General features: G+C 41.5%; 7 protein-coding genes across 9 annotated transcripts; 3 read left to right on the forward strand and 4 right to left on the reverse strand.

Annotated features, from left to right (window-relative positions):
• The first annotated feature begins 4,890 nt into the window (after positions 1-4,890).
• Positions 4,891-5,795, forward strand: LOC121972080. Its single transcript, XM_042523691.1, has one exon. It carries the CDS (start codon positions 4,928-4,930, stop codon positions 5,519-5,521), a length of 594 nt encoding a protein of 197 aa, XP_042379625.1. The 5' UTR covers positions 4,891-4,927; the 3' UTR covers positions 5,522-5,795.
• A 9,402-nt stretch (positions 5,796-15,197) lies between these two features.
• LOC121972083 (GTP cyclohydrolase 1-like) lies at positions 15,198-17,754 on the forward strand. The gene is made up of 2 exons (XM_042523693.1): positions 15,198-15,510; positions 16,074-17,754. The coding sequence occupies exons 1-2, from the start codon at positions 15,294-15,296 to the stop codon at positions 17,315-17,317; spliced, it is 1,461 nt and encodes a 486-aa protein (XP_042379627.1). The 5' UTR covers positions 15,198-15,293; the 3' UTR covers positions 17,318-17,754.
• On the reverse strand, positions 17,635-19,950 carry LOC121972081 (pentatricopeptide repeat-containing protein At4g14050, mitochondrial-like). Its single transcript, XM_042523692.1, has one exon. The coding sequence runs from the start codon at positions 19,832-19,834 to the stop codon at positions 17,984-17,986; it is 1,851 nt and encodes a 616-aa protein (XP_042379626.1). The 5' UTR covers positions 19,835-19,950; the 3' UTR covers positions 17,635-17,983.
• A 1,901-nt stretch (positions 19,951-21,851) lies between these two features.
• On the forward strand, positions 21,852-32,058 carry LOC121972084 (AP-4 complex subunit epsilon-like). 2 transcript variants are annotated; one of them, XR_006109310.1, is made up of 12 exons: positions 21,852-22,752; positions 23,847-24,032; positions 24,119-24,334; positions 24,403-24,513; positions 25,942-26,139; positions 26,240-26,371; positions 27,478-27,534; positions 27,629-27,745; positions 29,010-29,087; positions 29,226-29,369; positions 30,352-31,786; positions 31,935-32,058. XR_006109310.1 is itself a non-coding variant. In XM_042523694.1 (11 exons), the coding sequence occupies exons 1-11, from the start codon at positions 22,144-22,146 to the stop codon at positions 31,405-31,407; spliced, it is 2,904 nt and encodes a 967-aa protein (XP_042379628.1). In that variant the 5' UTR covers positions 21,852-22,143; the 3' UTR covers positions 31,408-31,908. The 2 variants fall into 2 exon arrangements, 1 of the variants encoding a protein (XP_042379628.1); XM_042523694.1 differs by lacking the exon at positions 31,935-32,058 and having other exon boundaries at positions 30,352-31,908.
• A 1,442-nt stretch (positions 32,059-33,500) lies between these two features.
• Positions 33,501-35,807, reverse strand: LOC121972085 (cytochrome b561 and DOMON domain-containing protein At4g12980-like). The gene is made up of 3 exons (XM_042523696.1): positions 35,040-35,807; positions 34,237-34,491; positions 33,501-34,061 (listed from the first exon to the last, which is right to left on the reverse strand). The coding sequence occupies exons 1-3, from the start codon at positions 35,652-35,654 to the stop codon at positions 33,771-33,773; spliced, it is 1,161 nt and encodes a 386-aa protein (XP_042379630.1). The 5' UTR covers positions 35,655-35,807; the 3' UTR covers positions 33,501-33,770.
• Positions 35,808-45,559: 9,752 nt separating this feature from the next.
• Positions 45,560-51,720, reverse strand: LOC121972086 (biotin carboxyl carrier protein of acetyl-CoA carboxylase 1, chloroplastic-like). Its single transcript, XM_042523697.1, has 7 exons — positions 51,520-51,720; positions 51,171-51,224; positions 50,927-51,090; positions 50,507-50,831; positions 50,353-50,424; positions 46,147-46,212; positions 45,560-45,890 (listed from the first exon to the last, which is right to left on the reverse strand). The coding sequence occupies exons 1-7, from the start codon at positions 51,670-51,672 to the stop codon at positions 45,867-45,869; spliced, it is 858 nt and encodes a 285-aa protein (XP_042379631.1). The 5' UTR covers positions 51,673-51,720; the 3' UTR covers positions 45,560-45,866.
• Positions 51,721-61,722: 10,002 nt separating this feature from the next.
• On the reverse strand, positions 61,723-67,222 carry LOC121972087 (putative ABC transporter C family member 15). Of its 2 annotated transcripts, XM_042523699.1 has the most exons (10): positions 66,210-67,217; positions 64,680-66,118; positions 64,519-64,605; positions 63,828-64,442; positions 63,596-63,760; positions 63,219-63,513; positions 62,637-63,157; positions 62,503-62,566; positions 62,188-62,427; positions 61,723-62,097 (listed from the first exon to the last, which is right to left on the reverse strand). In XM_042523699.1, the coding sequence occupies exons 1-10, from the start codon at positions 66,520-66,522 to the stop codon at positions 61,973-61,975; spliced, it is 3,864 nt and encodes a 1,287-aa protein (XP_042379633.1). In that variant the 5' UTR covers positions 66,523-67,217; the 3' UTR covers positions 61,723-61,972. The 2 variants fall into 2 exon arrangements, with proteins under 2 accessions (XP_042379633.1, XP_042379632.1); XM_042523698.1 differs by having other exon boundaries at positions 61,723-62,427; positions 66,210-67,222.
• Positions 67,223-70,387: the final 3,165 nt, after the last annotated feature.

Here is a 70,387-nt window from a genome sequence, read left to right on the forward strand (position 1 = left end):
TATTAGCTGTCGACGGTTCACACTCATCGATAGTCAAATGTTATATAGAAAGTGGAATACACTAATTAATTTTTAAATTTATTATACTCATCGTGCATTAGTCAATTGTAAAATTTTCTATATTTATTTTATTTTATTAAATTAAGAAGGTGTCCTTCTAATTATTTTTTAAAAGTTTAAAATTAAATTATGCTAATATTATTTTTTTCACTGAAAATAATATTATTATTTTTTTATAAAATAATTTTAAGATTTATTAAAAATTTTAATAAATACAAATATAAAATTGAAATCTCAATATAATATATTATTGAGAATTTTTCTCATTAATTAATAATTTAAAATTTGAGATTAACTGTGATGTATTATTTAAAAAAAAAATCATTAATCAATCAAAATTTAGAATTTGAGACTCAATTAATATGATATTAAATTATTTTATTATAAGGGGAGTCTGTGTTACACTAGTCACTCTAGCATTGTATTAATATTAGTATGAGTGTGATGCATAGTATTTATTTTTATTAGTTTAATATTTAATATAAAGAATTAAATTAATTTTTAATGAAGAAATTTTATCCCATAAAAAATAAAAATAAGGATAATATTAAAAAATAAAATTATTTTTTATAAATCAATTTTTTTTGCATTGTCTCGTACCCATAGCGTACATGGTGTATGCACATCTCTTAAAAAAGGTAGATCCGTTATCTTAGCGGTTTCCTAGTGTCGGCCCCACGGATATAGAGGGAGGTTCATGCAGGTACACAGGTCATAGACACATCTCTTAAAATATTATGAAACTATGTCATTTCAAAAATCTACAACTCTTTATATAATATATGAAATTCACATTAGTTGCACTCGGGATAATTATATTGGTTTAATTTTTTTTTAAAGATGTTTAAAGTGTATTTTCGTCGAAACTCCATAAAAATCATAAGACGCTCGGAATCATTTCAAAACAGAACCATTAGACTTTTAGAAGCCTCCTCAATATAATCAGATCATCAAACACAAACTTCACAACTTAAATTGAGATCTATAAGTTTTTAAAATATTCATAATTTTAAAACAATTTAGGACGAGCTTATTAAAAAGACTTACACCTATTATACTTGGGTATCAGCTCCACCAAAGTGTTTGTAAGATTCTTGTTCAAACAATATCAAAATTTTAAAATTATGAACATGATAGGACTATTAGTGAATTTTGGTAAAAAAAAATAATTTCAAATTAAGACAATTACTTTTTCTTAGAGTAATCTAGATATCAATTCTTTGAATCGACTACTTCTAATCCTGAAGATAATCAGTATAGTCCATTGATCCTGTCCGAAAGCTGAATCAACGGACGCCGGACACGTGGCGCTCTCCAAGCGGCTGACATAGATCTCCTGACTGTCCGCACGGGCCTCCGGTGAACCTGCACAGAAGTCGGGCCGGGAAGGGGTTTCCGGCGACGACCCTCTGACGCTCAAGTCAGGCAAGCGAACAATGAAAAAGTGGCTCCAAAAATCATAGAACGCGTACCTCCAGCGAAGTATAAGGCTCCTTATATAGAGCCGTGAAGGTGCTCACGCACACCTACCGAGGCAAATATGTGTCCTTAGCCCATACCTCGGTATGTGCTTGTCAGAAGAGCTTACCTGACACCATACTGCTACAGTCCGAGCACATCTATGATGGGACAACGGGATCCTCTGTTGTAAGATCTTGCGTATGGCCTGGTCATTGAACATACCCGCTGTCAGAAGATGTCGCTTATCCTTTCCCCCTTACTCCCTGTCGTGAGTCCGGCCGGCCAGCACTTGCCTTACGTCCGGCCGGTCATATATAGTGATCTACTTGGGAGATACTTGGTAATGTGCTTTGTGGAGACTGTTAACAGTATGCCACCTTATGTCTTCGGCCGAGCGTGTCATCCGCTCGGCTCTACGATCCTGTTCAATGAGCGCCGGAACCCCGACTCCCGTCGGGGCGCTTTTTGCCATCAGTTGGACCCAGTCGGCTGGCCAGACGGTTGGCCCACCACTCTCCTATCGGCATATCGATCCAACCTTTTATAAGGCGTCTGGTCGGTCCATCCTTCGCCGATCGGTCACCGGGCCCATTGACTTCTACGTGGCGTTGACTCCCCAGGACGGGGGTCCCCTGTTCTTACCACCAGATCATCCATAAAATTTTTTTATGAAAAAATCCTGAAGATAATCAGTGTAGTCCATAAAAAAATTTTATGAAAAAATCCTCTATAACAAGTTGTAGCTGAAACTCCAACTTTCTATCCTTTTGTTAAGTGTGACCATGTTCCCAGACCTAAATGTTATAACTTATAATTAGAAATATTAATTTTTATGTCTCCACAATTTTAAAATAATTTAACACAAACTTATTAAAAAGGTTTAGACTTATAATACTTAGATTTTGAAATTTTAAATCTTGTAATATTTTAACCAAAACTTATTGATCATCTTAATTATGAATCTCGTAAATCGTTCTAAATTATGACTTAGATTCCTTGAATTCTCAGCGGTGTAAACATGCTCTCAGATCCATTACCAAAACCGAGAAATGTATTTTTTTTAAAATTTTCACAACATCATGATAATTTTAAACTTAGTGTCTGATTGATAGGAATGAAGTCAATATTTTAAAATGAAATCTAAAAATTTAGTATGGATGAAACATATCCTCCCCGTAAATTTTGATGGAATGAGAATGATAATTATATTTTGGACGAAAATATCTTTAGTATATTTATTTAATTTTTATTTCATTTCACTTTCTCTCTCTTTATTATCTCTCATCATACTTTATCTCTCCTCATCCTATATCATACTTTTTTTCTCTCCTCATTCTCTCTTATCACACATTCTCTATCATTTTCTCTCTGTATTATCTCCCATCACACAATCTCTCTTCTTATTTTCTCTCTTTTCATTCTCTCATCATTTTTTTCTCATCGTACTTTCTCTTCCCTCAATCTCTTTTACCATACTCTAACTCCACATTTTCTCTCATCGCACTTTCTCTCTCTTTATTATCTTCCATCACACACACTCTCTCCTGATTTTCTCTCATCACACTTTCGCTCTCTTTATTTGTTCTCATCACATATTCTCTCTCATCATATTTTCTCTCTCCTCAATTTCTTATTTTCCCTCGTCACACTTTCTCTCTTTATTTTTTTCTCATAACTCTTTCTCTCTTAGCATACTTTCTCTCTCATCATACTTTTTCTATTGTCAATCTCTCCTATCATGCTTTCTCTCCTCATTTTCTCTCATCACACTTTCTCTCTCATAACATTCTCTCTCTAATCATGGCTGCGTTTGGTAGCCTGTAATCTACCTTGTAATGTAATCTAGATTACATTACAAAGTCGATTATTTTGTTTGGTTTGATTTAAAACTTGTAATGTAATGTAATCTGGATTACAAAAGCTAGTAAAGATTTGTAATCTGGATTACAAAGCAAATGCTATGTAATCCGATTACATTACGAGGTCATTGTTTCACCAAAGTTTAAATGTTGAATATACCCCTAGTCTGTTGTCGACCACCGCCTGCCATCGGTCGCCGACCGTCGCCGGTCGCCGGGCGTTGCCGGTCGCCGACCACCGTCGATCGCCGGCCGCCGCCGGTCGCCGGCCGCCGGCAATCGGTCGCCACTGCAGCTACCAATTGCCGGCCGTCGATCGCCGGCCGTCGATCGCCGGCCGCCTCCGCCACCGTTGCCCGCTGGTCGTCGCTCGCCATCGCCCGCCTGCCATCGATCGCCGGCCGCCAATCGCCGTCCGCCTCCGCCACCGTTGCCCACTGGTCGTCCGCCGATTAGCGAAGACGGTGGCCTGCTGCGGCGACTGACGGTGGCGGCGGCAGCTGGTTGCCGATGGCTGCCGCAAACTCCGGCAGAGGTGTGACAACCGCCGATAGAGGTCACAGGATATTTTTATCATTTTATAATAATATGAATTACATTCCTTATAAAAAATAATGGACACTAAACAAAAAAATGTAATCACCTTTGTAATCAAAGATTACATACATTACATTACCAAACGTAGTAATGTAATCAAGATTACATTACATTACATTACAAATTTGATTACATTACAAGGTAGATTACATTACACCCAACCAAAAGTAGCCCATATGTTTCTCTCACGTTCAACTTTCTCTCCCATCTATTTTTTTTATTTTTCTCTAAGGGTAGGATAAAAAAAATTTAGGTTAATTCCGATTGAAAATATTCAACTAACAAAATATTATTTTTAAGAATGATACCCAAGTTCATACTCATTCTCATTCCATGACATTATAATACTCATTCTCATTTTGATTCATAAAAAAGAACCAAACGTCACCTAAGTTTATCATTCTTAGCCCTCAATAGTTCAATACCATCAAAAGATTCTTATGAATCTTAAAATCATTTCAAATCAAGATAATCAGAATGAAAGAACCTCCTAAATATAATGCACTCAACCCCTACAGTCTCTTAATTAACTGAGAGATTACCATGACTAATTCAGTTGATAAATATATAAGATAATAATTATAGTGGTGAGGGGAGGTTGAAATTCGATAGAGAACTGATCACTTGTCAATTTAGATTTCTATTAAACTTTTTAATGGCATAGTGAGAGGGTCGCTAATCGTAGCGGTACCATATTTTTTAAATTAATTGAGAGATATTTAATTTTAAAATTTTCACATCGTATCAAATTCTAATCAAGCCAGCCGTACACCAACCAGTCTCCGAAGGATGGTTGGTTGAATCACGTGTAAATCTAATCAGCACGACTCTATCAACGAGCGTGGGGCCGTACCCCGGCATCCGTGGGCCGTGCATAATTGCTGGTTGAGTAACGATATGGTGCACGAGTTTGTCCGCGAGCATAAGGCCACATCTTTAGGCCGCCGAGCATGATTGCGATCTCCGCAAGAAACCAAGCGTCGAATTCATTCCGCTCGCCACCGACGATGTCCTTTCGATCGATCGCCTCCCTCCCCCTCCTCCTACCCCTCCTCTTCCTGCTCCATTTCTCCTCCGCCGCCGCCGGCGATGACAATCTGACGGCCTACCAGGTCCTCGCATCGTACGACTTCCCGCCGGGCCTTCTTCCCCAGGGCGCACTCGGCTACAACCTCGACGCCACCACTGGTGCTTTCTCTGCCTACCTCAACGGATCCTGCAGCTTCTCCCTCGAGGGCTCCTACCAGCTCCACTACAAATCCACCGTCACCGGCGTCATCTCGACCGGACGCCTCTCCGACCTCCACGGCGTCAGCGTCAAGGTCCTCCTTTTCTGGGTCAACATCATCGAGGTCCGCCGCCTCACTGACTCCCTCCGCTTCTCCGTCGGCATCGCTTCTGCCGACTTCGCCATCAGCAACTTTTACATCTCCCCCCGCTGCGGCTGCGGGTTGAACTGCACCGATGGCGACGATTCGCAGGAATCTATTCGATCCCCTCTCCGTCTTCCTGGCCGTCACCAGGATGCGGTAAGCTATACTTGAGAACCGTCAGGCTAAGCGTCAATTAGGGATTTGTATCTTTCCCTAAAATTTGCGATCCTTATATTCACCTAAAGATTACACTTTAATTGTGTATCAATGTCGAATCAGAGCCCTGTGATCTCTGATTATCTAGTAAAATAGGGAATGATTTCACTTTAGCTATGTGCCAATGTTGAATCAGAGTCCAATTATCTAGTAAACTGGGGAATTATTATGTAAGCTCAGTGCTTTACTTGGCTTGAAATGCTAGTAAAACAGGCAGTGATTTCTTCTACTTGTGATCTTTATCATCACCTACCTTCCCTTACCTTAATAGACAGAAGTATCACTATTTCTCAAATTAAAATTATTAGACTCCTTTTTATTTGTATCATAATAGGATCCATCAGTATTCAGTTTCATTCATTACTCCTTGGGTTTCCTCTAAATTCACATTCACTAGTTGAACAAGGAAGGTTTTTAGTATAACTTTGTACAATCTTAGATCTCAATGCCCAACAATCTCTGATTATCTAGTGAAATAGGGAATTGTTATTATAAGCTCAGTGTTTTACTTGGCTTGACATGTTAGTAAAACAGGGAGTTGCTCCTCCTATTTTATGATCTTTATAATCAACTTTCAATAGACAGAAGCATCACTTATCCTTGAATATAAAATATTTCCTCTCTACATTTGTAATAATACTATAGGATCCATCAATATTCAGTTTCTTTCATTTTCCCTTAGATTTCCTCCAATTCACACTCAACATCATTTTACTTTTCACTAGTTAACCAATTAGCCATGGAATGTAGGTGGGTTCTCTCATTGAATTATGGTGTATGATTTGGTTCATTCATTTCTTCTTGGGTTTGCTACAATTTGCATGCATTTCATTCTATTTTTCGCTAGATGATCAATCAGCCATGGAAGGAATTTATGGCATTGAGTTAGAACGCTCTAGTGAACTAAGCAATCCATTCAGCTTCATTCATTGTTCTTTAGCTTCATTCCACATCATTCTAGTTTTCACTTGTCGACTGATTGACCGGGGAATGTAAGAGGGATTCGTGTTAAGGTGGGATATGACTAGATGTTGCCAATCCTACAGCGTTCTATCAACTGCTCCTTAGGTTTACATTCAACATTATTATACTTTTCTACACTGTTGGAGGTGCCTACCATGCAAATCTTCTGAGTTTTTGTTACTTAAGGAAGCACAATTAATATATAAATGTTTGTGTATTGCTAACGGTAACCGGTTTTCGCCGAGTAAATGTCATTCAATTTTATCGATTGATATATATTGACAGCGGCATTTACATTCATCATGTTTGAATCTTTAGTTGTCATATGGATTACACTTGCAGATCTCAAGTGCCAAGTTCATACTTGCTAACAGGATGGTCATGTTTTTGATGATATGGCCACACACTAGTACACCACATAAACCCAACTAAAGTAGGAGCAGCAAAGCTTTCTTTTGGTCAGGTAGAGTAACAAAGTTGGATCTTCCATCTTTTTCATTGATAGGATTCAACTCGAATGTCGATGGGAGCTGCTTCAAATCAGCTCGATGACCGTCGTGGCATTCTTCGTTGATGAAATCACCCTTAATAGGAGCCCGATGCTAGCTGCGATGGGTAAACGTCGCTATCCTTATGGGAATTTTGTTAGATATGATTGTTTGGGCTTGTTATCCTGACCTAAACGATGCAGTGAGGATTTATATAATAGCATTTTTCTCAACACGTAAGGACGTTTCAGTATTACCCATTTTACGTACCTAGCTTTTGTAATTTCAAAAACATATAGGCTTTGTTTACTTAGAGGCATCTCGGTCGGCGCTGGAAGTTTACCGAAGCGCGGAGTCCAACCGGTTCGAGGTGCAGAAAAAGGCTTACTTAGCTCGGACACGTTTAATGACCAGCTCATTGATCGGGCACTCTGTCTTTTCAACCTTGACATCGACGGGACGCTCGACCAACTGAAGGGCGACGGTTATATCCCGACCAACCTGACAAGTAAGGTTATCAGTCAAGACAAGATGACTGAGTCGCTGTCCGACGACGTACTCAACTATCTCGAGTGAGCCAACTCTCCAATATCTTGTCTTCTTTTTGTACTGCCCCTTCTGGCCTTGTAGTTTTAACAAGTGTTAATGAATGGTCGCCCATTCGACGAACTTTTTATTTGATGACACTCCTTCGTGCTATGTCATTCGACGCTTCCTCATTTTATTTTCCGTTGTTTGTCCTTGCGTTGTCGATCAGGATCGAGTAGGACTACGAACCGCTTACCATTTTGCATAGCGAGAAACTTCGAAGTGTGGCTCCATGGCCCACCGGTCGGCATCATATTACTCGCTTGGATAAGCTATTTTTCGTTGGTCTCGGGTTTATAACTATCGCTCGACTGTTCAAGAGACAAACTTGGACTTAAAAGTCGTTGCTCGACGTTGACACGCGTAGAAGGGGATTTAAGGTCACCACTCGACCGTTGACGAAGACCAGGATTTGACATCGTCGCTCGACGGTTGACGAAGACCAGGGTTTAAGGTCGTCGCTCGACTGATGATGTAGACCACGGTTTAAGGTCGTCGCTCGACTGTCGGTGAAGACTAGGATTTAAGGTCACTGCTTGATCGCTAATGAAGACCCCGGTTAATGTCGTCGCTCGACGGTCGGTGAAGATTAGGGTTTAACGTCGTCGCTCGACGGTTGATTTGCGTAGATGAGGGTTTAAGGTCGCAACTCGACCATCGATGAAGACTGGGGTTTAAAGTCGCCGCTCGACCATTGATAACGACAGGGGTTTATAGTCGTCGTTCAACTTTTAACTTGGTCGCTCGGTACAAGAATCTGGAACACTTGGGATTTTTATTCATATTCTTCCTGCATCCAAAAGACATACATGCACTTATACAGGTACATCTATATTTACTCACGCACCTCCTCGCTGCAGTCAATGGCGTGGATCTCGAGTCGTCGGGTGTGCAACTTCCTTGCTCGGTTAATCATCGTCGGTCAGCTTACCGGCGATCATGGTATTTCTCCCCGAGCAGCGTTGCTCATGTTCTCCTCACAATCCAAAGGTCTGCCCCGTTCTGCAGAGACTTTGATAGGACCCTGGTTGTCTCTCCTTTGAGATTGATGATGGCATGGCTCGGTCGTCGTTCTTTCTTCCTCCCTTCGCTCGGTTGATTGGCGCCTGTGTCACCAATTAGGAGAAGGTGATCGACGACAATGTTCTCTCTGAGCTGACCAACTTTCTACTGGAGTCAGATCGTAGCAATTCCCGGTGTTGTGTGTTAGTAACTGGTGGAAAGAGCAAAATATTGATGTCCATGCCCTGCCTTTTGCAGCCTTTGGGTGATCGATTGCCACATGCTGCATGGCATGCATTCTGGGCTCGTGGTTTGGCTGTGCTTCGCCCAATCGAGGCCCCTTTGGTGGCTGAAGGTTGCTCGGCAGTCGCCGCTCAGGCACTGCTGCAGCTTCAATCGTCACCTCCTTTTCTTCTGGTCGTTTGGACTTCCTCCAGGTTTATGTATTCTGTCGCCTTCCTTTGCAAGTGGTCGAAGTGCCTCTGCGGCTTCTGAATGAGCGATCGGAAGAACTCCCCTTCGGTGAACCCCTAGGTGAAGGCGTTCACTAATATGTCTAAGGAGACTGCTGTGATGCCCATGACCACTTGATTGAAGCGCTGAATGTAGGCCCTCAATGTTTCCCTAGGCCCTTGGTTTAGTGAGAACAAGTTCACGCTCGTCTTTTGGTGGCGACGACTGCTTGCGAAATGATGTAGAAACGCCACTCGGAAGTCCTTAAAGCTGTGGATTGATTCGTCCGACAACCTCTTGAACTAGCGTTGTGCCGACCTGAAGAGAGTGGTGAGAAAGACCCGACATTTCACTTCATCGGTGTACAAATGAAGTGTGGCTGCGTTGTCGAATTTGGCCAGGTGGTCGTCCGGGTCAGTAGTTCCATTATACTCTTCGATCGCCAGTAGAGTATAATGTCGGGGCAAAGGGTCGTCTAAAATCCCCTCCGAAAATTGTTGATTGATTCGCTTAGGCGAATCATCCTCCCTGGGCGCCTTCCCCTTCCTTGTGTCTCGAACGAGCGCATTATCGGAAGATGACCTCGAGTCCTTGTTCACTCGGCCACGTTCCTTCGATGGAGTTCTGAACAACGATCGGTGGAAGGGGATAGGCGCATTGGGCGCTTCCCCAAACGTGTCGGTCGGCTTCTTGTTCAGTCTCCGAGTGGAGACTTGCTCAGCTTGGTGACCCACTGTTGAGTCTGCAGGCTCTTGCGCTTGGCGCTCAGTCAGCGCATGTTGTTGTTGTTACTCCACTATCTTCGCCACTTGGGCTTGTATCAACATGTCAAGCTCCTCTTGTGTTAGTATCACCATTGTGAATCGTCCAACGTCTTCCATCTTCTTATTCAGATGCAGATTACGTTTCCACAGACGACGCCAAAATGATCTTATCCGAAAGCGGGAAGCTGAAAAGCTGGGGAGGTGGTGGCTTCGCTTACCAGCTGTGGACCTTGCTCCACTTCTGCAACACAAATAACGTCAGTGTCGAGCCAGGGAAGGGGCCCCCGGCGTTGGCCCTCCGACGCTTAAATCAGTCGTCAAAAAAATGTGAAGAAGCAGAGCAACAGTAGCACTATGCGTAAACAGTAGATAACATATACCTCCGCCGGTGATGGACCCCTCTTTATATAGAGCCTCGGTGGGCAGCGTGCGTGCTTCTCGAGGTATGAGCACGCTCTCCCATGTGTCCTATGAAAGGGTCTTGTCTGGAAAGTACCTCTGACACCATACCTTAATAGGACATGCGTATCCCTGACGCGATAGTAGAAGCTTCTGTCATACGATCCGTCTATCGACCATGCTGTTAGTTAGAGTTCTAGAGCCAATCATTTGATGATTGTTGTATGGACTCATTGTATCATATTCTTATATATATATAAAGGCATTTGTTGAATGTAGACCTTCATTGCTTCCCTAGACCCTTGCTTTAGTGAGAACAAGTTCACGCTCTTTTGGTGGCGACTACTGCTCGCGAAATGGTGTAGAAAAGCTGCTCAGAAGTCCTTGAAGCTGTGGATTGATTCGCATGACAACCTCTTGAACCAACATTGTGTCGACCTGGAGAGAGTGGTGAGAAAGACCCGACATTTCACTCCATTGGTGTACTGATGAAGTGTGGCTGCATTGTTAAATTTGGCCAAGTGGTCGTTCGGGTCAGTAGTTCCATTATACTCTCCGATCGCTAGTGGAGTATAATGCCGGGGCAGAGGGTCGTTCAAAATCCACTCTGAAAATTGTTGATTGATTCGCTCGGATGAATCGTCCTCCCTGGGTGTCTTCCCCTTCCTTGTGTCTCGAATGGGCACATCATCGGAAGATGACCTCAAGTCCTTGTTTGCTCGGCCACGTTCCCCGATGGAGTTCTGAACAACGATCGGTGGAAGGGGATAGGTGCATTGGGCGCTTCCCCATACGTGTCGGTCGGCTTCTTGTTCAGTCCCCGAGTGGAGACTTGCTCCACTTGGTCTCCTTGCTCAGCTTGGCGATCCGCTACTGAGGCTGCAGGCTCTTACGCTTGGCGCTCGGCCAGCGCCTGTTGTTGCTGTTGCTCCACTATCTTCACCGCTTGGGCTTGTAACAATATGTCAAGCTCCTCTTGTGTTAGAATCACCGTTGTGAATCGTCCAGCGTCTTCCATCTTTTCATTCGGATGTAAGTTGTGTTCCCACAGACGACGCCAAAATGATCCTGTCCGAATGCGGGAAGCTGGAAAGTTGGGGAGGTGGTGGCTTCTCTTATCGGCTGTGGATCTCGCTCCGCTCTGTAACACAAATAACGTCAGTGTTAAGTCAGGGAAGGGGTCCCTAACGTTAGCTCTCCGATGCTCAAGTCAGTCACCGAAAAATATGGAGAAGCAGAGCAACAACAGCACTATGCGCAAACAGTAGATAATGTGTACCTCTGCCGATGATGGACCCCCTTTATATAGAGCCCTGGTGGGCAGCGTGCGCACTTCTCGAGGTATGGGCACACTCTCCCATGTGTCTCATGAAAGACCTTGTCAGGAAAGTACATCTGACACCATACCTTAACAGGGCATGCATATCCTTGACGTGATAGTAGAAGATGTCGTACAATCCTTTTGTTGACCATGCCTTGTGTCAGCGGCACTATCTCCCAAAAGGATGTCGAGAGATACTACAGTGGTCTCGTTGCTTAGCCAAGCGAGGTAGCCTCTCGGCCGAGACTCCGCTCTGCCCATGGCCAGGTTTCGCTGTTGGGCCAAGCGCGGTAGCCACTCGGTCGGGACCACTGCGCTCTATCGACATCCGTGGTTCTTTTATTCGGTGACTGTGTTGTAACATATCCTCCCCCCGTTCAGACCAGCTATGTGATCTCCCTCGGCGTCCTGTTGCTTCGTATTAAGCGTCAGTTAGTTGTCTTGTGTATCATCTTGAGCCGGAATGGAGGTCTGCTTGGACCCATCTCCCGCCGGTCGTGGCCTGACCTCCCGACCGCCCATTGAAATTGTCCTCCGTTCGACTCTTTGATATCCAGACATTGATCATCTTGACTTTGACTTCCGCCTTGACAGTTGACCGAGTGCCAGGTCGCCTCCCTCCATCGCCGCATCAGTTGATAACCTTAATTATTTATCTAAGATTATATTATTTAATCATGTTTAATTTAAGTAACAAGTGATTCACATGTAATAGGGTATGCATGTTCGTCACGTTAACAAACGAGGGACATAATTTGGATTATGACTACTGTAAAAGTATAAGGTTTTTATGCCATTCTGGAGTTAAAAAAAAATTCTCAATGTTTTTAAAATTAATAAAGTTAAATATGTGAAATGGGTAATACTTAAATATCTTATCCGGTTCAGTATAATAATACTATTGATATAACAACTATTTTTTGCCCCATGGATGGGAGGATTGGAGAAGAAAGATGTGGATTTGTAGAATCAAAGAGACCAATTAGATGATCACCTATAGACAACACTACTACACCACAATGCCTCGAGCAAAAGCTTGGTGATGACAAGGATGCTCGTCAAAATTACTATAGTATTGTAATTGTCTGGCATCTTTTTGAACATTGGATACCTTTTTAATGATATAAAAATATTTGGTGCAGGAAATAATTAGATCTGTGGCGTGCAATTTAATAGTGTGATCGCCCCCGATCTGGATCTGGATCGAATTATTGATCAATTAAATAAATCGCCCGAGCCTTGAGATTGAGAATTTGAGATGGGCATTCCACTGCTGCCATTGTCCCCTTCTTCTGCTCATATCTTTCTCAACATTTGATGCTGAAGTTATCGTATTTTTTAAGCAATCAATATCTAGAATATCTAGAATGCTGCAGGGTTGTCCCAACATTTAAATTACCGTGTCAGGAGTTATCGATTTTTTTAAAATTTATTTGATGGGCCAAATCTGATATCTCAAGGTTATTCTTTGATCTGTATATCTATAATTTTTTTAAAAAAAAACATATCCAAACATATCTCGTAAAATAATAAAGTTGTCCTCTGTTTGTCACATATATTAAATATTGATCCGATCTCGAAATAGTGAAGATGACTGATTGAAAATATGGTTCCGCAATTAATCGCGTGAAAATTATGCTTTGTTATGCTATATAAAACTAAGAAGTTCTCGAGCGGTGTGATAGTTAAGACATGGGATGTTACTATATAAGATCTTGGGGTCGAAACTCATCGTGACCGAATATAACCTTCCCCTTGTCTTGGCCATTTGCACTAATAGTTAGTAGTCACCCGTGATTTACATCCTCCGTGTTGGCCTAGAGACCGGTTGGCGGGGGCGCTGGAGGCGAGCGAATCGTCTTTTGCCACATAAAACTAAGAACTTCAGTATTGAATTAGGAAAAGGATCCTCAATGTTAATCTTTCGATGCTCAAATCAGTTATTGAAATAGTAGTAAGACAATAAACAAAGTTTAGGATTTAAGTTTTAGGATTTAAAATTTATCTCCGCGGGTACATGGATCCTTCTTTATATAGTACTCCAGTAACAGATGTACATATTTCCCAAGGTACGTGCACTTTTTCTTAACTATCCTACGAAAAGATATGCCAAAAAAATATCACTGACATCATTCTTTAACAGGGTGTGCAAATCCCTGATATAACAGTGGAAGATTTCGTCATTCAATTTACCTGTTGGCCATATCCTACAATCAGCGGCACAAACTCTAAAAAAGATGTAATAAGCTAAGTAAGAAATCCCACTGTTTGGCCAAGTGGGAGGAGGGCCTTTCGGCCGGGATTCCCCATCTGGTTGATCTCAGCTGTTCCTTTCTATGATCGCTCGGCTCAGTAGGTCATTCCTCGCCCGATCGGACAGGCGGTCTGGTCGGATTATCCTTCATTTGATTAATTGTGAACATCTGATGCCCTCTCCATAGTCGTCTCGATTGGACGAGCGATCTGCTCAGATGAACCTCTAGGCTGATCAGACCCTTCAGACCCGCTCGACAAACACTAATGATTAGACGATTTCTTACCTTTGTCATCTTAACTTTGATCTCTACATCGATTATTATTCTCGCCTTTTAACTCATACTTGATGGATTTTTTTCCCACCGTGTCAAATATAATATTAAATAGATTTATTTCAATAATATTCACATTGTAATCATTATAAATTTGTAGTTATTAAATATAGTGTTAAATAGATGATTGAAGTTTTTTTTATATTTTTTATTAAAATTTAGTTTGCGCTGAAATAGTACTTTAAAAATGAAAAACGTAGGATGGTTGTCATTTTAAATATTTTTTACAACAAAAATAAGATATTGTCACACTCTAACCTTATCACTATCATTAACTATTTAACCCCCTCTTATTTATTTATTACCAGAAATGATTTCAATTCCTTGATTATGGTTTTTAATTGACTGATTACTTCATCGATGTTTTTTATTTAAATAAAAAATATTTTTTAAGAAAAATAGATGTTCTTTTTTATAACACAAAATTATTATTCGTGTAATAGAATTTGCAAATATTTTCCAAGTTTTGGAAGCATCCGATCTCCACCGAACTCAGTTCAGATCCTCTGTCTCCATTTCTCTCTGTCCCCATATCTCAGTACCGATCAGACGATTTAGATTATATCTCAAGTCATCATGACATCTTTATGATATGTGTAATATCTTTGTGATGTACAAGATATTCTTGAAATATAATCTGAACCGTCTGATCGACACTGAAACATGAGGATAAACAAAAATGAAGACAGAGGATATGAACTCCATCGAACTACACCTGTAAAGCGTCAACTTGTCTGTTGAAAATTATTATTTTTTAGTAAAAGAATAAAAGTATCTTTTATTTTTTATTATTAAAAAATATTTTATTGAAAAATAATTTTCCTCCTAAAATTTTCATTATTTACAGCAGTTTTTATCCTAAATTATTTGTGTTTAAAACTACCTGATGAGATAATTTTTTTTTTAAAAAAAAAATCTTTATTTTATTATGATTATCAAAAGGGCATTTTATTTAAAAAATATATAATCTTTTGATGCCCTGTCAGAAATATTATTACCGAGGATATTATATTTTACTTCATGGTTATATTTGTTATAAAAGAGCTATAAATAGAAAGAATCGCATTGCGTTTCATCGAACCACGAATATCTCCTCAGTCCTCTCGAGGGGCGACCTCTCTTTCCAATTTCCTGCGTTCTCACTCTCGTTCCGGCGTCGGCATGGGCGCGCTCGGCTCCGGCTGCTTGGACGACCTCGAAGGCGGAGCCAAATGGGAGGAGGAGGCGACGGATCTGCTGGCGTCGGAGGCCGAGCGCGCGCTCTCGATCGAGGAGGCCGTCAAGGCGCTGCTGCAGGGCCTCGGAGAGGATCACGAGCGAGAAGGCCTCCGGAGGACGCCGCATCGCGTGGCCGAGGCCTTCCGCGGAGGAACCAGAGGTTTGCGATCGTTTTATTGTAAATCTGCTGCTACTCCGTTGGTCCCCCCTTTTTTTTTTCGTCCTTCCGCATTTCTCAAGATCTGTCGGTCATCTTCCGTTTCTTTAGTTTAGAAAACATAACCACTCGCTTTAGATATCTTCCATCGCTTTCCCAATATCCTTTATTTGGTGAGTAGATTGCTGTGTAGTTGTTGGCAACCAAAATGCTTTCTTTACAAGGATAAGTAGTTAGTAGTATGCTATGTTGACATCATAGAGACAAAGCTTAGTAGTTGTTCTATTCCGCTTTAGATAAGGAATGTTCTGCTTCTCTCTGCTTGGTAAAGAAATCTTCAGAACTTGTGTTGTTTGGATTAACTATCCGAATCAAAAACTTCAATTCATACCCGCGAATAAAATCCATTTTATCAGCATTCTTATCCTACAATTTGCCCTGTTACTTGTGTTACAAATTACTGAATTACCAATGCACAAAAAGATCTGTAAGGAACTGGTGGCTTGTATTGGTGTATGGCATAGTTCAATCAATTTCTTCATTTGAGCCAATCTTTTCTGTAATAGGGTACAAACAAAAGGCGAAAGACATTGTGCAGGGTGCCTTGTTTCCAGAAGCTGGATTGAATCCGGGAGTCGGCCATGCAGGAGGGGTTGGTGGGCTAGTGGTTGTTCGCGACATCAACCTGTTTTCCTACTGTGAGTCTTGCTTGCTTCCATTTAGCATCAAGTGCCATGTTGGCTATGTGCCATCCGGAGGGCGTGTCGTCGGCCTGAGTAAGCTGTCGCGAGTTGCAGATGTATTTGCAAGGAGGTTTCAGGATCCTAAAAGACTAGCAAGTGAAGTTTGTGCAGCATTGCAATACAGCATTAACCCGGCCGGTGTTGCTGTCTCTCTTCAATGTTGGCACATGAAATTTAGCCATTTGTGTGACAGCAATTTTACTCATTCGACCATATCAGATATGCAAAGTTGGGGAACAGTTTTAGCTTCTTCCAGGTCTGGAGTTTTTAAGGAAGGGAAGAACTCTTTGTGGGATGATTTCACTTCTCTTCTGAAAGTAAGTGGTGCAATCATCGAAGGAGGAGATACAAACCATTCTCATGTTTCTTCCTGGTGCCCCTCAAGGTCTCTTGAAGTACCCATGTCCAATGGAGACTGTGCGAGAAACTTCAAAAATGAAAAGACTTCTTCCACTACAGCAGTTTCACAGGCTTCTATGGTGGCTGCGGTTGCTTCAATTCTACACTCCCTTGGTGAAGATACTTCGAGGAAAGAACTCTTGGGCACTCCGTACCGTTATGTCCAATGGCTTCTGAATTTTAAGAGCTATAACTGGGGCTTAGATTTGAACAGCCTTGATATCTGTAAAGTGAGCTCTTGTGTTCTGAAAGATGGAAATGTTGACAGCAAGAATGAGATGAAGACAGAGCTAAGCATTCCTTTCTTCTCGCTGTGTGAGCACCATCTCTTACCATTTCATGGTGTTGTACACATAGGATACTTGACCAAACAAGAAGGTATTTATATCGAAAGGTCAGCTTTGCAGCAAATGGTTCATTTCTTTGCTTGCAAACTCCAAGTTCAAGAGAGATTAACCAGACAAATAGCAGAAGCAGTTTATTCTAACCTCAATGATGGTGTAATGGTTGTTGTCGAAGCCCACCATAACTGCATGATATCAAGGGGGATTGAGAAAGTAGGGAGCAACACGGCTACTATAGCAGCTTTGGGCCAGTTTTCTAGTGATCCAAACACCAAGGCTTTCTTTTTGCAGGCAATTGCCAGTAATGCTACTTCTGGGGTTTGATCTGGATGGGTCGAGCTATATTTACAATGCAACTAACCTGTTCATGCCGAAGGTAAAGCATTGCACTAATATTTCCTTGTTGCTGATTCCGAAAGCCAGCAAGTCTCATTGTTTGCAAGAAGTTTACACAACAAATAAGAAAGCCATGCCCGAAAATTTTAGGATTTGCATCATCCTGCGAAAAACTTGAAGGAACATAAATAAATTTGATTCTCCTCTAGTAACGTTGCATCTATGCAACATCTTTGTTTGTAGAAGGGAGTACCATCACGGACATCCAACGATTTTGTTGGTTAGTACTAGTTTATGTTGTTGTTGACGATTATGGCCTTAGTCTTTCACTGTCATGGTATCTTCACGGTTTATCAAACCGATCCTTTGTAACGTTCTTGTACCCTTTTTCTGTATCGAGAGAGATAATTGCTAATTGCTGTTGATGGGTTCCTGTGTCATTTCCAACAAAATTATGATTCTGTTACTACTTATTTTATGCTTTTGAGTGTCTTCTCCGATTTCATCATACAATTGCTTTAAAAATGTTTTGAGAAGGCTGCAACATGAAAAGATTGCATGTGTCCAATGCATAAACATGTTACATTAAATTCACCGATATTCAGAATCTTCGTGCAGGTTCAGCAATTCGTCTTTGCACAAGGTCATACGAGGTTACCAAAAATCTCCACAAGAACACTTTCCGCATTCGAAATGGTGAAACCTATTTGCATCTCGCACAACTATCGACCTCCCAGTTATGGCACTGATCAACTTTAGAACGGTATGACAGTCTGTGCAAACGCGAAGGTTCTTCACGATCCGGATTGTGGTTCCTGGGATCGACTTGAGAAGCCCAAAGGCAACAGCCAATCTCTCACTATGCAAGAACAGTTGTTGCTCTTTCTCGCACTCTTCCAAGTCGTGCATAACCGACCTTGCGTCCGGCACATATCCTCTCCTTCTCATCTCGATGGCCAGTTCATCGAGCAATTGAACGATCTCGACTCTCATATCATGCGGAATTTCTCCGGCCGTAAACAGACAGCTCTCTTTGCCCAAGTCAATCCAACTGTAACCTGGCTGTTTCTTGATCTCCATATCATCCATCAACTTCCTCACTCTGACCACAGACTCCCATACTCCGGCAACAGCAAATGCATTGGACAGCAAGATGTAGGTCGAAGGGTCCTTCGGATCCATACTCAGCAACCGATCGGCCACCCTTATGCTCCTCGGTGTATCGCCATGCTTCATACAAGCACTCAGCAGGGCTGCCCAGATAGCTTCGTCAGGCACATACGGCATCGACTCAATGACATGTTCTGCTTCAGCTAGATGCCCCGACCGACTGAGAAGATCCAACAAGCACGTATAGTGTTGCAACGAAGGCCTAATGCCGTGCTCCTCAACCATCAAATCGAACAATTCCCGCCCCTTTTGAACAAGCCCGGCGTGGCTGCAAGCATAGATCAATCCAACAAAAGTCACACCATTGGGCTGCACTCCTGCAAGAATCATATGATCATACAATTGCAATGCGTCCTCAGCTCGGCCGTGCTGTGCCTCCCCCACAACCATGGTCGTCCAAGAAACGACATCTCGCACGGCGAGGCTTAGGAAGACAGATCTCGCGGAGTCGATATCGCTGCACTTTGCATACATGTCCACAAGAGCATTCCCGACTATGAAGCTTGATTCATACCCAAGTGCCCACATGAGCCCATGGAGCTGCCTGCCCAATTGTAGCGTCGCTAAATCGGCGGCAGCGCCAATGACGGCTGAGAGAACAAAGGCATTGTCGATCTCCACTTCTTGCCTCCGCATTTCTACAAACTTCTTGGCCGCATGGAAGCTTTCCCCGCTCTGAAGGAAGCCAGAGATCAAAGCTGTCCAGGCGAAGATGTTTCTGTGCGGCATTTGGTCGAACAGCTCCAGAGCTCGGGCCTTTCGGCCATTGGAAGCGTATCCGGAAACCATAGCAGTCCAGCAGACGAGATTCTTCTCGGGAATTGTGTCGAACACCTTCCGAGCGTCAACGACGGCGCCGCACTTGGAGTACATGTCTACGAGAGAAGACTTGACGACGTTGTCGTCGTGGAACAGAGACGAGAGGAAGTGGGCGTGGACTTGCTTGCCGAGACGAAGGGAGCCGGCACGGGAGCAGGCCTTCGCGAGGGTGGCGAAGATGAATCCGTCGGGAGGAACGGCGTCCGCGGAAACCATGCGGCGGAAGTGGAGAAGCGCATCGGAAGGGCGATCAGAGTTGGAGAGGGCGGAGAGGAAGGAGGAATAGAAGACGGCGTCCCTGTGGGGGGATTCGTCGAACAGCCGGTGGGCGTCCGACAGGAGGCCGGATTTGGCGTAGGCATCGAGGAGAGCGGTTGGGTACGGGGGCCAGCGGCTCACGCCGGACTTGATGAGGTGAGCGTGGAGATGGCGGCAGGCGGCGGGATCACGGCGGCGGACGGAGGATCGGAGGAGCGAGATGGCGGCGGGCCGAGATGACGTGAGGAGAGGTGGCATTCATTACTCGAATGAACCGGTCGGGCTGCCGCTGGTCGCAGTGCGAGGAGGAAGAAAATTCATTTGGCCCCTGAAGTTTATCACAAATTTTTCTTCTCCCTTCATACACTTTTTAGAAGGGCAAATATAAAAAAGTACCATTCGTATTAAATTATTTTAAAACTATTATAATAACTATGTATTGTCTTTTTATCAACCTAAAAAAATTGATTAAAAAAAATTACTACTATGTGAAAGTCACGGTTCAACTCACTGAAATTATCTTTTGCAATGCAAATAAAGCATCTCTAATGTAAATTTTTTAAGAAGTTATTGTAAAATGAAAATAAATAAATAAAAGTACTCGAATCATTATGGAAGTAAGGTTTGAGGTTTTTATTCTAAGATGAGTGGTGAAATTTATGTGTAATCTAAAAAGGGTTATAAGAGATTTTTTTTATAGGAAAGAATAGTAATTTTTTATATTTTTAATATGACATTGATATAACATATTAGAAAAAAAGAGTTTATTTAGAATTTTAATAATCAAAGATGTCTTACGATTGTATGGAATAAATTCAATATGATTGGATCCAATTCCAGATCAATTAGAGCTTCATGTACTATACCCTATTATATTATAATAGAGTATTTGATATCTCATTGGTGGTAAAAGATAAATACGTTTGTCCCCAGCGCCCTCATCAATTCATCCCTGGATCAACATAGAAGGGATAAATCATGGACGACTATTAACCTTTGGAATAGTGATTGATAATCTATAAATGATAACTGATATTATAGAATATGATAGTGTATTATTTTGTTTTTTCTTAATAAAAAATGTCCTTAAATAATAAAAAATAATGATATTTTTTGTCATTTTAAAAATATTAATCCATTCTATTATTTTTTAAAATAAATCTCTTTTACAATGCTACTTAATGAGGGGCGGGTGGGAGGAGTGTTAATAATGCTATAAAATTAAATGAATCTTCCTCGGATGTTATAACTTAATTAAATATTTGCATAAAAATTAAGAAAGTAAAATTAATTAAAAGAGACATGAAAGGTTTTATTTGATTACAATCGGAGAGATTGTTAATCCAAAGAAGTTGAAAAACGAACTAAATTCTCCTTCAGGTGGAGAAACCTATTTACATCAATTAAAGGATTCAACAAACAAACTACTAGACAGAAAAAGTCATTTACGAGTGTTCTGTTTTAGCTTCTGAAACTAAGATTATATTTATAGTCCTGGTCGGGACTCCTGAAAAGGTATACAACTTTATCCCTGTCGCAATGGATCGCGTTTGACACGATCTGGATAACAATCCGGGTCCAGGCGCCCGGATCAAGAAAGTCAACCTTCTATTGACTTTCGATCCTGGTCTTTCGCTCCGGTTCTGCTCGCCTTGGTCCGAATCTTTTGCTCCGGGGTCACTCGTTTGGGTGATCTCGGCCATCCGGAATAGGACTCGCCCAAACCCAACTTCCGAACTTCGAGCAATCTTCCGCTCCGGCTTCTCGTCTCTCAGAAACGCTCCAAGCCTCCTTTTTATCCGCCCGCGTACTTTCCCGTAATACCTCGTCCCTCGGACGCATCGAGCTCCGTTGGCTCTCTCCTGCATCGTCCTTCTCGCTAGTTGCGTCTTTCGCTCGACTTTCTGTGTTCTTAAATTTATACACACTTAAAAACTTTATGGGTTCTTAAATTCATATACACTTAATATAAGGTTAAAGACTAATATGACATAACCTGACTTAATTAATCATATTAAAAATTACCTTAGACTACTAATATTTTATACAAGAATATTACTGTCAATATATCTATGATTAATTTCTAATAAGTATGGAATGTCATTATTTCAATTCCTCCTTACATCCATTGTTGTTGCCGGATTAGGTTTTTAAAACTCTAGAGGTGTGTTGTCAATTCTAAAGCTAATAGGTTTTTTTTGAAAAATGACCATTTTCCCAAGTTTTTTTTGGTTGAAAAATCAGAGCTATAAACAAACAAAAGGAAAGGAAACAGATAAATAGAAAAAGGGAAAACCAAAATCTCGTTTCTTTTATTGTCTCCGTTCGTCTCTCCAGATCTCAGATTCAAGCTCGATCTCCGTCTCGATTGCGCACTCCTCCCGATTCGATCCGGGTTCATCAGCATTCACGCCTTCGATGCGCTGAATCTTCGCGAACGGCTTGGAATTAGGATCAGTTTGCGTCGTCAGAGCATTTCGATCCGTCACGGAGGAGTACGTCCTAGGGTTTTGGCTTGGTGAATCCGGTGGAATTGGGAGAGATTAAAGCGGCAGAGATAAGCGCAGATGGAGCAGCTGAAGACGATCGGGAGGGAGCTGGCGATGGGCTCCCAGGGCGGCGCGTGGGCGGGCCAGTCCAAGGAGTTTCTGGACCTGGTGAAGTCGATCGGAGAGGCGCGCTCCAAGGCGGAAGAGGACCGCATCATCCTGCGGGAGATCGAGTCCCTTCGACGCAGGATCGCCGAGCCCGATGTGCCGCGACGCAGGATGAAGGATTATATTATTCGCCTCGTCTACGCCGAGATGCTTGGCCATGACGCCTCTTTTGGCTACATCCACGCTGTCAAGATGACCCACGACGATTCCCTCCCTCTCAAGCGTACCGGCTACCTCGCCGTCACCCTATTCCTCAACGACGATCATGATCTGATCATACTAATCATCAATACTATCCAGAAGGACCTCCGCTCGGATAACTATCTGGTTGTCTGCGCTGCCCTCACTGCCGCCTGCAAGCTCATCAACGAGGAGACTATCCCTGCTGTTCTTCCTCAGGTGGTTGACCTCCTTGCTCATCCAAAGGAAACCGTGCGCAAGAAGGCCGTGATGACACTCCATCGCTTCTACCAACGTTCACCCGCCTCCGTGTCCCACCTCATTTCCAACTTCAGAAAGGTATCTGCTTTCCCCATATCCTGCCTGCTTGCATGTATTGTATGACATTGTAATTTGCTACTGAAGCCACCTACATTCAATTCCTGCTCGCAAAAGAATGGTATTGTAGTTTTTCTCTGGTTGCATAGAAATATGCTCCCTTTGCCTTGATGATTACATTTATGTAACACTATTATCTTTATTCATTAAATGCTACCTTGGCAATTAGTCATGATCGCATCAGCATCGGAAGTTCGTAACATATCTGGACCTTTTACCTTTTATTAGGTACTTGAACAAGTGATGCTTCAGATAATGTAGGTGACACTATCACACTAAATAAAGCAAACATAGCATAACGAAAGAATAGACCTTGCGTTCAGAATATTCAAGCCAGATGAACCATAACACCCCAATGGCATGGATTAGATGTAAACAACTGAAATATTTTCACAATGATTGCTGATGTTTGGTTTTATGGAAAAGTATTAAGGGATCATTTATAAATTCTTAACCTTCTATTTTCTAAGTGTCAGCCTTTTTGCTTTAGTTCAGTCAGTATATCCCTTTCGAAACATCTTGAGTTTGCTTATCCAACTTATTGGGAATATGTATTATTGTGTCTCTTCACTTGCTTCAGGAAAACAAAACAAAATCCAGAATAAGCAAAGCATTCTAGTTGGTCCTAGGTTGTTTCAGGAATATGTATTATTGTGTCTCTTCGCTTCATTTGCTTAAGCATCTAGATAAATTTGGAAGCACAAAGAAAATAAATTTATCTTTCCTGGATTATGCCAGTTGGATAAATCCTTGTTAAGACAAGTTGAATATGAATCAAAATGCAACATCAGTTGAGGAGAAGAGGAACTAATCAGTGTTAAATCTAGAGTTGAATGTTGTTGTGTTTTGTCAGTTGACAACTTAAGCATTGTGACTTTCTTTTTGGTTTGTTTTGTGATATGATACTATAGTATTTAAAGATATTCTTTTAATAGGTATACTATTTTGTTAATCAATCTAAAATACAGTTTTTTAATCCATTATTTAAGTGTTCTTATCATATCTGACAAGCCTTTCTGAGGAGTTAACCCATTTGCCTTTGATCTTTGTCTCAGAGGTTGTGTGATAGTGATCCTGGAGTGATGGGCGCAACACTTTGCCCTCTTTTTGATCTCATCACTGAAGATGTAAATTCATACAAGGATCTTGTCGCCAGCTTTGCCAGCATTCTTAAGCAGGTAGCTGAGAGAAAACTTCCAAAGACATATGATTATCATCAAATGCCTGCTCCATTTATTCAGGTACCCTGCTACATAGAATACCTTATCTCTAACTCAAGTTATTTTTTTCCTGCTTAATTTTGGTAGCATTATATTTTATCTTGCAGATAAAACTACTAAAGATTCTTGCATTACTCGGTAGTGGTGATAAGCAAGCAAGTGGCCAAATTTATAACGTACTTAGTGACTTATTCAGGAAATGTGAAACATCAAGCAACATTGGAAATGCTGTGCTATATGAATGTATATGTTGTGTCTCATCAATCTATCCAAATGTTAAATTGATGGATGCTGCTATAGAAGCCACTTCCAAGTTTTTGAAGGCATGCCCAATTTTCATTTTTGGTTGATGATATTTTGCTATATCTTATGTGGTTATTTTGTTCGGCAGAGTGACAGTCATAACCTCAAATACATGGGCATTGACGCACTTGGAAGACTTATTAAAATAAATCCAGATATTGCTGAAGAACACCAACTTGCTGTTATTGATTGCTTAGAGGTGATGGATACTCTCTCAAAAACATTCTTAATGGAAATACTGATATTTTTCTCTCATGAGATATTTTCTCAAGAGAAATTGTATGTGTTGATCTCTATATTAGTTTCTAACTCTGAATCACCTGACTTGGTATTTGCTTACAATTGTAGCAAGAGTATATGCTACTTATTAGTTAGTGAAAAGGTTGACAAGTCATAAGAATGAACTATGTACATCATCTTGGGCATTTTCTTGCAATCTACCATTCTATTAGTAGTAATCAAACGGTCCCCATCAGGTTGCTTGATGTTGCATGCTATGCACATGCTGCGTTATGTTGGAAGTAATTTCTTGTCCATGCCTCTTGGAAGTATTTTCTTGCTAGTGCTTATATATATATATATTATTGTTGTTAGCAATGATAATTCCCCATTCAAAATTTGCTTTTCTTATACGTTCCAATAAGTGATTGAATGTGATGTATGTTTCCAAGCTATGAAATGTTATGCTCTTATAGTCTTGGATGAGATCCACAGCTAACTGTTTGGCCATGCCCCATACTGACAAGCATCAAAATTGGAAAACATGAAAAACAGCCTAGATACGCACAGGAGAACAGTATTATTAAAAGCCAAACATGAACTACTAATATAGAATAATGATCTATATATTGGATTTTGATTAAAAAACATCCAATTACTATGATCTACTTGACTTCGATAATATACATGCAACTGTAAATTAAGCTTGACAAAAATAAGCACAATTGACTGGGGAAACCTAGAGGGTAGGGTGGTTACAGAAAATAGAATGCACGGTATTAGCAAGCAGAAATAAACAGAAGAAAGGTAATATAATGCATAGGATACAGGTTAAAGAGATGGACCACTATTGACAAATAGGTAGTTGATAGTTGAGACATCACTAACTATAGTTTTGCAACACAATCTGAAAGGAGATAATAGGCTAGTTGCTTATCTATTGGCTACAGTTTGATACATAAATTATAACACAGGTTATTGTTTGCATTGTAACATCCTTTATTGCTTTGCTTATATCTGTATAATTTCGACAACAAAATTTTACATGATCTTGCTTCATACTCTCATTGATAGAAAGTCACAGAATGCATAACTATGTTGCTTTTGGTAAAAATAGCATACATGGATTTCAGTAATCAATCACAGACAGTTCAAGCCTACTGAACCCTGGTTTGTCAATGTAGATCTGTGGGATAATTAATCATCTTCTTCTGGTGGATTGATACTAATGATTATTCTGTTCTGTTTACAATCAAGCTTACTTTCCTCGGAAAAAATAACATTCATGTATATATGTTTCGGACACACAATTATGTAGCAGTGATAATTATTAACTACCTAGCAATTGCCAAATACTAAATATGAAATGTGATTTACTGACTCAGTTTGCATGGATTGATTTCTACAGGATCCTGATGATACCTTAAAGCGCAAGACCTTTGAATTACTCTATAAAATGACAAAGTCCTCAAATGTCGAAGTAATAGTTGAACGTATGATTGATTATTTGATAAGTATCGATGATAATCACTACAAGGCAGATATTGCATCACGTTGTGTTGAGCTTGCTGAACAATTTGCACCAAGCAACCAATGGTTTATCCAAGTAATACTCCATGTTGTTTAATTTTATTACGTTTTGTACCTTTGTCTAAAACATATCCTAGAGTTGTCTCTTAACTAATGACTTATCTTTTACTTCCCAGACAATGAATAAGGTCTTTGAGCATGCAGGCGATCTTGTTAATTCTAGAGTTGCACATAATTTAATGCGACTAATTGCTGAAGGATTTGGAGAGGATGATGAAGGTGCTGACAGTCAACTTAGATCCTCTGCAGTAAGTTTGTGGATACTAGATTTTTTACTTATCATGGGTAGATTAACTGGAATTAATGTCTCACTTTTTGAATTTTGTTAGAATTGTGGTATCACTTTGATACCAATTCCTAGAGATGTGATAGTTCTGTTACTAGTTGTTGGAACACGGCAATCTCCTTGAAAGTGTGAAAGTAAGAAACACAAGTGAAGATAAAAAAAACATTGAAGGAAACAAGATTGAGGAAGAGAGATTTTGTATGGTTCACAAGCTTCCTTACATCTATGAGACCATGATCTTATGTGAATATTTTTTTATGTTATTGTCAAATATGCATTACATCACACCTCTACATTACAATATTCATGAGATGGTTTTTTCCTATGATATATGGCTCATACACATACCAAAACTCATAATAAGTGGATTATGTAATTATTGATGATATGCCATATAAGACTGATTCACAACTTTTAGAAGATGGGTTAGGAACACCAGGATGGATTAATAAGCACTTGAATATTAGACTAGCACCATTGGATGGCACCTCTTTTGGTAAATTGATCATCCAACAGAATTGGTTGAAGCCTGGTAGAGCATGTGGTAGGCCATCAATTGTCACGACACTAGTTTAGGTTGGCCAAATTCAGAGTTTTCTGCATTTACTCCTAAAATCCTCGCTGGGGTGCTGCCCCTTGCACTCTTTGCAAACTTAATCCATAGATTGTTCGAATTTGACAGCTATGGTGTGGCCCCTTGCCCCTTGATGAGCTTACTGGTGAGCTTGACTCCCAAACCTCCATGTAGCTCATCAAATTGCATTGTACCTCAGTCAGGCTTCACACCTCCAAATAGACACAATAAATCTGTCTATTTTATATGACATTGCTGCTAAAATATTTGTAACTGGAACAAACAACTAATTTCTGCAGACTTCACTATAAAAAGTTTCTCATACTTCTATTTACCAAAGTTGTCCTTTTTTATTGTACAAGTTAGTCTGGTCAGATTTTTGAATGACAGAAAACTAGACATTCTGCATGGAGTCATCAGTCATCTCTCTTTATTGTTTATTTTCATCTTTTTGTTCCTATTGGATAACCGTAACTTCTATTTCTTATATTCAGGTTGATTCTTACTTGCGCATTCTTGGGGAACCAAAGCTTCCTTCTTTGTTTTTGCAGGTCTACTGTTTTTCTTGTTTTATTTTACTTTTTCGTTTGGTTACCTATTTTATGAGCCTTTATAATGCTCTTAAAGAATGGTATTTAATCTCAGGTCATATGCTGGGTTCTTGGAGAATATGGAACTGCAGATGGGAAATACACTGCTGCTTATATAATTGGAAAGTTATGTGATGTTACTGAGGCACATTTATGCAACGATACAGTCAAGGTTAATCTCTTAATCATGTTTTTGCTTGTGACAGAGAACTTTACTTCTCTTATTATGATATGTTAACATTTTTATTTACAATTCCTCAGCCTACTAGACATAAAGAAGAGTTCTGGTGTACAATGAATAATCTAGACTTATGCTAAAATGTTTTTAACATATCTATAACATTGATGTCTGTTTCCTTTTTTGGATTATTAGCACCTTGCATGGATGTAGCATTCATGCGTAACATTTCTTTTGGCTTAATGATTTGCACTTAAGAATTTGGATCATTGTGGTATACAGCAGAAGTTGCTTTCCTTAGTTCAATAGTAAAAGGAACCCTTTCTCCTTACTTTAAATGCAAAATTGATATACATCTCAAAGGCAAAAGACTTGGCTTGTAGTTAATGGTTTATTTTTTTTTATATATTTTTGTTATTTGATATGCTCATCACACTTCTTTTCCGTAGTGAACTCTCTCCTTATTTGATTTATTTTATGTTCATTTGGAAATTTTTCCTAAGAACTATGTTGTAGAGAAATTTTTATGAAATTCTACTTTATTTCTAATGTTTCTGCCAAGAAGCCAGTAAGATTATATTTGCATGCTAAAATCAAATAAATGTAACAGAATAAGCAGGAGGTGAATAGAGTAGGGTGGTGGAAATGCACTTAATGAAAGTTAGTTGGAACTAAGGATTGATATGGGGCTCAACTCCATGTGACAGGGAGATGATAATTAATAAACAAATGTGTATCAGAGTGGGTGATATCACTCGTTTTCATACCTGCCATGAATTTTAAAATTAAAACAAAATTTTAAAATAATAAGTTCATTTGTTTTGTCTGTGAATTTGAACAAGTCAGAATTCATGTGTACCATTTAAGAAAGAAACTATAACAGAATAATTAATACGAACCACTGTATCATATGAGGATCCAACGGCACCCTGCTTGTTGTGTTATTCTCTTGCTCTACTAAATGGGACCAAAGCCTTCACGTCAGCAGAGACCTCAAATCAAACCGTCCAACCCAAACTTTTGGACCAAGTGAAGGAGATGTTGTGTTAGAGTTTATGCAACAATTACCTGAATATATGAGACAAATGGACCTTGTGCACTAAAGCTAAATCCTGTGACTGCTTACTCTTAGGAAATGCAGTAAAATAGACACGTTGTTTTGGTTGTAGGGTCCACTAGTAGTTTATCTATTCATCTGCTTATTTTGTTATTATAATGCATCTATTTAGCAATGGACTGTCTTTCAAATTTGTGATAGGCTTATGCAATATCAGCAATCATGAAGATTTGTGCATTTGAGATTGCTGCTGGAAGAAAAGTGGAAATGTTGCCTGAGGTAATACTTGTATTTGCATTGTATGCCAAGAGAGTATAATTGAGCTGATCTTTTCATTCTATTGTAAAATTGGGTTTTGCTTGCTTAAATTATATACTTTTGCTAATACTGCAGTCATTGTTTCTATTGCCTTTGCAGTGTCAGTCCTTCCTTGATGAACTATCTGCATCACATTCAACAGACTTACAGCAACGTGCTTATGAGCTACAAGCATTGTTGTGTTTAGATAGTCAAGCAGCTGGAAATGTCATGCCACTTGACGCAAGCTGTGAAGATGTTGAGGTAATCATTATGGAGTTTCATAATTGCATTGCCATAATTCATTGCATGCATAAGTTATCTTATCTTTGCTATTGGTCTTCTATAGTTGGGTTATGGATGTTTGATTTTCCTAAATCTGTAAATTGATTTTTTTTTCCTCTTGTAGTTTAAGCTTCAGTAGTATCTACCTATTAGCTATATTATCAGAGTATGAGTGCACATATCATGAACAACTGGCTATCATGACTTGCTTGTGTAAAGTGCATGGATTAGAATTTACATTATCTAGCAATTCATTGGGTTTATGATTCAAGTTCCATCTAACTTCATCATGAGGGGGATGCTAAACAATAATCCTCCTGCATGGATGAATGAACTTAAATTTTACTGATTGATAGATAGAATAGCCAAAGATGCAGGCAAATCCAACTATAGAATGTAACAGGTAAAGAGTTTGTACAATTGCAATTTTTTTCTTGAAAGTTTAATTATCATTGACTGCCATCCTATCAAAATCTCTTAAGTCAAAGATGAGGTGATGACAAAACCTGTTTTTGACTTTTTATTTCTTTGTAACTCTAGAACAAGGTGAGATGGTATAGAATGTTTAAAAATTACTAATTTCTCTGACTATAGAAGAGGTAAATCTTTTGTAAATAGGACAGCGAGATCAAAGAAATTATTAGTTTACTAATGTAATAAAATATAGTTTTAATTAATTTGATTATTACCAATGATATTGCCTTTATATAGTGTTCAATGGAAGGATAACATTCATGCAAATATGGCTTGATAGCAAAGGTTTTTTTTTTTTTTGATAATGTTGGAAATTTTTTCAAACTAAATATAGCTGTAAATTTCCCTGAAAAACTTTATGCGGTCTCAGAAAATTGCTCTGACTCAATTGCAACCATCTCAAGTTAAAGGCAAATATTTTAAGTTAGAAAGTGAATATTTTTAATTCCTTGCTGCTCCAATAAGCTGACGAGGTGTTTTCTTTCAGATTGATAAGGATCTTTCGTTCCTGATCAATTTTGTTCAACAATCCATTGAGAAGGGAGCAAATCCATACCTTCCTGAGAGTGAACGACTAGGCATGTCTGGTGTAAGCAACTTTAGAAGTCCATACCAGCAAGAAGCTTCCAGTCATTCACTTAGATTTGAAGCATATGAGCTTCCGAAACCATCTTCTATACCTGTTATTCCTCAACCATTCATTTCGACTTCAACTACAGATCTTGTTCTAGTGCCTGATACTACTTATTACAGAGAAAATAATCAAGCTTCTAAGCTAATTGTTGGCCCTGAAGCCTCTTCTGCAGATGCTGGAATTAAGCTTCGACTTGATGGTGTTCAGAAGAAATGGGGTAAACCTACATATTCATCTTCTTCATCTAGCACTACCTCAGTGGAGAAAACAACAAATGGAGTCGTGGCACATCAGGATGGCATCAGGTCTCATTCACGAGATATCACATATGATTCAAGGAGACAACAGCCTGAAGTTTCAGTAGAAAAACAAAGGTTAGCAGCATCGCTTTTTGGTGCTTCAGCCAGTAAAACTGAGAAGAAGGCAACAATGGCCCAGAAGGCACCCAAAGGAAATTCTACAAATGCTGAGAAATCCAGTGTGGCCAGATCTGTCAGTCCTGGAACTTCCAAGGATAAAACTGCCCCTCCTCCTGATCTCCTTGATTTCGGGGAACCGGTCCCTACAAGTGCTCCAACCATTGATCCCTTCAAAGAGTTGGAAGGACTTATAGAACCAGCTTCAGCACTGGGCCCGCTCGATAATACCGTCAAAACTGGTGGTGCCAATGCACAGGATCTGATGGCACTGCACATGGATACGCCACCAAGTGTATCCAGCACTTCTCTCAGTTTGGCTTCTGAAGGCACCTATTCTGCCAATAAGAGTTCATACACAGAGAAACCCATGATAGCAGTTAAAAAGGGTCCAAATCTACAAGATGCATTGCACAAGGATGCAACTGCCAGGCAGGTCGGTGTGACACCCACTGGAAATAACCCCAACTTGTTCAGAGACTTGTTGGGCTGAAAAGTGCAGTGTGGTTTCACATCTTAGTTCATTACACAATCTCGAGAAGAACCCCGGGTTCCATGGTCGTGGTATCTTTGGTGGATTATTTCACACATACAACGAGAGAGTTGATGATTTGCTTGCTTACATTGGTTCGATCTAGACAAAAGTGCATTTTCAAGGCTCATTGAGTAAATCTAAAAGGGATTTTTTTTTCTCTTTTTGAGGTGAAAAATAGGACTTCCTCAAACAAGGTGTATAACATGGTTGGCCAATTTGTAGATGTGCTTTAGTTCTATCTGTAGAGAAGAAGACGCTCAAACATGCGGGCAAAAAGGAAGCCATCATTCATCCACTTATTGCGTTTGTTGCTTCTCCGGCGAGAATTGCTCGACTGGTATTTTTTTTTTGTACTTTTTAATCCGTTGTATTTTCTATAATAGAATTTAAGATTTATTCCTGGACTTTTTTTTCTTCTTCTGTTGGTTTTGTGGAAGCACAATCTCTAGTGTATTTCTTACATGGCGAGCTTATGTGATGTGCAGGAAAGCATCATGTGGTGGATGTATGATGAAATTTCTTTGGGAATGGTTAGTGATAAAACTCGCTCTCTCAACACTTACACTTAATATGCCCTATTCATTGAATAGTCGAAGTGATTTTCTCAAATATTTCAATAAATTATCTGCATGCTAAGTATGTGTGTGTCTATATATATACACACACACTGCTCAGAATAGTCGCTCAGAGCCTCACCTTCAATTGTGGCATATGCTCTTGTCCCTTGGGATCTCTCTACATCAAGGTCATGTTTTGGTTTTCTTTTAAAAAATAAATAAATAAATTTAGGTGTTATTTTTTCTTTAGTTTGTCTTAAACTTAAAAGATAATTTATGCAACGCTCAGAAGTCGATTTTTAAGATGGTTGTCTCATTTGAAATTTGATTTTCTTATTGTTTCTTTAAATGCACTGCAATTCACTTGGGGGGAACAATGAGAGATTTTTTGTTGTTGTTGAATTTTGTTAATGTTTTGTCCACTCAAAAGTGGGTGGAGCAAGATGGGTGAGAAATGAAATGCAAAGTTTGCTCTCAATGAACGCAGCTGAGAAGGTCAGGTGCTCGTGGGCGATGGGGCTCTGAGAGGGTTTGGCCGAGTAGTAAAAAGGGAGGATGCAAGTGCTCAGGGCTCATCGACGTGGTCCCAAGCAATAGGACGAGTCAGAATCTCACTGTGAATTAATTATTTATGATGGTAAAAAGATGAATATATTTATCTTTAATATTTTTATCAATTTATTTCAAGATGAACATGAAAAAGATAAAATATAAATGATTATTAGTTTTTGAAATAATGATGAAGTGAATTAATTATTTATGGTCATATAGTTGAAAAAGATAAAATATAAATGATTATTAGTTTTTGAAATAATGATGAAGTGAATTAATTATTTATGGTCATATAGTTGATGAGATCAATAATGTCATTCAGTCAATGAGATCGACCTAGGTCAAAGTCACGAGGAAGGTGAGTGGATGCTTTTATCATTTCGTTGTCCCTCTTCTTTTCTAACTTTTTGTTTTTTCTTTTACTATCTTCTATTGGCAAGCAAACTGCTATGGTGTGACCACGTTGGCTATGGAAGACTAGGTCTCCTCTCCCTTCTTTCCTCCACTTTGCTAGGCCGCTTGTGGTGTCGACATGCGGGCCCAAAGTAGCCATCATTCTTTGTGGTCTGAACATGCAGACCCCGACTAGACCCTATCAATTGTCTTAACTTGTAGCAACAATATGACATACCCGTGTTAGACACTTGTCTTCTCTCTACTGTCCTACCTTTTGATTATCACCTTTCTTCTCCATATCACCAAAATTTCACCACTTGGAGTTCAACCTTCCATTTATCCAAAAAATTAAAAACTCATTGATAATCAATTAGTTGGTGAAGAGTAGGCAGAATCAACTTGTAATTTATTAAAACTCAACACCAATAGACCAACCAATCATTGTGACATATCAGGAAAGGCACCATTACAAAAGATTCTAAGCTAATCTAATCCAATCCAATCTAATCATGACAAGGAAACCAAGACCACACAAAAAGAAAGGGGTGGAAACATATTGTATGATATTATACAACAAGCCTTTTCTGAGTCTTCACAAAAAACATTAGAAAGCTCAACCTCCAAAACCACACAAACTTAAGCATAAAGGCTGATGTAGAGGGATTGCAGAAGAGTTGGACTTATTTCAATAGAATATACAAAGTGATATAGAAAGACTAAAACTTTGTACCACCATTGTAGATTAAGCAAAAGGCGCGTGCGCATACTATGAGAAAGATCGAATGGTACATACTGGCAGAGTGGTAGTAAGATCCATCATGTAGATAGTGGATGTTTCACGCCATTGTAGGGTTTTGAGTCTTCAGATCTCCTCCTCAGAACAATGATCCAAGTGACAATCTCCAAAAACAAGGCGATAGCGGCTAGAATGCAGATTGCAACGATGTAAGCCACTGTCCATTTGTGATCGATGCTCAAGACCTTGAAGCCTTCAAAGACGTTGGCGATGCCCAAGGAGATGACAGCGTATCCGATCAAGTGATGGTAGATATTCCAATAGAATCTGTATTTATGATCCTGGTTTGGTCTCAGGAATAGAGCGAAAACCTAAAAACACATACGCCAATTGTCGCATAGTAAGATAACATACTTTGGACGAAGAATTCGGCTCAAGAATTTTAGCTAAACCGAAACAATGCAGGCGGTATCGAAGATCTTTTAATCCAATCAAGCATATCAAGCTTTGATTCAAATGTATCAAAGGTTGCAATGCTCGTCTTACCTGTAAGGTTGCCAGCGAAAAGAGGCTTATTCCGATGTTTCGGTGAGTGGTGTATTGAATTCCCTTAGATTTGCTGCCGAGATTGAGGCCAGTAGCCCAACCACCAACTCCAACTCCATAGCCGATAGTCTGACATGTTATGTGGAGATAAAACCATGCAGGGTCTGCTGACTTGAATGTTTTCAGATATCTAGCAAAGATTGCGCCCACCGGAAGCAAAATCCCCCAACTCACAGCGTTCAGCACGCCGTGCACCTACATAACATGCAAAGTGCCAAGAATTCAGATACACATCCAAAGCTCCTATAACATTGAAGTATGCTAGTCAATGCATATTCTATATATGTTTCTATTGTACATACTTTTTCCTTTATTTGTATTGCGGTCAGCCTATCAACAAATTTAATTAAATTAAATTGAAACACAATAAGCATGCACAATGCAACATACAACAAAATAGTATGAAGACCTCAGTAGAAATTAAAGTTTTCTATAACGATAAGGACAAGGTTGCATTTTGGCTAAGCTGATCTGAAGACCTCAGGAACACAAATATCTATATCAAAGGCACAGAGACGACGAATATTAATAATTTCTCAATAAGCAAACTGTGGAGGACCTTGAATTCTATAGATACTTCCAAATCCAGACCACCATAAAATCTTGGAAAAAAAAGTATTAATAATTAGGAAACAAATCGATCGATTGAATATTCTAACTCAAGGTTGACCCCTAGTCAATCATACTCTATCTGCCAAGAGATGATAATTTTAGGTAAATTGCAGGTCAAATTAGGTACTCACATTCTTGCTCTTGGTAGTGGAACTGCCGGCGCTGGACTGGGAGGTCGCTCCCCTGATCAGATCCACCTTGCCCGTGGAATGCAAGTTCGCCGGCTGGAGCTCGTGGGGTTGCGGAGCCCCACTCGACACTGAAGGCCCCACTTGCCATACCTGGTTCACCGTCGTCGTCCCCGACGTCAGCTTCAGCGTCGCGAAGATCCGCATCACCCCGCCGGACTGCTCCGCCGCCAGATCTGACGTGTCAAACGCGATCGGCCCCTGCTCGACGTCGGTCCCCTTGATGCTGTACGTCCTCGCCCGCATGGACCCGTCGGGCTGCTGGAACGCTATGAGCGCCTGGGCCCCGTCCATGCCCTGCCCGGTCGGGTTGATCGCCCAGGCCACCCACCCATCCGGCTGCGCCGGCGGCGCGACGAACGCGACGGAGAGGTTTCCCGAGGCGGCGTCGTAGGACCAGTGGAGCGAGGCGGAGAGGTACGGGAGGTCGCTGCAGGTCGCGTAGACGCGGTTGGAGCCCAAGGACGCGGAGGAGCACGACGAAGCCCCGGAGGCGAAGCCTCCGAGGAGGAGGAAGAGGGCGACGGGCAGCGCGAGTCGAAGCCCTAGACTGGCCATTGCTCCGGTCGCGTCAGTATTCAGGCGGCAAAAGGGGAATTAATAAGCCGATCAAGGGGCTAAATGCAAAAAACAACCCGCCGGGAGGGGCTTCTTTATAAATTCGAAGAAGGCGAGGCGTGGAAGCGCTAAAAGCAGGCCCGAACAGAGGAGCACGGGTGTCGGGGTCGCTTTACAGAGGAAGAGGAGTGTGCTGTTCCGCAGGACGTTTTATTAATTAAGCTGCGCTTGACACGTGCGGGTTCCGGGGCGACGACGTTACGTTACGTAACGGTCATGGATGAAAAAAGGAGCGTCCGTTACGGGGAAGAGGTTGGTAACTGGTTACGACTCAAGCAACGACCGACGTATGGCTTTGGGTGGCATGTGGAAACAATACTTATAGTAATTTTATTCGAAAAAAAAATCAAGTCCTCAATTTTAATTTACCTTAATTAGCTTTATTTAAAACAATACTAAATTCAGTTACCTGTGGAATCTTTGTCCCCTTCTTTCCCTGGTAAACACGGTTGGTAAACGGTGGATGTCGGTTATTTGGTAGGGTAGATGCTTGGGTTGGTGAGTGACGAGTAAACGATACAAGGACGCAGACGACGCGACCAAATCGAGACAAGAGAGAGAGAGAGAGAGCGGTGACAGCGACAGGTGGACGGCCACCATTCATTACGATCGCTGCCATCGTGGTCGACGTCACCATGCGGTCTGCATGACGCGTAGGTTTGTAGCAGCCGACCCGTTACGGAGTATATAAATAAAAACGGGTTTTATTCAGAAAGCAATTGAATCATTTTTATAATATTTTTCTTATTAAAAAGTGAGTTTAAATATATAAGAAATTTAAAATGTTTAGGACCATATGGTAGCTATTCTTCAGTTCAAATCTCTTGTCCCGAAACTCTCCTGTCCCTTTGTCCCACGTAGAAAACGACAAATTTGAATAGTATTTTTCGTGAGAAACACATGACGAAGACGGAAACCAAAAAAGTCAAAATCGTCGAACAGTTTAGCTGCGAGAAACTCTTTCGGCACAGCCCTCTCTTTGCCCTAACCCTCTCCCCAGCTTCTGTCGAAGGTGGGAAGGAGACGTCTGTTGCCGTCGACAGTTGGAGGGACAGAAATCCCTCGCACCGGCGGACCTTCGTCGGGACAGAAGCCTCGCCTGTTACCATCGACAGTTGGAGGGACAGAGGGATTTTACACCGGCTCGCCTTCGTCGGAACAGCAACCTCGCCTGTTGCCGTCGACAGATGGAGGGACAAAAGCTAGGGAGAGGGTTAGGACAAAGAGAGAGTTGCGTCGAAAGAGTTTCTCGTAGCTAAACTATTCGGCGATTTTGACTTTTTTGATTTCCGCCTTCGTCACGTGTTTCTCACGAGAAATACTGTTCAAATTTATCGTTTTCTGCATGGGACAGAGGGACAGGAGAATTTCAGGATAGGAGATTTGAACTGGCTATTCTTCACTGTATCTCAAGAATAATATATGTTTTTTTTAGTTTTTAAAAATATATTATTGATTTTTAAAATTTTCAATAAATAAAATTCAATATATGGGTCGAGATTTGTAAAAGCTTATCAACTTGATTGTAAAAGCTATTAATTGGACAACCAAACTCATATTACGAGAGAATTGAATCAATCAAGTCAAACAAATTGATTGGGTGTATAGGCACAAAGGATTAGTTGGGAAGTTGAGTAGGTTACTTAAGCCAGTTGAGCTAGCAATTGGCCGAGGAATCATTAAACTAAGCAATAAATGAGGATGATAAGGAGTTAGATCTAAATAGATTTCATATCCGTATCATCTCTGTCATCATTTCTATTCGTCTCTATATTCAATTTTCATCCACATCCTAATCGGATGATATCTTATTATCACTTACAATAGTTTTTTTTTTAATTTGAATTATTTCAATAAAACTATAAATATTTATCAAATTCTTAAAAATCCAATAAGAAAAAACTTAAATATAAAAATTAATAAAAGCCGTCTTTCCCAAGGTGAAGTGAAGTTTGACATGAAACATTGAAGTTAATGCTATCCCAAGTTAAACTAATAACAAACAGCTATATAGCTAGCAAAAGAACAATTTCTCAATTACAGAAAGCCTAAAGCCGTCCCTTCCAAACCAGTACAATATACGACAGCAAACTTCTAAGGAAGAAGAGAACTGATCCTGTCCGAGATCGGGAAATTGAAAAATTAGGGATGACGTGGCTTATTGATTGATAGAATATCTTGATACTTGCTTCCTCATTATCTGTAAAATAAACAATAAATCAAGGAAGGAAGGGATCCTTATCGTTGTTACTCTAACATTCAAATTAAAAACAAAAGTGAAGAGAAAAAGAAGTACAGAATGATCATGACCCCTAACATATGAAACTTTCCTTTCTTTGATAATTTTTGTTATGATCCTCTATTTTCCTCTTCCTCTTGATTAATGACATTAATTTACTAACCGAAAACATCTTTGTTTGAATTTTCTTGCATTCATTGATGGAGTGTTTTTCTTTGCTTTGCCTTCATTTAATGACGGAGTGTTTTATTTGATTTCTGCTTCCCCTTTGTTCCAGGCCATGCACCGTACTGGGCGGATGTCTCGGTCGACCCTCTTTGAGTCGAGCGGGCGTCTGGTTAGCCTTCTCCGAACGGCCAAGCTCTACTCGGGTTTAACGGCTAAACCTCTTGTCCTGACTTTGACCATTTCGACCTTGACTTGCACCATGCCATTGACCCGGGTCACAAGAGCACCATGTGGGCCCTTTCTTACTGCCGCATCACCATGCAAGGACAGTGAGAAGCTTGTGTTCAATAAAAAGGTTACTATATTTCTGATATGCAAGACTCAGGTTACTATATTTTCAGCTCACATTATTTAGATTAGGTTAATCTAAATAAACTAAATGACAAATCAAGAAACACAAATGAAAAGCATAAGAAAGTAAGAAATAGATTGCCTCCCTTGTTACAATGCCCACCGTCTCCAACGAGCTTCAAGTTTAGTGTCAATTACCTGATAATGTTCGCATCGACAATAATTTGGACAGGGTTTGCATCAGTAAGCAAATGAATGATTTCCAGACTCCAGTGTGTGCTTAATCATGCAGACCGCCATGAGCTTCTTGCCATTGTTCCGGCCATGCATCATCAAAGAATTGGTAAGTCTTTCGATAAATGGGGCAGTAAATCAGGTTGGGTAATGTTGAGTTTGGGTGATGGATTACGTTTCATGAAAATTTTCTATCGGTTATCAAGATAAATCGGGAAGTGCTCACAGTTAAGCATCTTTTAGTTGCGCGTTTTATTTGGAGGAAAAATTTCTATAAATTCGTCATAACGGGGGCTCGAACTGTAGATGCTTGAATAACAATTTGGATATCCGACCATTATACCATAACCCCAAGGACAGTATGTGGAAGATATGTAGCATGTTTTGGAGGAGTCGCAGCAATGTAATCAGCGAGTGAGATATCACTAGCACTTAACAGAGAAAAAACCAACCAATTCACTTCCAAGTTATCAAGAAATTTTCCATAGTTATTTTCACTTAAAAAAGTGAAAGAAATATGTTCATACAATCATAAGCTAACCTTGATTTGTTTCCCTATGGAAGAATGAAATATGATGCTATAGAAAACATACAAAAACAGTAGAATAATGCTTTTATTTATGAATTGAGTTATCAAAAGCCTATGCCCCCCTCAAATTTATAGTTTTCTAATAAATTACAACCTACTGCATAAAAGAGATAAAAGAGAATTATCAGAATTGACCAGGTTAAATCATCAAATCAAATCAAATTAATTTTAGGATTATTCTAATAATTCTGTTATAATTATTAAAATAATTCTTAGAATAATTTTTAGAATTATTTTGTTATTTATTAATTGGTTAATTGGCTGAGTACTTGTTTAAACCCTATATATTGTATTGTCTTAAGGGCAAATATCAACAAAAAATAATAAGATTAATTATTACTCTCCTATTTTAACTTCTTTCTATTATTCTTTTAACATGGTATCAGAGTCATGATCCTTCGTTCCTTCTCTTTCTCTTAATTCTCCCTCACAAATCCTCTTCCCTTCCTTTTTCTGCCGCCGCCCAAGACAAAAGAGGAGTTTTTTTTTTTTTTTGAAACCGCAAAACAAGACGACAAAAGGGCTTCTCCTTTTGTGCTACCGCCGCTGTCCACCGAACGCCGACCAAACCTCGACGTCGACAACAAGTGGTTGCTCCAGCCAAGGCTTCTATTTCTTCCAAGGGGAGTTTCTCTAGGCGAAAGACCCCCTTTCCGGCGATCCAGTCTCTCTACAAGATAAGTTATTTTACTTTAAATGTCAAATACTCAACACTATCAAGGAGGCCAAAAAACAAAATTTAGTCTGATGTCAAATTTGTCGCATCATTGGCCATACTGGAAATCTATGTCCTAAAAGATTTGATTACTCTCGGGTAAAATGTCAAATTTGTCACATCATTGGTCATCCTGTAAATTTATGCCCTCAAAGATTTGCCTCAAATTTCATTGGTGGTTCTACAGTCTCAAGGCAACCGTCTATTTCACAAGCATATCCTAAAGCTCTCTCATCTGTGCCTACTTGCGGTAAAAACCCAGAGTTTTCATCTACTGATTGGTATATTGACACTGGAGCAACTCATTATGTCACATCGGATTATAATATCCTTACAGACATAATGTCATATTATGGCTCAGATACGGTTCAAGTAGGCGATGACTCAGGTTTGCAAATTGCTAATCTTGGAAACACATATATTCATTTATCTAATCGAACTTTTCACATGCGCAATATCTTTCATGTTCCATCTATCACTAAAAATTTACTTTCTACCCGTCAGTTTTATCTTGATAACAATGTCATTTTTGAGTTTCATCATAATCATTATCTTATAAAAGATAAAGGAACAAATGCTATTGTGTTTCATGGGAGAATAAAAAATGGCCTCTACTATCTTCAAAGTTCTTCAATCAAAGCTTTTGTTGGTGAACGCACAAATAAACCAGCTTGGCATGCTCGACTTGGTCATCCTTCTCTTCATATTGTCCAGTTAATCATCAACAGGTATGGTTTACCTACTTCGATTACCTCCTCTCCATCTCATTCATGTAGGGCCTGCATGGAATCTAAAAGTCATAAGCTACCTTTCTATTCATCCGATTATGTTTCTAATTTCCCACTTGAATTAATTCATTCTGATGTTTGGGGCCCTGCACCTGTTTTATCTAACCAAGATTTCCAATATTATGTTACTTTTATTGATCATTTTAGTAAATATACTTGGCTCTATCCTATGAAAAGAAAATTTGATTTATTGGATATATTTTGTAAATTTCAAAATCAAGTTGAACGATATTTTAATCGTAAAATACTTTCTTTTCATTCTGATTGGGGAGGTGAATATCAAGCTCTCCATCGTCATCTTGTCTCTTGTGGAATTGTTCATCGAGTCTCTTGTCCTCACACCTCGAAACAAAATGACTCTGCAGAGAGAAAACATAGACACATAGTCGAAACCGCCTTAGCTCTTCTTCATCATGCATCGGTTCCACGTAAATTTTGGGATGAAGCTGTTACCAATGCAATATTCCTCATAAATCGACTCCCTACTCCATTGCTCAATCAAAAATGTCCTTTTGAAACACTTTATAATCAAACTCCTAATTACACTTTCCTTCGAATTTTTGGTTGTGCATGTTATCCATGGTTACGCCCCTACTCTAAACACAAACTTGACTCTCGTTCACTACAATGTGTTTTCCTTGGTTACAACAATTTGCATCATGGTTATCGTTGCTTACATATACCAACAGGTCGAATTTATATTTCACGACATGTTATTTTTGATGAGACTCTATTCCCTTTTTCAGTCTCTTCTTCGATCTCTCCTCCAGATACAGGTGGCACATTCTTAATACCACCTAATATTGTTAGAAATGATGGCATCCTAGGTCCTGCTCCGCTCTCTAATAACTCCCCTATACCATCAGAATCACCTCAGGATGCTGCTCCAATCTTGGAAGCCTCGCCGATCGAAGATAATATGCTCTCTAGTTCTGAATCTTCGGATAATGCAAGTCCGTCATCTACATCACCATGTCAGCCTACTTCCTCATCACCATCAACAAGTGATTCAGATGATAATGCTCCTCGTCGCATGCTTCCCATTAGTGACATTTATGAACGTTGCCCACCAAATGCGACTCGATATCCTCTTCCACGAGCTCTAGTGGTTTCTTCAAAATCTATTGAACCAACTTGTTTCAAGCAAACAAGGATCCAAATTGGCGTAGTGCAATGGCTATAGAATTTGATGCACTTCTTCGCAATGGAACATGGAGTCTAGTTCCACGCACTTCCTCAATGAATGTTGTGGGCTCTAAATGGGTATTCCATCTTAAGTATCGAGCTGATGACTCTCTTGAACGATACAAAGCTCGACTTGTAGCCAAAGGTTTTAGTCAGCAACCAGGTATTGACTTCAATGACACTTTTAGTCCAGTCATCAAGATTACATCTGTCACTGTCAGACTATTATTATTGATAGCTGTTAGTTCCAATTGGCCTGTACGCCAATTGGACATCTCAAATGCGTTTCTCCATGGTCATCTTGAGAAAACTGTATTTATGGAGCAACCACCTGGGTTTATTCATCCACAATTTCCATCTCATGTTTGCCAACTTAAGAAATCCTTATATGGTCTTTGACAAGCTCCTCGTGCATGGTTTCATCGACTATCCAATTGGTTACAATCTCAAGGATTTTCTGGATCAAAGACTGACTCGTCTCTATTTCACAAATGTAATGATGGGTCTATGATATTTTTTCTTATTTATGTGGATGACATCCTGATAACCGGTAATGATCAAAAGGGCATCATAAATTTATTAAGTCTTCTCAATCAAGAATTTCCTACCCGAGATTTGGGCATTGCTCGTTTTTTTCTTAGTATTGAGCTTATTCCACATGAGGATGACTATCTTCTCTCTCAGAGCAAATACATTACTGGACTTCTTCAAAGAGTCAAAATGGATGGAGCACGTCCGGTCTCTACACCAATTGCTATAAACAACTCTCCATCTTCATCCTCTCCTGCTCTGTCTGATCCATAGATTTATCGAAGCATTGTTGGAGCCTTACAATATGTCACTATCACACGCCCTGATATTACTTTTGCAGTAAATCGTGCTTGTCAATTCATGCATGCTCCAACTGAACAAAATTGGGATAATGTAAAAAGAATACTTCGCTATCTCAAAGGTACTATTCTACATGGTCTTCTTTTATATCGTCAATCGTCTCGAGATTTACATGCCTATAGTGATGCAGATTGGACAAGTTCTCCTGAAGATAGACGCTCTACTAGTGGATATGCAATATTTCTTGGACGAAATCTTATCTCATGGAATTCGAAGAAGCAACCTACGGTATCTCGTTCAAGTACTAAGGCAGAATATAAACCTATAGCAAATACAACGTCTGAAATTATTTGGCTTCAATCATTTCTCTCTGAACTTCATCTTACATCAAATATTGCATCAAAAATTTGGTGCGACAATATTGGAACAACATATCTCACAGCAAATCCAATCTTTCATGCTCGTACAAAATATGTGGTGATTGATTTTCATTTTATTCGTGAACGTGTGACAACTCAACAATTATCCGTCTCTTATATCTCTGCTGAGGATCAAATTGTTGATATCTTTACTAAGTCATTATCCAGACAACGTTTCAACAAGTTAGCAAGCAAACTCAACGTCAAAGATCTCCCGTTAAGTTTGTCGGGGGTAAAAGAGATAAAAGAAAATTACCAGAATTGACCGGGTCAAATCATCAAATCAAATCAAATTAATTTTAGGATTATTCTAATAATTCTGTTATAATTATTAGAATAATTCTCAAAATAATTTTTAAAATTATTCTATTATTTATTAATGAGTTAATTAACCGAGTATTGATTCAAATCCTATATATTATATTATCTTAAGGGTAAATATCAAAAGAAAAATAATAATAATAAAATTAATTATTATTCTCTTATTCTATTTTATTTTTTATTCTTCTTTTAACACTGTAAACATACATTAAACGAGAAACATAGATATGATCAAGATGTCTCATCTCACCTGTACAAAGTGGACTGTACAAGGACAAAATGTCCTCTAATTTACTGTATCCTGCATGGGACCGCCGGGCCGTTTGGGATAAGGATACCATCTTGAGCACGCAATTTTATACAAGTTCGTGCTTTTCCTCAATCTGGGGAAAATTTTTAAAATAGATATAAACATTAAAGTTATTATAAAAATAGGTAAAATTAAAATTTTTTATAAATATAAGTGAGAGGTGGTCATATCCGGGATTTAAATTCCGATTTTTTTTTTTAATTTATTTTATTAAATTTCGGGATTTAAATCCCGGATATGATGAATTATCGGGATTTAAATCCCGGTAATTTTTTTTAATGTCATTTGCTTAAATTTTTTTACAAAATAAAACTTAAGCATGAAAAAAGCAATATGTTCAAAAAATTTAAAAAAAATTACCGGGATTTAAATTTTTTTACAAAATAAAACTTAAGCATGAAAAAAGTAATATGTTAAAAAAATTAAAAAAAATTTACCGGGATTTAAATCCCGGTAATTCATCATATCCGGGATTTAAATCCCGGAATTTAAAAAGAACCGGGATTTAAATCCCGGATATGAGCACCTCTCACCTATATTTGTAAAAAGTTTTAATTTTACCTATTTTTTAATAACTTTACTGTTTATATTTATTTTAAAAATTTCCCCCTCAATCTGAATGTAAAATTCTAGTTATCTAAATCCTTAAAGTCTCAACAATCAATGTCTATGTTCATAAAGCGAGGAGGAACGCCAAAAACATCAAAAGCAACTTTTTTTTTTTGTCTGAAGAAAAAAGAAACAGCCTTTCTGACAGAATGAAGTGCTAGCTCCGTCGGCCTGAATACATAAAGCTGATTATAGCTGCTCAAGAATAACATCCGATCGATAATCGATCTCGCTTAAAAGACATCCAGTCAGACAGTCGAGAAGTAGTGAACGATCACTCTAAAATTAAGCAGATGTTGTGATTGTGACGTGAGATAAACGAGCAGCGAAAAATCTACTGGACAGCTCGATCAGGATCTAAATAAATGTACGGTGATGGATCACATGGCAGGGGAACGAATCATTAACAAGCGTTTGGCTGTCTATTATACACTTCAAATTTTCAATTTAATTATTTATAAATTCAATATAAATATATATAATAATAATAATAATAATAATAATAAATAATAATAATAATTTAGATGTCAAAGTAAATAATCTCCCCTAATTCTAGATATATAAATGTATATATTTTGTGCATGTTGCATATTTATCTGATAAATGAATTAGGGGGAGATTATTTACTTTCAGTTTAAACATCTAAATTATTATTATTATTATATATATATATATATATATATATATATATATATATATATATATATATATATATATATATATATATATATATAATCTCTCCATGTTTAATATATTTTTATTGAATATAATTAAATTATGTTTAATCTTATTGATAGGATATTAATTTAATATGTTTTTTTTTAATAATGATAGTTGAATAAAAACTAAAAAAATTATTAGTATAAAGGATATCTAATCCTCTGATGGATATGAGAATAAATATTTGATCCCGATAGATATAGAGATAAAAGTTAAAAATTCAATGAGAATGAAAATAGATATAATAAATAAGGATGAGGACCGAACCTATGAAATTGGACTCAAACGAGATTCCAATATTTTAAGTAGAAGCTACCAACAAACAATCACATGCTCAGCAAAGAAAAACATGAAATGCAATCACTCTTGAGGAATTCCAAGCAATCTCAATTGATATCCAAATGTTTGGTACAAGACAAAATGTTTAAAAAATAAAAACAAATTGTTTCAACGAGATGGATAAGAGAGCACCAGTCAGTTACAGTGTCAAAGAGTCAACAAGATCACAAAGATTTATTGCAGTTTGAATGGGAAAAAAAAATACATTTTAGCAACTAGACTCAGATAAAAGCTATCACCGTTTCCAATTCACATGCATAGTCAAGTCTTGGAAGAAACTAAAAGGAAAGAGAAACTGACGGAGAGCATCCGTAAGCATGGCAGATGGACAGGCTCAAGGTTCGATGACAAAAATTGGCTGCATAAATATCCCAGAGAAAGTTTAAAATGTGAAGGTAAAAAAAGGCACAGCTTCTCTTTCTCTCTATATCTTGTAACAAATTGATACCGAAATAATATGCAGCATTATTTCATAGAATTAAAGGTGTGAAATATGACCATCTGTTACATGTTAAAAACGATAATGTTTTAAATTTTTAGAATATTTTTAGAATTTTAAAATTCAAGAAAATAGACTGCAGGAGTGAAAGAAGTGAAAGAAAATAGATGCTAACCTGTCCTACACCTACAGGTTTGCCATCTTCGATCAGTATCTCCACGACAGTTCCGGCCTGATCAGACTGGAAAGGAACAGTGTAAGATTCATAATGTTTTCGCATTAGAAGCGACAACATGATAAACAGTGAATAAGTTTGACTCTGGTAAAATAGAACTTCAGAACGATGACAGTTTGCTTAATTTGTCAGCATGTAGATAAGTATATATATGTCAAACAGGACCACCGAATATACTATGAAGTAATGAAACAATAAAATAAATAGCAAGGCCGATGTTATTTTACTTTCTGAATAAGATAGCTGTGTCATTCTAGGTGTTAAGAACAAATATCAATAGCCCATTACTTCTTAATCAGCTGCTACATCAGTAGCCCATTACTTGTTAATTAAATCTAATAGTTGGGCACGAATGGTACGATTATAGAAGCACAGTGACCAAATCAAAACAAAAAGGGAATTATTGTTAGGAACCTCAAATCTGCAAATCGAGATAGAATTGTATGAAATGGCTAAGTGAAATCCATTCCTCTACAAGTGGACTGAGAAGTTCAGTAAGATAAAATGCAAGACAAAAACAAGAAAGAAAAAAAAAACTGAAAATGATAAGTATTGGAATGCACTAAAAGGGATGGACAAGTGAAAGGAATATCTACAAATGAAATCAAAAAAGATACAAGTAGAAAAAAAATCCCAGAAAGAATCCAGTGACAAGCATTCAAGTGGGTTGTTGGAAGCTGCAGTCCCAGAGATTAACACATTATATTTGTGTTTGAGAAAAAGTATGGTAGTTCCCTCTGATGATGTGGCGATCCGAGAGGAACCCCAAATGATGAATAATTAGCAAAATTCTACAGAGACAGTCCAATTATCGAAGTCGTGGTGGGATTATTCTTTTGGTCATCAACATCCCTGGTCACTTGAAATTGTACTTAGCATTGTACAAAGAAATTTCAACAATGATAGTGATGGGAAAACTAAAACCAAGTTAACTTTTAACATTTAGAGTACATCAATGATTGTTCTATTGAATGTATTTTTATTGTATACAAAGCTTCAGATAGTTGAGCCCACCAAGTACTGGGTCAGGCTGGAATAGTGATCTCAGTCAGTAGAATAGTTGGATATCAAATAAAGATTGTAAGTCAATGATTTTCCGGATTCACTTATGGATGAACTATTTCTGAGAAAGTACATTAAGGGTTGTGGACTTGTATAACAAATCAAGTAAAATATTGGAGATATTCAGTGTGATATTCCCAAACTTACATGGACTATTGGACTAGCAAGAAGGTCTTGTTCCCTTCCTTTAAATGTTCCCTGTTGGTAATTTTTTCTTATGAACCATACCAAAGAGAGTTGCCACCTAAGTGATCTCTTTTAACTATGCAAACTCTGTATTTACTGCTCTCTTTTATGTTTTCCTATTTATTGTTGTGTTTTAGGCTAGTACACTAGTAGGAGAGCAATATCCCATGCTATAGAAACTTCTCTGTAAACGTAGTGTGTAACTGCAATTGTTGAAGTCAAAAAAGGTGGCAAAGTGAATGCTAATATAGATTAACAAGCACCTAGTTGACAACAAGAGACTAGTTCTTCCTTTCATTTTGGCAGTCTTAAATACCAAGCAAGTAAACAGAATACCAGTAGTGATGTCATTGTAGCTGAGGTCATGGTGGGCAAGGTTCTTGAGGTTGCAGATGAAGGGTAGGATAGACAGGTCACTGAGTATGTTGGGGACAGAAATTTTAGTGTGCATGAACCCGTCGCTATTACTGTGCATGAAGCCAGGTTGTACTTGAGTAGCTTTCAGTAATCATTCTTTTTTTATCCTTCTCTTCCATCATCCCATGTCAATAGTGTTTCTTCGCTTCTCTTTGCACTTCCACCCTCCTTCCACTCCCTTCCTCACCTACTCCCCTCCAATAAACACAGCCACCTAAGTGATCTCCTTTAACTATGCAAACTCTGTATTTACTGCTCTCTTTCTTTTATGTTTTCCTATTTATTGTTGTGTTTTAGGCTAGTACACTTGTAGGAGAGCAATATCCCATGCTATAGAAACTTCTCTGTAAACGTAGTGTGTAACTGCAATTGTTGAAGTCAAAAAAGGTGGCAAAGTCAATGCTAATATAGATTAACAAGCACCTAGTTGACAACAAGAGACTAATTCTTCCTTTCATTTTGGCAGTCTTAAATACCAAGCAAGTTAACAGAATACCAGTAGTGATGTCATTGTAGCTGAGGTCATGGTGGGCAAGGTTCTTGAGGTTGCAGATGAAGGGTAGGATAGACAGGTCGCTGAGTATGTTGGGGACAGAAATTTTAGTGTGCATGAACCCGTCACTATTACTGTGCATGAAGCCAGGTTGTACTTGAGTAGCTTTCAGTAATCATTCTTTTTTTATCCTTCTCTTCCATCATCCCATGTCAATAATGTTTCTTCGCTTCTCTTTGCACTTCCACCCTCCTTCCACTCCCTTCCTCACCTACTCCCCTCCAATAAACACAGCCACCTAAGTGATCTCTTTTAACTATGCAAACTCTGTATTTACTGCTCTCTTTCTTTTATGTTTTCCTATTTATTGTTGTGTTTTAGGCTAGTACACTAGTAGGAAGGAGAGCAATATCCCATGCTATAGAAACTTCTCTGTAAACGTAGTGTGTAACTGCAATTGTTGAAGTCAAAAAAGGTGGCAAAGTGAATGCTAATATAGATTAACAAGCACCTAGTTGACAACAAGAGACTAGTTCTTCCTTTCATTTTGGCAGTCTTAAATACCAAGCAAGTAAACAAAACACCAGTAGTGATGTCATTGTAGCTGAGGTCATGGCGGGCAAGGTTCTTGAGATTGCAGATGAAGGGTAGGATAGACAGGTCGCTGAGGACAGAAATTTTAGTGTGCATGAACCCGTCGCTATTATTGTGCATGAAGCCAGGTTGTACTTGAGTAGCTTTCAGTAATCATTCTTTTTTTATCCTTCTCTTCCATCATCCCATGTCAATAATGTTTCTTCGCTTCTCTTTGCACTTCCACCCTCCTTCCACTCCCTTCCTCACCTACTCCCCCTTCCCTTTACGTCCTCCAATAAACACAACCTTAAAGTTTCAAAAATCAAGTCAGACCAACAGTTCAATTCAGATTAACCATATATTGAAAGATTACAACAACTGGAAAAACTCAAGAACCCATGTCATGTTCAATTCGTCCAGAATATTGATATATCTTTTGTTTTAAAATTATTAGATTTTTCTGTTTTATATTTTTATTTAATTCAATTAAACTGGTTGGACTAGTTTAACCATAGAAGCGCTAGGCTACTCTCTGACCAATCCAAATTTATACATTGATTACAGAGCCATTATATAAATGATATGCATGATTATATTCACAGACTACAGTCCATTATACTATTATTACTTGGAGAAAATAGTTGTAGTATATTAAAAGGAACAAGCTATTCATCCTTCTTAATGCAATACGTTTGCATATTTCAAGCACTGACAGCTAGTTAAGCCAATCCCAGAAATTATAGATTGAGGATGCAAAAGACAGTTGTGACAAGAGCAAGATACAATGTCAATTGTGATTTAGCCATTTAGGCAAAAGGGATGATACCTATAATTACAATAAAAACTGAAACATTTTATAAGTTTAAGAATAAAAGATTCAATTTAAGGTCCATTGTACTGTGCTCGTGGGAGCACAAACTAAGGGAAAACCCGTGTTCAATTGCTAATGTTTGAGAATAAGGAGTCTTTTGGGTTAAAAGTCAAGATCCAACTGTTGAGATCTCCAGTGAATAAGATTAGAGTTTCTCACAGCCTTCTTGAGTAGAAAACAACAAACAATAGCAGAAAAAAAACACACAAAGCTCTGTTGACAAGGATTATAAGAGAAGATGTCAAATAAACTATTTAGATGAGGACATGAAATATAGAGGTGCCAAAATTTCAATATACTATTTAGATGAGGACTTAAAATATAGAGATTTATTAGTTGAAAATTATCATCCTTCTTTTAGACTTGTTAAATATACGGACATTATCCATTGGCCAAAATAGGAGCTCCAATTTAACTCCCATGATCACTTTCATGGATTTGGATAGAGGTGAAAAGACAATAAATTCATTTCAATCTTACAGCCAAAATAATAATAATAATAAAAAATTAAAATCAAACCATCCTAAGAAAGTGGGCTTACTTCAATTTCATTCATCAGCTTCATAGCTTCAATAATGCAGAGTACTTGTCCCTTGCTGACTTTGTCGCCAGGCTATGAAAGTAGGCAATTTAAGTAGGATGCAATGTATTAGCTCATTAAGTTTCATCTACAAAAAAGTGAGAGTAGCAATCACCTTAACAAAAGGGGGCAAGCCTGGACCAGGGCTTCTGTAAAGTGTCCCTGACATAGGACTCTTAAGAGGAGGATGTGATGTCTTTAAAGCCTTAGGAGTAGATGCAGGGGCAGAGGCAGGAGGCGCTGGCGATGCGGGAGAAGGAAGGGCGGGGGCAGGAGATGGTTGTGGAATTGCTTGTGAAACTGGTAACGGAGATGCAGGGGTTTGCATCATAACAACTTGGGATGGTGGAGGCTGAGGTAAAGCCTCCTTTTTGCGAATGATAACTTCACAATCATTTTGTTTCAGCTGCAGTTCAACAATATCTCTTGAATCAACAAGCCTGCGTCACAAAAATGTGAATCGAGAAGCCTGTTTAGGTTTTACACTACCAAATAATAAAAAAAAACAAATAGGTAGAAGCCTCATTCCTCATACTCTACTAGGCTTGCAACTTGAGTCATAAACTCAGCAATTGCCTCCTCCGTTAATGGAGCTGAAGGTGGCGAAACATTTTCATTTCTCACATTCTTCCCTTTGAGCGCTGAACTATCCGCCTTAGTCCCAGAAGATGCAGAATTATTGGCGGATCCACCAACATCCTATGCCGGGAAGTAAATCCAAGGATGAGAACGAATAAAACCAAAACTAAGCTAACAACGGGAAATGCATTAATGCTTACGTCATTCAATTGAGCCTTCACAGCGACAGCATTATCTCGGCGGAACCCCAATCCCTACAATATGGAATTTGTACTACCATCAAACATTACCACGAAAACAACAAAAACCAATTATATGGGAAGGAACGGGCTGAAGGAGTACGGATCAATCGTCAACAAGAGCAAAGAACAGCAAAATCAAAAATCGAAACAAAATGTCGGCTTCCAAGAATTTCAATCAAAGAAATCAAAATAGCCGAGGAGATGAAAACAATCTGTTTTCCGAAATCTACCAAGGAACGGGTGGCAGGGAACAGATCTAAGATGAAGTCGAGCGAGAAGAGTGAAAAGGCTATCAAATCAAGCGAACCTTGGCGTGGAAAAGGAGAGGCTTCTGGAGCTTCGAAGGGAGAGAAAAGGAGACCGAAGCAGGGCGTCGGTGCGAGGCGGAAGAAGCGGAAACGGCGGCGGCTGACACACCGGTGGCGGTAGCAGCGGCGGCGGGGGAGGCGGAGGCCACCATGGTCGTGACTCGGAACTCGGGAGGCCGAGAGTCGAGTTTTGGGGATTCATGAAGACAGCGGACCAATTAATGCGTCATCCGCTACTAATCGGGTTCGGATGAGAAGCACTCGATTCGATTAGAATGACGGGTTACGGTGGAAAAGGGGTGGCAAAAGGTAAAATGCTCATAGGGCTTCTGTCAATATGTTTCTAAGTTTATACAGAGTGTATAAATCATACACTAAGATCATCTCAATTTTTTTTTTTTTTTAAGGAAGTTCTAGGAGAAAAAAAATAAGGCTTCAATATTTTTTTAAAATAAATATTATTAGAAATATTTAATTTTATTAGTTATAGTAAAAAAATAGAAATTGACACCCTTTAAAAGTTTAACACGGTCAATCTTAAGATTATCTAAGGAAAAAAATCAGGAAATTATAATTGACTACTATGAAAAAAACATTTTTCTACATAGCCAACTCAATCATGTCCCAAGAATGATATTTAATTTTATTAGTAAAATTTAAAATAATAATTTCATATATTGTCAATAATAATTTATACAATTAGAAATAGTGACAAATTATATCACTATCAATAATTTTATCTTACGTCAAACTTTATTTTTTTATTAGTAAAATTTTAAAAATAAAAAATATTTATGTTAACTAATTTGGAAGCGAATATTAAATTATTATAATATTATTAATATGCATTTTAATTGTTATTTGAAAAAATATCAATAAATTTTAATTTTGAGGAAAGAAACACAACAATAAAATTATTATATGTAACCTAGAGAAATAGGTTAAGTACTAGATATAATTATTATGTAAAATAGACTCTTTCATGAAATTTTATATTAGAAGAACTTCATAAATAAAATTATCTTTTTATTAATTTTAATTTTGATAAATTATTAAGAAAATTTATTTAACTAAAAATAGTTAACTAATAAGGGTCCTAGGCATAGGTCTTAATTACCTATGTCTTGAGTTGGTTCTGTCATAGACGACTATAAGCTTTTAGAATAGTGACTAACATATAAAAGAAATATTTATTTTGACTTTGCCGAGATTCTAACCCAAGACCTCAGGATAGTAAAATCCTAGCCACTAGATTGTCTCAGGGATTAGAATAACGGATTATGATGACAAAAGATGAATATGTTTGTCCCAACGATTCCTTCAACTCGTTTTAGGATTAATACGATGGAGATAAAATCATGAATGACTAATAATTTTTGGAATAGTGATGGGTTATGGATTCATACGGCGAGTGTTTATTCCATATGATAAACAAGTTAATTAATGACAATTTTTCAAAGGGCGTCCCAAAATTTCAGATTGCCCAAAAGCGACCTGAAATTTGGAAATGCTTAAAAGTGCTTTTCTTTCATCTCTCAATAATTTTTCTCCGTATGTCCTTTCCTTTAAATTAAATTAAACTTTTTCTTTATATACCTGCAACAACTGTTACAATGTTGATTTTTTAAAATCAGTACCATGATTTAATTACAGTATTGGTTTCTAAAAACCAGTATTATTGATGTGTTAAGTTATGGTATTAAAGCAGTATTGATGTGTTAAGTTATGGTATTAATTTTTTAAAATAGTAAAAAAAGTATATTTAGATTTTGGAGTATTGTAATCAATGAGTTTTTATTGAAATTTATTGATGAACGTACCAGATTTAAATTTTTAAACAATTAATATATAATGGAAGAGAGTATTGTAATGAAGATATTTATAGTATTCATATCTAATTTTGATACTATTAATTACTTCAAATTAATATGCTGGGCATATATATAGACTATGGAAATATTAAAGAAATATATAGCATTTGGAATGATTTTAATATACGGGTTATTATGTTAGATGGGCCAAGCGAATAAATGAGGGGTTTAAATTCAGAAAGATAGAAAAAAGTATATTACTAATCGATCGAAGGTCGAGTGAACGCTCACGTACTCATATATGCTCGGTCAGGTAAAATTCGTCCGAGTATAAAGATATTTGACCTTATATATTATTTTTAGTATATTACCGACCAATCGTAGGCCGAGCGAGTGCCTACGCGCTCATATATGCTCAACCGGGTAAAACCCGCCCGAGCATAAAGACACTTAACCTTATAAATTATTCTCAGTATATTACCGACCGACCGCAGGCCGAGTGAGCGCCCACACGCTCATATATGTTCGGGTGGGTAAAACCCGCCTGAGCATAAAGAAAGGATCAACGGAAGACAGTCCTAACATATGGTCGGCTTGAACGATCGGATGAGATATATTCAACAGAAGACATTCTTAACAGTATATACGACCGGCTTGAACGACCGACCGAGATATATTCAGCAAGAGGTATTCTTAATAATATATACGACCGGCTTGAACGACCGGCCGAGACATATTCAACATGGAGCATTTTTAACAGTATATACAGCGGGCTTGAACGACCGGTCGAAATATATTCAGCAGGAGGTATTATTAATAGTGTATACGACTGACTTGAACGACCGACCGAGATATATTCGACAGGGGTATTCTTGATGATCCGGTTGTGTAAGGGGCAGAAAAGGAGATAGGAGAAAGTAGAGGGGCATTTAGGTCTTTTAGGGGGAAGCTAGGGTTTTGAAAGGAAAAAAAAGGCTCGGGTTTGAGAGGAGGGGGGAGGCGGCGGTAGAGAGGAGGGAGAGAAAGAAGAGGCCGCCGCCAGCAGAGAGAAAAAGGGGGGTTTCGTGATTTTGGGCCGCCGCCAGCCATCAAGGAGATTTTTTCTCCTTCTCCAGCTCTTCGCCGGCGCCGACGAAGCCGCCGGCGCTCCCTTCTTCTCCTCCCTCGCCGGCAGCCTCCGCGCGTACAGCGCCCCCCTCGCCGGCAGCCTCCGCGCGCACAGCGCCCTCCTCGCAGGACCACGCGCCCAATCGCGAGATGGCGATCGCCGACGACCTGGGCGATGCCCTCGCGAACGCAGCGGCCTTCCTCGTCTCGGGTTTCAACACCATGCAGCCGCCGGCAGCCACTGCTGCCTTCCCCCGCGGCCACAGCCGCCGCCAGCAGCCATCGCTGCCTTTTCCCGCGGCCACAGCCGCCACCGACAGCCGCAGCCTCCCCTTCTCGCATCTACTGCCGCTGTCTTTAGTGGATATCGTCACCTTCCAGATAGCCGCAACTCGATACTATTTGGGTTATTCCGGCCATCGCGCCGAGGTTGGGCTCGGCCATCGAGTCGAGGTTGTTCCGGCCATTGAGTCGTTGGGTTTTACTCTGTGCATCTCTCTTATGATTACGAGCTATCTGTGTTATCCGGCCTGCGTGCCGCGTATCTGCTTGCGAGCCGTTATGTCACAGCCTACTTGCCGCATTCCGGATCCAGGCTGCATCATTAGCCGACCAGCTCATCCATCCATCCGAGGGCGCCCCACAGGGCCGAGTGCGTTCTCGTACCTTTTCTGCATTCGATTAATTATGCTATATTATTATGCGGTTATTTATATATGCGTAGGATTAGCCTCGAAGCAGGGTACCGAGGCAGAGGCGACCGGTCTTGGATCTGATCTGATTGGCCGGAGGAGGACTTGGCGATGCGGTCGGCGTGAGGACGAATCATCGGCCGGGTCATGGGGATGCGGTCAACCTTCCGGACCGTCACCGGCGAGTTCGTTTTCTCGGCTTCGAGACGGGATCAAAATGGCGCCGTGCAGCGCTGATGCGGGCGTGAAGATGGATGGCCGGATAGTTCGCCATCCTCATGATCACGGTCGGTTTTTCTGGTATTTATCCTGTCGGTTATATGATCGATTAGTCCGAAGGCCCCAGAGCCGTTCGGTAGGAGGTTTATATCCGCAGGGCTCGGCGAACCCGTAGGCGTCAGGAGGTTTATATCAGAGCCACGGGCTCGAAGGCGAAACCCGTCTTGCGTCGGTAGGAGGTTTATATCAGAGCCACGGGCTCGGCCAAGGCCCCGAGCCGTTCGGTAGGAGGTTTATATCAGAGCCACGAGCTCGAACACGAACCCGAGCCGTTCGGGCATACTATTATGGCGGGATGGGAAACCAAAACCTGCTGTTCGGGATGATAGAGGAGGTTATTGCCTGGGAGCGAATGCCTGAGCCGCTCGGCCGGTACACCGAGACTACCTCGGGAGGATTATATGCGAGCCAGCGCTCGATGTGAAGGCCCGAGCCGTATGGGGTATCCGAGCCCGGCGCTCGATGTGAAGGCCCGAGCCGTTCGGTCGGGTATATGGTATCCGAGCGCTCGATGTGAAGGCCCGTTCGGTAGGGTATATGGTATCGAGCGGCTCGATGTGAAGGCCGTTCGGTGGGTATATGGTATCTGAGCCAGCGCTCGATGTGAAGGCCCGGGCCGTTGGTATCCGAGCCCGGCGCTCGATGTGAAGGCCGTTCGGTAGGTATATAGTGTCGAGCCGGCGCTCGATGTGAAAAGGCCGTTCGTAGGTATATAGTATTCGAGCGGCGCTCGATGTGAACCGTTGGGGTATATGGTATCTGAGCGGCGCTCGATGTGAAAACCGTTGGTAGGTATATGGTATCGAGCGGCGCTCGATGTGAAAAGGCCGTTCGGTGGGTATATGGTATCTGAGCGGCGCTCGATGTGAAGGCCGAGCCGTTCGGTAGGGTATATGGTATTCGAGCCGGCGCTCGATGTGAAAAGGCCCGGCCGTTGGTAGGGTATATGGTATCGACGGCGCTCGATGTGAAGGCCGGCCGTTGGTAGGGTATATGTATCCGAGCGCTCGATGTGAAAAGCCGTTCGGTAGGGTATATGGTATCGAGCAGCGCTCGATGTGAACGGCCGTTCGGTAGGGTATATGGTATTCGAGCCCGGCGCTCGATGTGAACCGGCCGTTCGGTAGGGTATATAGTATCCGACGGCGCTCGATGTGAAGGCGGCCGTTCGGTAGGGTATATATATCGAGCCGGCGCTCGATGTGAAGGCCCGAGCCGCTCGGCCGGGTAGATGGTATCCGAGCCCAGGGCTCGATGTGAAGGCCCGAGCCGTTCGGCCGGGTATATGGTATCCGAGCCCAGCGCTCGATGTGAAGGCCCGAGCCGTTCGGCCGGGTATATGGTATCCGAGCCCAGCGCTCGATGTGAAGGCCCGAGCCGTTCGGCCGGGTATATGGTATCCGAGCCCAGCGCTCGATGTGAAGGCCCGAGCCGTTCGGCCGGGTATATGGTATCCGAGCCCAGCGCTCGATGTGAAGGCCCGAGCCGTTCGGCCGGGTATATCGTAAGCGAGCCCAGCAAGGTCGCTCGACCTGGTAAGGAGTTAGCCCTAAAGCCGTCGAGCCCAGACGTTAAACCGTAGAGCCGCGCCGACCGGCTATAAATATCCGGGCCGACGAGCACCGTCGTTAAAAATCGAGAGCCGCGCCGACCGGCTATAAATATCCGCGCCGACGAGCACCGTCGTTAAAAATCGAGAGCCGCGCCGACCGGCTATAAATATCCGCGCCGACGAGCACCGTCGTTAAAAATCGAAAGTCGGACCGGCGACTATAAACCTCCCGGGCGACCGACCAAGAGTCGGGACGCAGTCGGGCCGGCGACTATAAACCTCCCGGGCTGAAGACCTCTGCACGGACCAGCATATCATATATTCTCTCCCCTGTTCGGGGTCGAGTTATCACCGAAGGCCCCCTAGCTGGTCGGCCGAGAGGTTTATATCCGAGCCACAGGCTCGAAGAGGTTTATATTCGTGCCACAGGCTCGAAGAGGTTTATATTCGAGCCACAGGCTCGAAGAGGTTTATATCCGAGCCACAGGCTCGAAGCCGAAGGCCCCCGAGCCGTTCGGCCGGGAGGACCAGTATATCGGACCAGTATATCATACATCTATCTCCCCCGTTTGGGTCGAGTAGCCGTCGCGGCCCAGCATCTATTTGACCGATCGACGTCACCACGGTCGCACGAGCAGTCCTCGCGGCCCAGCATCTATTTGACCGATCGACGTCACCACGGTCGCACGAGCAGTCCTCGCGGCCCAGCATCTATTTGACCGATCGACGTCACCACGGTCGCACGAGCAGTCCTCGCGACCCAGCATCTATTTGACCGATCGACGTCACCACGGTCGCACGCCCAGCATCTATACATCCGATCGGCAGCATTACGACCGTTCGGGGTCGATCAGTCCTCGCGGCCCAGCATCTATTTGACCGATCGACGTCACCACGATTGCACGAGCAGTCCTCGCGGCCCAACATCTATTTGACCGATCGACGTCACCACGGTCGCACGAGCGGCATCGTCCGCCCAGTATCTATCCATCCGATCGACAGCACTTCGATCGTCCGGTCGGTATTTTCGCGGCTGCGCACTTGGCATTGGTCCAGTTTCCGACTTAGTTTGCTCGGTATCGTAACCATCTCCTGCGACACCATTATTATCGCGACCGCTCGAGGGACATTATATTATTGGTTCAGCGTTTTGGCTTTGACATCGAGAGTGGTTCAATTCTTTGCAATAGACTGTCCAGTCAGTCGGACTCACGCCTCCTTCGACTAGACTTGAAGGGGAGGCTTGTGATCCGGTTGTGTAAGGGGCAGAAAAGGAGATAGGAGAAAGTAGAGGGGCATTTAGGTCTTTTAGGGGGAAGCTAGGGTTTTGAAAGGAAAAAAAAGGCTCGGGTTTGAGAGGGGGGGGGGGAGGCGGCGGTAGAGAGGAGGGAGAGAAAGAAGAGGCCGCCGCCAGCAGAGAGAAAAAGGGGGGTTTCGTGATTTTGGGCCGCCGCCAGCCATCAAGGAGATTTTTTCTCCTTCTCCAGCTCTTCGCCGGCGCCGACGAAGCCGCCGGCGCTCCCTTCTTCTCCTCCTCTCCTCCCTCGCCGGCAGCCTCCGCGCGCACAGCAGCCCTCCTCGCCGGCAGCCTCCGCGTGCACAGCAGCCTTCCTCGCCGGCAGCCACCACGCGCACAGCAGATCCTCGCCGGTAGCCTCCGCGCGCACAGCAGCCCTCTCGCCGGCAGCCTCCGCGTGCACAGCAGCCTTCCTCGCCGGCAGCCTCCGCGTGCACCACAGCCGCCGCCGGCAGCCACCGCTGCCCTCTCCCGCGGCCACAGCCGCCGCCGGCAGCCACCGCTGCCCTCTCCCGCGGCCACAGTCGCCGCCGGCAGCCACCGCTGCCCTCTACCGCGGCCTCAGCCGCAGCCTCCCCATCTCGCATCTACTGCCGCTGTCTTTAGTGGATATCGTCACCTTCCAGATAGCCGCAGCTCGATACTATTTGGGTTATTCCGGCCATCGCGCCGAGGTTGGGTTCGGCCATCGAGCCGAGGTTGTTCCGGCCATTGAGTCGTTGGGTTTCACTCTGTGCATCTCTTATGATTACGAGCTATCTGTGTTATCCGGCCTGCGTGCCGCGTATCGGCCTACGAGCCATTATGTCTCGGCCTACATGTCGCTTTTCGGATCCGGGACCACGACGACTTGATCATTAGCTCGACCAGCTCATCCATCCATCCGAGGGCGCCCCCCTGGGCCAGGGTACGTTCTCGTACCTTTTCTGCATTCAGTTAATTATGCTATATTATTATGCGGTTATTTATATGTCTGTGGGATTCGCCTCGAGCACCGAGGTACCAGAGACCGGGGGCGACCCGGTCGCTGGATACAGGTACAGTTGACCGGAGGAGGACTTCTGACGATCTGGTCAACGTAGAGGACAGATCATCGACCGGGTCATGGGGATGCGGTCAACCTTCCAGACACGTCACACCGGCAGGTTCGTTTTCTCAGCTTCCAGACAGGATCACTTGATATATGGCCGGTTTTAACGATTGACCTAGATATGCTTAATAGAATATTTGACAGGAAATATCTTCTAAAAACTTCTTGAATTATGATGACGTGCCCTCATTATAAATATCAGTTGATCCTGTCCAGAATCTGAGTCAGACAAACCGTCGGGTGAGGTGGATGGAATGTTGACCGAGTCGCGACATCCCGGAGGAGGGTATGCTGAGATGGCTTTTGTGTTGATTAAGTCTTCAAAAGTCCTCTGGTCAACGCTATCTGCAGCCAGTGACCGATTTGCCCCGATCCCTGGTACCCCGAGGCTCTAGGCAGATCCAACGAATATATAAGTAACAAGCTAATAATATAATAATGAAATAAATGAGAGGCGAGTACGAAGCGTACCTTGGCCCAGGGGGCACCCTCGGATGGGACGTTGTTCGAGTTGTCATGACCCGGAAGAGTATATGAATGCACCGGATGAGGAGTTGGATCTGATGAAGCAGAGCTGGACACGTCGCAAAGTTGGAAGTGGCGGCACGAAACTAGACGTGACCTCGACACGCAAGCCAGGCTAAAATATCGGCATGCAGGTCAGGCTAAAACATCGGCACGCAGACCGGATAAAACATCAGCACGTAGATCGGAATAAAACACCGGCACACCAGCCAGGATAAGACGTCGGCATGTAGGCCAAGACACGACACATAGATAGGAGCAGCACATAGGGGTGGAACATAGTGCACAAGCCAGATTGACACAAGATCAAAATACAATAACGACACACAAGCCGGGAACACAATAGTGGTACACAAGTTGAAGGCATACGACGACAAGGACGCTACACCGGATAGGCGCCCGAGTCTTAACGAAGGCGACAACTAGCCATAACGTGGAGGGGGCAGCTGCTGCGCGCGTGAAAAGCACGGCTGTAGTGGGCAACCGTGGTGCCCCTGAGTGCTAAAGTGAGTCGAGATGACCGGATATAGCGCTGAGAGGTTGTTTCGTTGTTGGATGCAGCGTTTCGTTGTTGGATGCACTGGTAGTTGCTAGGGAGAGAAGAAGAGGAGGAGTCGGTCACTGTGAGGGTAGGTGACCGCGAGGGATACATCATAGGCGGCATGGGCAACCACAAGCCCTAGCACCGACGACGAAGGTGGCACGCGGAGGCTGCGGTGCCGCTCGATGGCATCCATGTCGAGAAGGCTGAGGGCGTCTGCTAGTGAGAGGAGAAGAAGAACCTCTGGCTCGCCGACGACGAGAGAAGCGACGACGGCTCGTGTACGACTAGTGACCTCCATGGTCACTCCTTGGTAGCGGCAGAATCCGTCCTGTGGCAACTTCGCGAGGAGGAGATGAAGGGGGCGATATCTGGAGGCACCTACCCGCGAGAGGAGAAGGAGGGAGGAGGGAGATGGCTCGCCAGTGACGATAAGGGAGCGGCGACGACTGTGCCTCCTCTGCATTATCCTCGCCGCGGAAGCCCCAAGAAACGAAGGAGAAAACGTCACCTCTTCTCCTGCATGCTACGGTGCCTCCTTTTTTCTCCTAAAGCCCTAACCAACGAAAAGACTAAAATGCCCTCCTTCCTCCTCTTAATTTCTTCTCTACCCCTCAACCTATATCCACATCATCAGTCATAAACGATAAAATGAATACATTTGGGATACAGAAAATATTCCTTAAAGGATTATCGCACGAAGTATAGAAGATGACTTTGTCTTCTAACAAATTTTAACGAACCGGGGACCATCTCGTGACTACGCAGGTCACGTGAGGTAGTATAAAAAAGGGAATCCTCTCCGTTGGCAAGGTACGCAAGTTCTTCTTCTTCTTTTCTTCTTTTTCCATCTGTGAGAGGAACTAACTTGAACGTCGGAGGGCCTAGCCAGGGATCTCTACCCTGGTATTAGGTCACTAACACTTTGTTAGCTCGTCTCACTGTGCACAGGAACATTAAAAAATTTCTTCATATCTTCAAAGTTTATCTTCATCAAAGGAGCATTGAAAAGTTTCTTTAGATCTTCGAAATTTGTCTTCATAAAAAATTATCATCATTCATTCATCAGAACTAGTACTCATCCTAGATCTGAGATAAGATCAAATATGTTTGACTGAAATATTTTGATGAACTAGAACCACTTGATGAACCTGAAAAAACTTTGAACAATATGTTTAGGATTAGAAGGGTAAAATGAAAAATAAATGAAAACTAAATGTACCTTTTGGTATTTTCAAACCTTTGGATGTTACTTGAAATAAAATTAATGTTAATATAATTATGATTAGTTAGCTCAACTTCCAAACATGCACGTTAAAAGCTCACCAATCGATAAGAAATAATGATTCTTCTCCAACATTCCTAATACAAAATGGATGACAAAAATAAAAACTAAAAAAAAAAAAAGACTGCGTTGAAGTGCTCGGAGTTCAATCTTCTTCTACGTCTCAGGCTTCTCCTCTGTTGCTGTACATCTTGCAGAGTAGGTTCACTGATGGCATTGCTTCCGCTGATGCTGTTGCGTCTTCGTTAGATTCGATCGATGCAGTTTCTTGATTCATTCAAGATCGAAGTCATGGTTACCGCTCTTGGATCTTCCCAGGAACTCCATCACCAATTTGGAAAACGCCGACGAATCATCCTTCAGGAGATCTCTCGGCGAACTAAACTCGAACACCTTCCCTGCGCGACACAAACAAGGGACAACAGATAGAAAGAAAGCGGCGGCATGCAGCCGTCTGACTAAGCGAGTTGCCGCAAGCGAGCGCGCACCTTCGTCGAGCACCAGAACAAGGTCGCTGTCGATCACGGTCGGAATTCGATGCGCCACCGTGATCACCGTGCACTCGCCGGTCTCTTCCCTGAGAGTCTTCTGAATGAACTTGTCCGTCGCCGTGTCCACCGAAGCTGTGGCCTCGTCCAAGACGAGGATCCTCCTCCGGTCCAGCAGCACCCTCGCGAGGCAAACCATCTGCCGCTGGCCGACGCTCCAGTTCTCGCCGTCTTCCGCCACTGCATCCATCTCTCTGTCTCAGCCACACTCGCACCGACATTGCTTGTGTTTCAGTTAAAGAGAAGTCAAACTACCTGGTGCCTCGAGCAGTCTCTGATCTTGCTTCACGACCTCTCCGAGCCGACATTTGTTGAGTGCCTAGTGGAACAGGATTCGATCAGTCGTCTTCTACCTCCATTCCCTAAAGCAACATAACAAGGTCACCTACCTCCCAGATTTCCAAGTCCAGATGTCGCCGCAGGGGATCCAAGTTCGTCCTCACAGTTCCATGGAAAAGAGTTGGCTCCTGGGGTATGATGCTCAGCCTCGACCTCAAGTCCTGTAGACCAATTCGACTTATGTCGACGCCATCGATCACGATCCTTCCTAACGATGGCTCTACCACTCGGAACAGAGCTTGGATCAGCGTCGACTTGCCACTTCCCGTCCTGCCTACCACTCCAATTCTTTTCCCTCCGGGGAAGGTGCAACTGATCCCCTTCAGGACCATCGGAAGACCGGCGTTGTAACGAACGTGGAGGCCGTCGAGCTCGATGGTTCCAGACGTCGGCCAATCCTGCTCTGGTCTCGAATGCTCGATCACGAGAGGTGCCTCGCTAGGCACCGCCGAGAACTGCAGTATCCTCTCCACCGAGATCATCTTGTTCTCGACGTTGCAGAGGTTCCAGATGACCCAAGCCTGCAGCACGTTTAGATTCAAACCGTACGTTGCAGCGAGCCCTGCCAAGCCTGCAACGGAGTAGAGTTAGGCGTCGGAGATAGTGTTAAGGCACAAGAGCAGTTCAGTTACTTGGATCAATGGAGTCTCGGGGCATGGAGACCAGGATGGTTATCACTGCGAAGAACACGAGGTTGAACAGGAAGTTCACCCTCACCGAGAGCCATTCCATGGTTCCATAGTTGTGAAACGTGATTCGCGAGTAGTCATCGATCAAGGCCAGGTTCTTCTTCGAGAAGCGTCCTTCCTGATTGAAGCAACGGATCGTGGCGGCACCCGAAAGAGACTCGGAGAAATGGTGGAGGATGGGAGCTTTCCGGATTCCTACCATTCGAGCTAGCTCTCTAGCAGAGCTGATGTAGTAGTTCTGCAGAAAGTCGGTTTAATTTGTTCCCTTACCCACAACAAGTTCCGCCATTGAAGATGAGCAAAGGTATTTGACTAATTACCTGATACCAGATGGAGACTGCTACGGCGATGACAAAGAGGATGAACACCGGCCAGGCCACTTGGGACATTAACACGATGATGCACAGCAGCTGAACCAGAGCAAAGACCAGTCCTGCGAGTCTGTAAGGAATATCGGTGTCGACGGTGCTCTGATCTGTGGAAGACTGAAGAAAGAACAAGATTGTCAGTTATTCTTCTTCCATCGGTTAAACGAGGAACGCAGCGACTGACCCTGTTAAGAATTCGACTCGAAGGTGTTGCGTCGAAGAAGGACATGGGTGCTCTCACGATGTTGGTGATCATTCCGAGAAACAGGCGTTGAGCCGTTTCAATGGCGATGGTGGCGAGCAGAACCGCCCTTCCTAATACGAACACCGAGCTGCCGGCAGAGAGGATGACGAAGCCCCCGAGTATCGTTTCTCTGCTAACTCGGCCGTCCTTTTCGGTCGCCCAGGCGATCCAGTAGTTGCTGCCCATCTGAAGAGCCTGGAAGAGGACCTGGCAGAGCAGCAGCAGAGGAACAAGAGCTCCTCTGTAAGCCGAAGTCACGAAGGTGCGATAGACGTGCCACTTCACCCTCCCAAACTCCCTTTCCTCTTCCTGCGATCTCTCAATGAGTTCGGAAATTCCACTGTCGGCGTAATGTTTCACTTCTCTGAGCTGCTGCTGCTGCTTCTTCTTCTTCAGTTTATGGCTCACGCTTACGGATAAACCATTCTCGTCGGACGGACGGACTTGGCTCAGTGACTCGTTGTGGGCGGCCATTTGCTGCACAAGCTCCCCGTCGGTCTCCTCCATCAGCTCTTGGTACTTTCCAGATTGCACCACCTTTCCATCTCTCAGTACCTGAACATGACGGTAAAGCAAAACCTGAAGTGCTATTTTGCTCGTCGTTATCTGAAGATACGAGCCAAAAACTCACCAGAATAAGATCTGCCGGAGCTAAAAACTCCAGCTGATGCGTGACGTAAACGACAGTCTTGCTGGAAAGCAGCCTCATCAAGCATTCCTGCACGCGAGCCGCCATGATCAGGAAGAAAGCTCATTGTGGAGAAACTTCAGGCCGTAGTTTATGTTCCATACCTTGAAGAGGTGTGTCCCTGTGTGTGCGTCGACCGCGCTGAAGGGATCATCCAGCAAATAGACGTCTGAATTGTTGTAGACGGCTCTGGCCAGTTGGATCCTTTGCTTTTGGCCTCCGCTCAAGTTAATGCCCCTTTCTCCTACGAGGGTGGAGTCGCCGTCGGCCCAGGTTCCGATGTCCATGTTCAGGGCACAGGACTCCAGCACTTGTTGGTACCATCTCCTGTCCATCTCCTTCCCGAAGAGCACATTTTCTTGAACAGTGCCTGACTGAATCCAAGCACTTTGGGGGACGTAGGCCCGCGTGCCGAAGACGGTGATTCTTCCGCCGGTGACTCTCGGAATCTCTCCGATGATACTGCAGAGGAAGCTTGACTTGCCGGAGCCAACCGTGCCGCACACCGCGACCTTCTCGCCTCTCATCGCCTGAATCCTCTTGTCGATTTTGAGGGTGGGCTTCTTCGAGTTCGAGTTCGAGTTCGCTTCCCAGTTGTATTCGCCGGGTTCGATTTCCAAAGCGACGTGGCTCGATGCTTCGGTGTTCTTGCTTGGCCAGAATTGCGTCTGTTCCTCTTCCTTTAAGAAGTCCTGGATCCTGTTGACGGAGACTTTCGTCTGCGTGATCATGGCGACGAGCTCCGGGAGGTTGTAGATGGGCTCTTGCAGGATTCTGAACGTGGCTAAGGCGGAGAGAGCCGCGCCGGCGGTCAACGGGGTGCCGACCAGGATGCATACGCCGAAGGCGACGACGGAGACGAGAGTCGGAGAGGCCCAGAACAGGAAGGCGATCGCAGAGCATGTGTAGAGATACCTCTTGAGCCAGCTCCTCTCCTCCTCTCTGAGGAGGAGCAGCTTGTCCAGGAAAGCTGTTTCCCATGAATGGAGCTTCAAGATCCTCATGCATTTTAGCGTCTCGGCTGTGGCCTTGATCCTCGAGTCCTTCGCTTCCATGATTTTGGAGTGCAGTCGCTCCTGTAAATTGGCCAGCGGCGTGTTGCTCGCCATGACCACGATGGTCGCGACGAGCGCAGAGAAGGCCGCCGCTAAGCCGAGGTTCACGTAGAGGATGAGCAGGGCCAGAGAGACCTGGACGGGAAGCAACCAAATGCCGTGGATGTGCCAGAAGAAGTCGGCGACTCGTTCGACGTCGACGTCGAGGAAGTTTATGATCTTTCCGGTGCTTGTTCCGGAGCACTTGATCAGAAGAGACTTGTTGTAGATCGCCACCATGAGGGCTGCTCGGACTCGGACGCCGATTTGGCGGGCGCCGAAGTACCACTGCCGCTGAGTCAGGGATTCCACCGTCTTGGCGGCGAAGAAGAGGCAAGCGAGGATGTATCCTCTGCGGCGGCGCACGCCGCCGGAATCTCTGTCGGAGATGAAGTCCACCAAGCCGGAGATGAGAAAAGGACCGAGGTAGGAAGAGAGCGTGTTGAGCCCTGCAAAAGCAGCAGCTTCTTGGGCGTTATTAGATTTGAACAATTAAGGAGAATGTCGATATAGGGAATGCAAATCCTTCGGTACATATACCGGCGAAGATCGCATTCAGCGCCAAGCACCTCCGAACAGAGTGGACGATCGCTCTCTGGAACGACGACGATTCGGCCTTGCGCTTGCGCAGGGATTCCTGCAGAAGGCAGAAGGAAGCTTTGGCCGATTCCGATCGAGGAACGCTCGGCACGTGCGAAAGCTCGAGCCTTTCGGCTCGCCCCTTTTCGAAGAGAGGACTCAGCCATCCGAAGGTGAGGCGGCTCCAAATCCCGGCGCCGGAGAAGCCATCGTACTCCGCCTCATTCGCAAGCAACGGTCGCTCCAGTTCCGGACTGGAATCCGAGGAACTCATGGAAGAAGAAATTGACTAGGGTTTAACCAAGAAATCAAGATTGGGGAAACTGTTCCATTGAAGACGCGCGAGGAGGCGCTCGAGAACCCTAGCTAATCGGGAATCCGTACCGCCAAGAAAGCATTTTGGCGTTACTACCATTGCCAGCGCGGCGCGGAGCTCGAGCCTCCATGACCCATATCTCAATCCCGATCGCCAAATCCAGGAATCTTCGAGAGGTGCGAAAGATGCCACTGCCAAGACTGGACAAGATGTCGCCACCAGCTAGCGTCGTCCATGGCTTTCACATGCTGGAATCCCGCGTCGTCACGGGGAAGAAGAGGATGATAAAGGCAGATCAATCGATCGAACACTCTGCAAGAACCGATCGATCTCGACGAGGGTTTCCGCCTTAATCTCGCGCCGGGTGGAAAAACAGGAAACCAATAATCTCTTTCCGAATCAGACGGCTCCATGCGCGGATGGCAGCTGGGAGCAGGTCGATGATCGATCGAGAATCTTACGACAAATCGAGAACGGCCAAACGGCGACAAGATTCGCATCCTGAAATCGTCAAAAAAACAAAGATATATATCCATATATATATATTGGTACGATCATCAATCATGAAACGCATGGTCCCGGAAGAATCTGCAATTGCCATCGTTAAGGAATCAGGGATTGAGAGCAGATGAGTGTGGATAAAGCTGGGGAGGCAGACGGATCGCATGCGTTCGGCCTGTGGCGGTACGTGGCGCGCTCGTGAGTGCGCCGCGCGGTGCGTGCATGTCCCATGCATGGACGCGCGGGCTTTTTTGGCGGTTTGTGCTGGCACGGTTCACGGATCGGGGCAGACCGGCGAGTTGTCGACTGGGGTTGGCTGGACCACAATAATGTAGGTGAAACCAACCGGTCGAAGATGTTTACGATTAGACGTATCGATCGGGTCAGATCACATAGTCACTCGAGAATAGATATTTCCATTGTGAAGTCTCTTTCGCCTACTTCGCTATCTCACTTGTTCCTCTAAGTTTAAAATTTATATAAAAGGAAATTTAAATATTATCGACACATTTTTCAGGTGAGGTGGAATGGGTTTTTGGTGGTTTGTGCTGACACGGTTTGTAGATCAGATCAGAGTTGACGGGGTGAGGAGTCAGATGATATATATGCCAAGAAAATCATACTGAAGGGACGATTTTTTTTTTTAAATAATCAATTTTCAAAAAAAATAAATATAATAATTGATAAATAATAACACTTCCTACAATATAAAATTATTAGCATAAAATTGTAAGTTAAAACAACTTACACAAAATTAGCAGCAATTCCCAAATAAAATTACAATTTAAAATAATTAACTAACACAGAAAAAAAGGAGAGTACAATTCAAAAGTTTTAAATAATCATCTATAGCAATGATCAATTAATTTTTAATTGATTAAATAATCTCTTTTTTAATGAAAAATTCTAAATCAGTAATGAACTAGCGAATAAATCATCTTCCATGTTATTTCACAATCATGTCTTGACAATCTTCATTGATGAAAATGACATTCCATAGTTGTAAGTTGAAAGGGCCAGAATAAGTCTAATGAAACATTTCCTTTCCTTCGTCCCCCTCTACTTGATTGACAAGGAATTTGCATGTTTGGTGTATCTATTCCATGTTTATCATAAAAACCTTTCACCATGTCAAATAATTGATCTCATCTATGCTCTCTGAATTTATGAAAAAGTTCTTTATCCATAGTATTTATAATATCTTGATACTTGCATTGTAGAATTTGACAAAGATAATTGATCATTTCTAACAACTCAAGAATAAAAACAATATAAACAGAAATTCAAATGATAATATTATATCATAGCTCCATCAGTTGTTGCTCTATCAAATAAATTATTTTTGTCATTAATGATATCACTTAAAACAAGTAGAACGGGATCAAACAAAGCAAACTACGAAGTGCCCTCAAGTGAGAACCCTATCGTGTATCTCCTGAATATTGTAATACCCCCAATTATTATTTTTTTCCATTTCTAGATTTAAGCTCATTAGTAGATATCAATTCTGCAATTTGATTAACTTGAGTAATTCGCAATTGATCATGGCGTTTGGAAGAAGAATCTACTAAATTCATTATAACAACCAAGTGTGAAAAGAAATGTTCAATAGAAATAACACTTTGGGTTGTTACTACTATAGAAATTGATGTCAAAGAAAAAGTAGTTATCTTGATTTGATAAATTAAAAAAGTAATTAAGAAATAAAGAGTACAAAACCTTATATAGTTAATTACAAGAAAAATCTAAATCCTAAATTGAAAAAGTAAAAGACTAAATTACCCTAAAGGTTATAAACAAATAATTCTAATAAAATTATATAATCTAACATCCCCCTCATACTCATGATGCTACAGCCAGAAGCATTGAGAGTTTGTCAGATAAAAATTGAAAGCGTAAAGCAGAATGAATTTTGATAAACATATCAGTTATCTGCAGTGAGAAAGGAACAAAAAGGTACTACGATAGTGCCAATCTATAGATGATGACGGGTGAAATGAAAATCTATCTCAATATGCTTCGTTCTCTTATGAAAAACTGCATTGCGCGCAATTTGAATGATACTCTGATTATCATAATGAAGAGTAGTAGGTTTCTGAAAAAAAATTTCATATCTACAAGCAACCAACGTAGCTAAACAATCTCGCAAGTGGTGATAGTCATGACATGATACTCAGCTTTTGTGGAAGATATGGAAATAACATCTTGCTTTTTACTCTTCCAAAAGATAAGAGAATCTCTAAAAAAAAATACAGAAGTCGGTAGTCGACTTACGATTCGTAAGGTCACCCGCCCAATCAACATCAGAGTATACACAAAGCTCTAATGACAAAGTAGAAAGGAATAAGATACTCTGAAACTGAGTTTCCTGAAAATATCGAAGAATGCGAAGAACAGTAGTCTAATGAACTGTGATTGGTACAATAACAAACTGACTAACTACATGTACAATATACGCAATATCAGGATGAGTCACAGTGAGATAAATCAAGCTTCTCACAACTATACGGTAGAGATTAGAATCTAGTAAAGGAGAATCATCTGATGGAGAGTACCTAGCATTAGTCTCAAAGGGAGTATCAACTACCCTGTTGTTAGTGAGATGTGCATGCTCAAATAGTTCAGCTATGTATTTAACTGAGATAAGAGATAACCTTTAGGTGAAGAGGTGATCTAGATCCCTAGAAAATAGCGAGTAAACCCAAGTCTTTCATAGCGAAACAACGAGCTAATTCAAACTTCAATGATTCAATTCTGACAAAATCATCACGAATAATTATCATGTCATCCACATATAAAGACAAAAGTATATGACCTGCAAGCGTACTCTTGACAATTAAAGTTAAATCATGATTATTGGATCGAAAGCCAAGAGAGGTAATCACTGTGGAAAACTTCGCAAACCAAGCACGTGAGGCTTGTTTGAGTCCATAGAGAGCTTTGCGAAGTCTGCAAACTTCACCGGATCGGTAAGCAACTCTAGGAGAAGGCACCATATACACTTCTTCTTGAATATCATCATTCAAGAAAGCATTCTTGACATCCATCTGAGATATTTTCATTAATGAATAGAGACAACGACAATTAACATACGAACAATGGTTATTTTAGTAATAGGGCAAAAGTTTCCTCATAATCCATGTTATACTCCTGAGAGTAACCTTTAGCAATAGGATAAGTTTTATATCGTTCGACAGAACCATCTTATTTAGTTTTGATCTTATAGATTCAACGAGAACCAATAACGCGTTTCCTTAGTGATGGAGGTACCAAATCCCAAATATGAGTATGATGCAGAGCAGTTAATTCTTCGTCTATAGCA

The sequence above is a fragment of the Zingiber officinale genome, chromosome 4A (assembly GCF_018446385.1).
Source record: "Zingiber officinale cultivar Zhangliang chromosome 4A, Zo_v1.1, whole genome shotgun sequence".
Lineage (NCBI taxonomy): Eukaryota > Viridiplantae > Streptophyta > Magnoliopsida > Zingiberales > Zingiberaceae > Zingiber > Zingiber officinale.

Excerpts from the sequence above, each read along its gene's own strand:
- LOC121972084 (XM_042523694.1), top strand. The coding sequence starts at position 22,144 with ATGGAGCAGCTGAAGACGATCGGGAGGGAGCTGGCGATGGGCTCCCAG. Across the intron at positions 22,753-23,846 it reads TCATTTCCAACTTCAGAAAG|AGGTTGTGTGATAGTGATCC; the intron begins GTATCTGCTTTC and ends TCTTTGTCTCAG. Across the intron at positions 26,372-27,477 it reads GTCAACTTAGATCCTCTGCA|GTTGATTCTTACTTGCGCAT; the intron begins GTAAGTTTGTGG and ends TCTTATATTCAG.
- LOC121972087 (XM_042523698.1), bottom strand. The coding sequence starts at position 66,522 with ATGAGTTCCTCGGATTCCAGTCCGGAACTGGAGCGACCGTTGCTTGCG. Across the intron at positions 66,119-66,209 it reads GCTGAATGCGATCTTCGCCG|GGCTCAACACGCTCTCTTCC; the intron begins GTATATGTACCG and ends CTGCTTTTGCAG. Across the intron at positions 62,567-62,636 it reads TGGACTTGGAAATCTGGGAG|GCACTCAACAAATGTCGGCT; the intron begins GTAGGTGACCTT and ends CTGTTCCACTAG.
- LOC121972083 (XM_042523693.1), top strand. The coding sequence starts at position 15,294 with ATGGGCGCGCTCGGCTCCGGCTGCTTGGACGACCTCGAAGGCGGAGCC. Across the intron at positions 15,511-16,073 it reads CTTCCGCGGAGGAACCAGAG|GGTACAAACAAAAGGCGAAA; the intron begins GTTTGCGATCGT and ends TTTCTGTAATAG.
- LOC121972085 (XM_042523696.1), bottom strand. The coding sequence starts at position 35,654 with ATGGCCAGTCTAGGGCTTCGACTCGCGCTGCCCGTCGCCCTCTTCCTC. Across the intron at positions 34,492-35,039 it reads CCACTACCAAGAGCAAGAAT|GTGCACGGCGTGCTGAACGC; the intron begins GTGAGTACCTAA and ends CATGTTATGTAG. Across the intron at positions 34,062-34,236 it reads TTTCGCTGGCAACCTTACAG|GTTTTCGCTCTATTCCTGAG; the intron begins GTAAGACGAGCA and ends ATGTGTTTTTAG.
- LOC121972086 (XM_042523697.1), bottom strand. The coding sequence starts at position 51,672 with ATGGTGGCCTCCGCCTCCCCCGCCGCCGCTGCTACCGCCACCGGTGTG. Across the intron at positions 51,225-51,519 it reads CTCTCCTTTTCCACGCCAAG|GGATTGGGGTTCCGCCGAGA; the intron begins GTTCGCTTGATT and ends TCCATATTGTAG. Across the intron at positions 50,425-50,506 it reads GCTTGCCCCCTTTTGTTAAG|CCTGGCGACAAAGTCAGCAA; the intron begins GTGATTGCTACT and ends CTACTTTCATAG.
- LOC121972080 (XM_042523691.1), top strand. The coding sequence starts at position 4,928 with ATGATTGCGATCTCCGCAAGAAACCAAGCGTCGAATTCATTCCGCTCG.
- LOC121972081 (XM_042523692.1), bottom strand. The coding sequence starts at position 19,834 with ATGCCACCTCTCCTCACGTCATCTCGGCCCGCCGCCATCTCGCTCCTC.